The sequence below is a fragment of the Haemaphysalis longicornis genome, unplaced genomic scaffold (genome assembly GCF_048455015.1).
Source record: "Haemaphysalis longicornis isolate Haplotype H1 unplaced genomic scaffold, Haemaphysalis longicornis Haplotype H1 scaffold_17, whole genome shotgun sequence".
NCBI lineage: Eukaryota > Metazoa > Arthropoda > Arachnida > Ixodida > Ixodidae > Haemaphysalis > Haemaphysalis longicornis.
In genome coordinates this window covers 2,636,952-2,709,040 of record NW_027526276.1, presented here as the reverse complement: position 1 = coordinate 2,709,040, position 72,089 = coordinate 2,636,952, and the positions used below count along the sequence as shown (strand labels likewise).

At 47.2% G+C, this 72,089-nt stretch overlaps 1 protein-coding gene across 1 annotated transcript; it reads left to right on the top strand.

The window, feature by feature from the left end:
* Positions 1-13,576: 13,576 nt before the first annotated feature.
* On the top strand, positions 13,577-43,543 carry LOC144166385 (uncharacterized). Its single transcript, XM_077695900.1, has 4 exons — positions 13,577-13,762; positions 35,373-35,470; positions 38,971-39,299; positions 42,412-43,543. Exons 2-4 carry the CDS (start codon positions 35,386-35,388, stop codon positions 42,649-42,651), a joined length of 654 nt encoding a protein of 217 aa, XP_077552026.1. The 5' UTR covers positions 13,577-13,762; positions 35,373-35,385; the 3' UTR covers positions 42,652-43,543.
* The last annotated feature ends 28,546 nt before the right edge of the window (positions 43,544-72,089 follow it).

The window sequence follows — 72,089 nt, the reverse complement described above, 5'->3', positions numbered from 1 at the left end:
TTTTGTTGTAACTGCTGGGCGATCGCCGCGAGGTTCGGTGTCATGTGCTCGCTCGCACGTGCGCGCGCTCCGCAATTTCGTCGTACTTTAACTGTGGGCACAAACAATTAGTATTTGCTAAACAGCTTCGCGGTTAATACGCAAGAAATATAAAATCGCAATTGCGCGGGATCTATGAAAAACTCCCACCTCCCCTCGCGGGAACCCCTGTGTAGATGCGACGCATAGGCGGAGCGGCGAAGGGACCGCGTTTTATAGCGCGCATAACGTTGAGGGAACTGCGTAAGCTTGTCCCAGTCGATGACGTCGTTGGCGTACTTGTAAAGCGACGTGGACTCTAGGTGTTTGAGCCAAGCGTGGATGTTGCTTCGCCGGAGAACGGCACACCGGTTATATGCGCAGCGCGCCAGAAGGAGAGGAAACCGCGCAAGAGAGCATACTGCACATGCGCCGGCCCCAGCGCGTCTGCCGCGGCTATGACGCAACGTGCCGCGGCTATGACGCAACAAAATCCAACACAATCCAAATCCAATCCAAGCCAAGCCAAGCCAAGCCAAGCCAAGCCAAGCCAATTCAATCCAAGCCAATCCAATCGAATCCAATCCAATGCCCCTCGCGAGAGAGTGTTCGCTATCAGAGAGGAGAGGGGGTGAGCGGCGGAGAGCGCAGCTGGCGCGGCGAGGAGAATGGGGGAGGGGTGGACAACGCCGACTACAACGACGACGACTCCGGAGGGACAAGGCGAGTGAATCAGATGCTCTGCATCTAAAAGCCTATTTCTTGGTGTCAAATGGTGTATGATAACGTGCTTCACGAGGCTCTGCTAGATGCCCCTCAACACTTTGGACTCGGTGGCCGAACTTGCAAATGGATGCGCCGCTTTTTGTCAGGAAGGTCATTTGTTGTAAAGACAGAAGATGACGCAACATCGCAGGACATCATTCAACGTGGTGTTCCTCAAGGTGTGGTGCTATGTCCAACCCTTTCCAACCTAGCTATAATCGGGCTTGTACACTCTCTTTCTGCGAATATATGTGCACCGATAATGTCTGTTTGTGGGCTTCGACTGTCAATTAAACTCAGCTGCGAGCACGGCTTCAAAAAGTGTCCAATGTGACCAGGGCATACCTCCGAAAGCAAGGAATGAGTGTTTTTAGCGACAAGATAGCGGTTCTGGCATATGCCCGCAAACCCATGTCTCGGTATTCCACTACGATCAATGGAAAATCGATATGTTGCTTCAGAAATCATAAATTTCTTGACGTGGTCATCGACATGGGTATGTCCTGGAGTGCATGTGTCTTTCTTAAAGAAGAAACTCACCGTCATCACACACATTTCAGATTTCTCGCTCGAAAGACATGGGGCACATCGGTCGGAGGAATGCTGCAGCTGTACTAGGCACTTTTCCTGGAAGTTCTGGTTTACAGCTTGCCAGCGATATCCAGTATATGCTCCAGTAACCTTCAGGCGATCCAAAGCATCCAAGTGCAAGCTCTCCGCCCGTGTCTTTTTTTGCCGTGGTGTGCGTGTGGGAACAATATACATTGCACAGGACTATCCTATAGCAGCTTATGTGACACTGAGACGCTAGGCCAACACATGAGGCTCCTCACGAGGCTACCATGTCAACAACTTGCGCAGCTTCCTCGAAGTTTTGCACGCTCTTCATTTGCAGCCATTGTCGCAAAGCGCAGGGCTGAAGTACCGTCGAGTTACGCGCGTGCGGTCACGCCGTTCTCACCGTTGTAGTGCCTGGCAACCCCCGCGATTCGTCTCCATGTTCCAGGCATTATAAAGAAGATCGATTGGCCACCACTGGCTCTAAGCCAGTTTTTCATGCAGTTACTGTGCAAACAGCACAATTAGCGGAAGCCACTAGGGTGCTTCGTCAGTTCATGTGCAGGACTTCATTAGTCAATGGAATACACCGAACTTTGTGCATCCGCGCCTCCACAACCGAGACCCTGTACTACCGCGGCGTCCTTCATGTGGGCAGTCTCGTTCACAGTCTACTTCAATTTGTAGACTGTACTTGGGCGTGGCCTTTACGAAAGCCCACTCCTACCTCATCGGGATGGCGAATAGTGGGCTCTGGGATGTCTGCGAGGCTGAAGAGACAATCGAACATGAACTTAGTTGTTGCCCCCAGTATTCATTGAAAATACGCGTTTTGGACTCCAAGCTCAGTCGATTGGACAATCAACCGTTCATAGTCGAGGCTATTCTACGACATCGACCCCTACAATCGACTTCCCAGAAGACAACAAAAGTTTTTCTGGGTTTCATAAAGGGCACAGGCCTAGATGTAGACTATAGTGCCCGAAAAGAGACTAAAGTGTGCGCGCTGCCCTGCTATTTTCTCCTCTTTTTCGCCTGCCCTCTCTACTTCATCGGCTGAACACCCCTTCCCCAGTGCGTAGCAATCCGGGCTCCAAGCCTGGATAACCTCTCGACCTTTCCGTTCGCTTTTCTCCTCCTCCTCCTTTGACGCCTTCATTTTGTTAGCACATAAAGAATGAAATATTTTCATACCGGTATCACAAATTCTCCACTAGAGCTTGAGCTTTAAAAATGTTCGCACGTCTAGGAATCGATTTCACATAAAACATCAAGAATGATGTTAAGATTACCCGTGAACAAATAATGTCCGCTTATTGCATCTATGCTTAGCGGTGCAGCGAACAAAGCCTTCCCGACGTTGAGACTCTCGTGCGGGTATGATTGTGTCTAGGCTCGATCTCCTTCGACCTTCGAGCCTTTTGCATGACACACTTCCGAAGACGAAGCAGAAGTAAGGAGGAAAAGAGGAATCTGCCGTCCGCGACAGCCGAGGGGACTCGGTAATTGGATGCAGCAAAATGTTTGCAAACACGTTGATGAATTCAGGGGCTTCGAAGACTCCCAAGCTCCTCCTTTTCAGCAAATGCCATTGTATACTCGGCATTCTGTAGCGTCAGGCATGTTCCCCGACCTCCAGCGAGAGGCGAATCCCCACAGGATTCCGTGGGGAAGCTGTTTCATATTAATTTTGTCCTAGTTGAACGCAAAACGAAGAAAGAGCATATTTTGGGAGTTTTTAGTGTTTTTAAAACCCCCAACTCTCAACCACCACAAGGCGGGATACGACGACCCAACGTACGCGACCGTCGAAAAGTACTACTTGCGGAATGCAGGTATAAATAAACGGCCTTGCAGAATTCACAGTAGTACACACTGGAGCCGGTTATTTCGGAATGGTGTCATTGATTGATTGATTGATTGATTGATTGATTGATTGATTGATTGATTGATTGATTGATTGATTGATTGATTGATTGATTGATTGATTGATTGATTGATTGATTGATTGATTGATTGATTGATTGATTGATTGATATAGGGTTTAACGCGCCGATGCCACGCAGGCGATGGATAATGTTCCGGATAATTTTGACCACCAGGTGATCGTTAACGTGATCCGAAACTTCGTGCACACCGGCGTTTTTTCTTTTTGCCTCCACCAGAAAAGCGGCCGCGGCTGCCGGAAATCGAACCTGCGGCCGCGTGCTGAGCACCTCAACGCCTTAGCCACCGAGCCACAGGAGCGGGTTATTTCGGAATGGGCCGATGGTTCGAGGAGAAAGTGAAAGAATGGGCACTTTTTTCTAACTTCGCTGCAATTTTCGTCGAAATACGATGACTTCTTCCGCCCCTGCCTTGTAAATGACTCTCTTCGCTGCCTCGGGTAATGTCTCACGAACTTTTCGTTCTGCATCGCTTCTCCCGATAAACACCGTGGAAGATCGTCAAAGTGAACTCAATTTTCACCTGATCGGCTCCTAGCGTACCTTCATTTCAACATTTCTTGCAGATACGGTACCTGGCCGGACACCGCACTTGCGGAGGGGAACCATTCGCATTTATGAAAGGTGCTTGCCCAAGTTGAGACCACTGGTCTTCTTGTCTTGGTCCGCGAGAAGGGTTGTAGTGATAAGACCGTTTTGAAGATCAATGCGCACAACATTCGTTTCCGAGTCATTGCATACCCTGTTGTTGGTTCCTAAGTGTAGACTGAAGCTGCATGAACCACACTGACATATCTCTCGAAGAAAATAGGCTAACTTTGAGCTCGACAACAAAAAGCAATGCCACTAGCATGGTCACTAAGCAACACTAATCAAACATCCTCTGCATACGCTGTGTATTTATGACACCAGAAACCACTTTGTGAATCTGCGTACCAATTCCACCAGTGTCAATTGACGTTTGTGGTGTACTTTAGTCTACGACCACGATAGCTTGGTGCCTACTGTAAAGTGCAGGGTTGTTGTCTTTACAGCTTCTCCTTTTGCGATATTTTATGAGAAAGCTTTACCGTCTCATTGCACCGCTGTCCTCGGATAAGGCCGGCGCGTACACAAATGAGGAGGAAAACCAAGTGAACCAAGGAACGTCAGAAAGGAAACAAAACATGCTGTCCGTATATAAGAAACAATAAACGCTTAGAGATTCGCAGTTATGAATATAACGGTGAGGTTCTGGTTTGGTGGAGATAGAATCCTTGAGAAAACCGGTGAGCAAGCCCTCACGACTACCGGCTTACACTTGGTAGGTCAAGAATGGCCACCTAAAACGCCCGCTATAATCCCGGCCACAAACACCTTGTTATTTTTCTCCCCGCTACGAATACTAGCCTATCTCACGTTCGGAACCGCTGACGAATTTCATTGGCGACAAGGCAATGACATGCACGAGGGGAAAAACGAAATCCCACACGTGCAGCTAGCTCCATGTTTCCCTGGGCAGCAAACCACTTCGGATCGTAGAAAAGCCCAAAGTGTGGCCAAGTGACCGTGTGTTCCACCACTTTTAAGGAGTTTGGTAACCCTTACACCAGTTAAAAAAAGCTCCCGCCACCCTGAAAGCTTCAGAGTACATTACAGAAAGTTAAGCTGTATTATCAGAACGCGAGGGGCCTTTTCACCAAAGTGAACTGTCTTCGAGAGTGCGATACAGGACTGTGAACACGATGTCATTTATTCAACTGAAACTTCGTTACATTGATCGAATATTAATGCAGTCTTATTTCTCACGTAAATATTCCTTCCATACCTTGGTAAATCTCCACGCAACGGACTCACACTGACAAAAAAATGTATTTTTACTCACGCTCTTCCTCGCACTCGCGCTCAGCAATTGCCCTCTCCACTCGCACTCACCCGCGCTCAGGCTGACCACTCGCCTCACCAGCCACTCACGCTCGTATTCACGCTTATCACTTGCCGTCGCCACTCACTCTCACTCGTGCTCACTCTCACCACTGCACTCACGTTACGCCCAGATCTAGCAATCACCCCTAGCACTCACGTTCACGGCTCGTACTCACCACTCGGATTCAGGGGCGCTCTGAACTCTCCCTGACCAATCGCAGTCATTCGCGCTGTCTCACCACTCGTATTCAGCTCTTACATTCACTCACACTCACCACTCACACTGGCCTTGCACACTCACTCTTACTGGCGTTCGCCACTCGCATCCTCAGCTCACACGCACTCGCGCTGGCGTTCACCACTTACATGCACCGCGCACACTCCCAGCTCACCACACCACTACTAATACTTATTCACCTTCCAACTCATTTGGCTTTATTTCCTTAAAGCATGAATCACAGTTTGTAGACATCTTCAATATGGCCGCATTGAGACTGATACCAAAATAATACCAATACATCCAGCGAGAAAGATGATTTCGGTGTTTACGAGTATAGCTCCAATTCCCTATCAGGTATGCGTACTGGATGGATAAGTTGTAACTCAAGCACCTTGGGATGAAGGCGCTTTGTATCTCCGATAGAAGGCTAAAAAGATGGAGGTGGTGGCTACACAGAAATTCACGGTGGAAGCTTTGTCTAGCATTTACAGTATCAGCGAGCTCCTAGCTGAACTTTTTGGCTTCTCAAGGCGCAAACAGTCGTCAGCGCGGCAGCGTTACCACCCGGACCCCGACACCACCAGAGTCGGCACGCGTCTGCACGGTTACTGTTTCAACTAGCGACGGTAAAAGTGCCTGCAAGGCGTCGTCCCGTCGTCTTCTTTCCCTCGTGTTTCTGTATTAAGGGCGAAATCCCTTAGAGGGTAGGGCGGTCGGTGTCTCTTGTCGCCATCGTAGTAGCATCGCCTAGTTACGGTACTAAAACACGGGTACACTCGTTTTCCAAGGCCTAACGCCAGAACGTCAGGCGTACTAAATGAACACACCGGGACATTCGTTTAACAATTCCTCCCGTAAGAGCGTTTCATCTTCGCGGCAAAAGGGCGTCCCAAAAGAACACACTCGAACAGTCGTTTGTCAACGCCTCGCGCTAGAACTCTTCATGCTTCAAAGACACGAGACTTAAAGCAAAACTGTATACCTCTACCCCCCAATGGTTTCCCCCCAAGGCTCCAACAATGCGCTTATACACTGCATTCTTCGCCCCTCCTTAGATTTAAGGCCAGTGATTTTAACATCTAAAACAACCTTGCTCAATGAACTGCCAAGGCACCTGTGAGGTATTTAGAAATTCTGAACCAAACGATCTTTATCAACTTTCTCGGTTGTTGATGTTATATATTTGCTTTTCCCATTGAAGCCACGAGGATTCTATCAGCTTTTGCGATAGCTTGAAATTATCAGATATAACTGTGCAGTCGGCCGTTTGTGACTTTTTTTCCGAACGTCGATGCTTTCTTCCTTGGTTGGCGGCAGCTTTTTTTTTTTTTTTCTTGGGGGACTGTCTTTGTTCCGTACACGCACTGGGACGTTGTAGGACCTTGCCAATGGCAATCTCGTTGGTAAGTGAAGGGGCTTCGACTTCTTTTGCAACAATGCTCTCTAAAGGATGTGCATGTGTTACTACACAAGAAAATGAATGTGGGGATGTGGTGCCATGACATATTGTGCAAGGGACTGGTCCGTGTCTATGTGTCACAACGACTTGATGCACACTTGCAACGCCCTGAGGTGCTAGTCCTGACGAGGTGTGCAACACACGCGTCCGATCACCGGCAAGTTGCGTCGACGCTTCAGCTCTCATGCTCTTCGTTCGCACCTCAAAGAGATTGTAAATTAGACGTGCGCATCCTTGATCACACCAAGTCGCGCGAATGCCAGAGACGCGCGGTGCGGGCCTCAGTAATCGGTACGAACTGTAACTGGCTGGGGTTCGCTTCAAAAACAGTGGCAAATACAGTGCACTGTAAACTGTATTATTGTGTGCCGCCAGTTCTCAGTGAAACCTAATGGGTACATGCAAACGAAATACAAGTTTATTTTGTTAGAAATATTCGAGGTTTAACAGTTTCCACAGTGCTGGTACGGAAGCAAATAATGCTTTATTCTTATAAAAATAATAAATAAAGTGAGAATGTTGATTTTTCGTTAAATCATGCACTTTTGTGACATCGTAATGACGCCACAACAAGTCCTCAAGCAAAACCTAGGGCACCATTAGGCTCTGCAGCCGACATCGGAGCCTTGTTTACCGTCAGTCCTCCTAGATAGCGCTACCATACTGCGTCGGGCCGTTTTCTGCCTCTGCTTTTGTTGGCCGTATTTGCACTTCGCTAGCTTTTGTTTAGCTAGAATATAATCATTTGGTGTAGCATGCTGTTCGCTCGACAAATATCATTACGTAAGAGAATAATGCTTACGATGTTCTTGCAAAATATGTATAATGCATTTACATTTTGTTGTTACGATGTTCCTGTCATCAATTTATGCTTTGTATTGTTATTACGTTTTCACACGCCCCCCTTACTCCATGCCCTCCAGTAGGGCCTGTAAGGTTTCTATGAATAAATGAATAAATAAATAAATCGGCCAGCGTCGTATGAGGCAACCCCAAAGCACCGCACTGCTGTGCATCCAAAACAATCACAGTGAATGCAGTTCCAAGGGTAGTACGCATCGGCACTTTGCTTACGTATTCGTTCGCAACTTTAATATTTTACCGCACAATTTATTGCTGTCCTAGAAAGAATGTTCCCTAAATTTAAATGCAAATAGCTCATTCACCAAGCTTGTAAGCTCTGCCTGATTGGCGTTTGCTTTTGCCGGCGTCGGCTAATCGCAGTGCTGGGAATATTAGATCACAAGTTCTGTTGCAGGAAATGAGCTAGTGGGACGCATTGCCATCCTTTTTTTCCTAATAATATAGTTCATTTGAGCAAAGCTTACGTTACATGTGGTGTCAGTATGATTTTAACGAGAAAATCTTTAGAATGAACCACATTTATGTTTTGTCTGCATGACCCCTTAAGGAGACTTGTGTAATATTTCGCATTGCTCTTCGAGCCGAGCCCCAAGCAAACAACTGCAATAAGCGTTTGGCTACAAGAACTGCTTGCATTGCCCATCATCATGTTCGGCTGCAGTCTGGTGATGCCGTCGGATTTCATGTGGGAACACACAAGTTTGCCGCTCTGCGCATGAACCCACTTTTCATCCTGCTCGATTATCTGAATTCGCACATGACCGCTGTCCGTCCAGGCCTGTGAGGGAACACAGTATCCTAGCTTTTTTAAATTACTTCAGCAGGAGGGAACAGTCTACTTCCAGTGTATGCGAAGATTTCGTCTCGTCTCAGCTCTTGCTTTCCCAGTTGTCCCAAGGGCCACCACAGTGCTGTCCTAACCTTACCGTTGCACCTACCATCATTAAAGTGAAAGAGCTGCTGCAGAGCGTGAAGCTCGGCTGTGCACATAGCTTTATGGTCTGCCTGCAGCGCTGTGTCCCTCGTTTTGGGATCGAATCGGGCCGCAAATAACAAATTTTAAATACGGGCTACTTTCTACGCAAGAAATTTCCAGAGACATTCGAAGTAGGGCGCATCCTTCAGTTAGAAGGAACGGTGTTACGTCCCATCCCTCAAGGGAATGGAGGTCGATCAGTCCTCTTAAAAGAAGTTACGTGTTTTTTTGCTTAAGTTGTAGTCCGACGCATGCGACTATTGATAGCATCTCTAGTTGATTGTCACCATGCATATCTGATCCCCGGACGTAGCATACACAGCTTTTCGCTGGTGACACGTGATGTCATTGAGTATACCTCACTACTCAATGCTTCAGGGAAAGTACTTTGTTGAAAGAAAAAAAAAGTGTTTAATGGTCTCAAACATGAGCACCTGTTTTGCACGCTGAAAGCGTTCGGATTTACCGTATTGTCTGTGTCCTCGCCTCGTAGCAATAAGTCTCTTTTTTTGGTGCGTCTCAAGATATTTCACCAGGACTACCTTGCCCAAACGTCGATACTTCTCGGGGAAGTTTCACGTAAGGATTCTAAAACTATTTATTACGTTTTTTTTTTTGTTGCAGCAGCGACTGTTCGCGTGATGTACAGGTTCTTCTAGCTGGGGCAAGATCTGTTAGGGCGTAGAGCCGGTCTCTGTAACGCTGCCGCTGCAGTAGTTACCTTTGCGTGGGCTCTCCTGCGTCAGTAGCTTCCCCACCTAACGCAGCCCACTTATCCTAAAGTCTAGTCTCTCTGCGTGTAGGGTAGCAGCGGGCGTTCAGTTCATCGTGTACAACTTAGTCCATTGTCGACCTTTCGGTGGTAGAGTTTTGGTCAAAGGCGTCGGCATGTCCAGACGGCCGGAGCTGTGTTGAATAAATGCTGGTGAGAAGGGGAAAGTGCGACGGCACACAAGCGCTTGCTCACTGCAAGATGAAAGCTTGCAGTGAACGAGCTGTTTTTTAATATGTGGCTGAGTCACCAACGGCTACACATGGAAGACACATGAGAAGTGAAGGTGGGGAAGCAGAAAAAGAAACACATTTATTTAGGAGCAGTCAGTTGACGATGGTAGCCGCGTTTTGGCGGCGACCGCCGCCGCCCGGGAGACCAGTGAAGCTTTAGCCTCCTGGTCTGGGCAGCGCAGCGCGTCCTCCCACTGCTTACCTGTGGCTATATTCGGATAGGGATCTCTCGGGCATCCGCACGTGAGGTGTTGAAGGGTGCCGAGGGACTGGCTGGCAGTACAGTCATGTGAAAGGAGTAGGGCTGGCTGAATTACGTGTAATTTAGCGGGATTGGGAAATGTGTTTGTCTGTAAAAGACGCCATGTGTGTTCTTGCTGGATGGTGAGTTGTGTGCGCACCGAGGGGTGTACACGGCGAGAGAAGCGATAATGTGTGGTGATTTCATTGTACGTGATGATCTGGTGTCTAGCATATCTGACGTAGGCAGCAGGTGCTGGGGCATACGCGTCGGCGCGGAGAATAAATCACAAACCGTAAGAGATGGTGTGGCTTCGCGTGACGGATTTGAACGGCATACAGCCAAAGTTACGTGAAGAATCGGGGAAATAGACAGAAAGAGTTAGAGTTAGAGAGAGAGAAGGAGGGGTAATTAACTCATTTACGAGGGACAGAATTGGTTTAGACGTGTTGCCCATAAATGTATAGGGCAAATAATCAGTTAAAACATAAAAATACTAATTCATTGTTAAATTTGAAAATTTTATATAACTAACATTTGAAGTCTGGGCTCGCTGTTTATTTCCCATATATTTGCATATTTTGACAAAGGGCAGCGCGCAGACGTAAATGCGCTCAATTTGGGGAAGAATACATATGTGGCCATTCTTGTTCTGTTCCGGAAAAAAGGGATATATACACGACGGAGCCATAAAGCCAGAGGAGGGGACGCTTACGTGCTACGCTCTAAGGACCCCCCTTTTTGTTTTGTCTTTTCGGAGCAGCCATGGCGGCGAGCGAGGTCTGGAGTAGCGGGAAATCAGCCAGTCAACGGTCTTTGACATCCACCTGCACGCAAACGGGGAGCGGCCGTACCTAGAAGCAGAAGTTCAGTAAATCCTTTCTCGTTCACATGCGCACATCGTAGTTCTGCAGTGAGGTCAATATTTGCGAAAGACCAAATTCTCGTGTCATTTTGCGAAAAATGTTGAGTTAAAAAAAGTAGGCGGTGAACTTGGGAAGGCGAAATTTCGGAACATACTTCATCGCGAAGCCGCAAGCGCGGCAAAAGCGACAGAATCATGACAACTTGGTATTGCGACATAAGCACCTCAAGCATGTTTAAAGACGTAGGAATGATATTGAATTCATTTCACCTCATTTTGCTGCTTGCCGATTCTCCGCGCAACAATACACAAATGCGGATGACGTCACAATCATTGAAAGCGTCGTAACAGCGTTCCGAAGCAAAAGCTGGTTTTCCTTATTACAAAACTTCTTTGCAATGTATACACTAAAATTACCAATATACACCCGAAACAACAACGCCGCAGGAAAAAAAAATATTTCTGAATTCCGCAAGGATCTATTCGCCCTGTCTGGCGCATTATAAGTTGAAATTTGGAAGCTTGTTTTCGGTGCGCTGTTGCAGAAAAACACCGGGGTGTAATGCAATGGTAACAACTTCGATGACATTGCGAGATGCAGCGGTTTTGTTCTTATGAATAATATGCTGCTGTCAAAGAAGGAGCCCAATATTAAAATTAACAAGCTGGGACGAGTAAACTCGTCGCGTGCGGTGCTCTAACAGACGATGCTACTAAGGTCGTCCCGCACCGTGCAACTTCAAATTGTTTTCTCGCATAAGCGGCAGTTTTGAGCCTTTTCCTAGTACCAAGCAGTGACCAACTTCGATTAGAGAGCTCTGACTATAATCCGACAAGGGAGCGAACTGACACAAGCACGCGCGATCGCTCGCTCGCTCGCTCGCTCACTCACTCACTCACTCACTCACTCACTCACTCACTCACTCACTCACTCACTCACTCACTCACTCACTCACTCACTCACTCACTCACTCACTCACTCACTCACTCACTCACTCACTCACTCACTCACTCACTCACTCACTCACTCACTCTCACTTTCACTCTCGCATACATTCACAAGTTACGCTAATCGATTGCCACTAGCGCGAACAATTCGCCACTGTGGGCGGGAATGACTAGCTGTCAGTACTTATCGGCTAGTCGCTACGCCTTTGGCACGCGCATGCCGATCTACATGTAGGGCACAAAACGGGAGGAACACTATACAGGAAAGCCTCATTCAGCGAGATAGCGTAGCAAGCATGGTGGGGAGTAAAGGTTTCGCTCTAACCACAACGAGAAATAAAACAGCGCAAAAAATCTCGCCTTCATAACTAGCTGGCTTACTACTGTTCACGGACGTAGTAAAAAAGGACAAGGCGAAATCCCCTGGGTCAATTTCAAATTGGGTATGGAATATCACAACCGTTGTGGTAAATGACCGTCGATTAACATATTAGCTTGAGCCGATCGTGTTTTACCTTTCGCGATCTGATGATATAAATATGTATTCCCGAAACTGTAGGCAACACTGGTGCTCCGTACTCCAGGTTTGGTAAAGCGAATAAAGTCAGACGTTACACACGATTCTCGTCAACCTGCACGAACGCATACGCCAAGTTCAGAGGGAGCCAGGGAACATAACGCGGGGAGCGGGGTTGGATCCGAACCCGCGACCTCATATCTGATCTGGAGGTCGTGCGTTCGGCTTCCATCCGCTAGGCATGTTTTATGTTTTCGAATGATAATAGGAGTACCTACCACCTTCTCCCCTTTGCTTTCCTTGGCTCTCTTGACTGCCTACCCTTATTTCTGTCCTTATATGTATGTTGGTATGTATGTATGTATGTATGTATGCATGTATGTATGTATGTATGTATGTATGTATGTATGTATGTATGTAAGTATGTATGTATGTATGTATGTATGTATGTATGTATGTATGTATGTAGAGCACGAGGTCGCGGGTTCGATTCCCGGCCGTGGCGGCCGCTTTTCTAATGGAGGCGAAAAGCAAAAACACCCGTGTGTACGAGATTTCGGCGCACGTTATAGATCCCCAGGTGGTCAAAATTAATCGGGAGCCCTCCACTACGGCGCGCCTCATCGCCTGCGTTGCGTCGGCATGTTAAACCCTACAATCAATCAATCATGTATGTATGTATGTATGCTTGTATGCATGCATGCATGTATGTATGTATGTATGTATGTATGTATGTATGTATGTATGTATGTATGTATGTATGTATGTATGTATGTATGTATGTATGTATGTATGTATAGTTCTATGCATGATTACATATGCCGTTAGAGATGATACTCGAACAGAAAATTCTTCTTCTAATATTGTGAATCGCAACCTCACAGCGTCTAGAAAACGTTTTAACTCGCGTAGCGTCACTGTCGAACCAGTTCAATGATTCCACAATTTTAGTACACCCAAAAACAGCAGCCTTTGAAGGTAAGCATTGTAGCGGTGTCTTACAGTACACACTCCATTTTTGCGCTATAATAACTTTAGAAACAACATTAAGCTATGCCAGCGGACCCGTCACAACCTGAAGCGAATCGAGCGGGGCGTTTGTAGAGGTAGCGCAGCTCCGTTTGCCAACAGATGCTCTGACGGAAGCTACTCCAACAAACGGCCTTCGCAACGCGAGGTAACCACTTAAATTACTCCGCCGGACGTTGCGCCGCATGGAGAAACCACAAAGAACCCTGCATCTCTTTTAAGTGTGCACAAAAACATCCCGCTCCGGCTTTCCTTTGTTATTTTCACCAGGGGCAACCTCCTCATTTCGCCACTTAAACCCGCTTCGGCCACGTGCGCTCTTTACTCTTGCCATTCAGTTTCAGTAAAGAAGCGTTGAAGCAAGGTGTATAAAACCAGACATTGATGTTAGTGTAAAGCGGCGAGGTGACGGTACGAAGAAAAGTGGTCGTCCAGTCTGCACAAAGGTAAGACATTACCGAACACTTTTTCGTTTCTAAAAGGACTGTCTGCAAACAATTACGCTTCGAGCGGGGAACGTTTTTTATGCAGTTCCCGCCCGGTGCAGGATAACAGCAGAATACTAGCCTTGTGTCGCAGTGAATATTAGCCAAAATTATTTAGGGCCGTTGAATACGCAATGTGAGTAGCTACGAATTGTGCATAGGGATCATCACAATATATTTACTGATTCGAATGAGGGAAAAGCTTAGACCTTAGGCAACAGGCAGTGTCCATTAGAATTATGTTTACCAATAACATCCGAAAGACATGTATAGTTTCTGGTTTCCCCATCTCAGTGCCCCATTGGATGGGGAAACGTGTTGGTGATCTCAAGACGCAGGTTCAATCTCGGCTTCGTTTGAAGCTATTCTGTTGGGAGCTAAAGAGAAACAAAAAGCCAGTCTGCTGACTGTTCAGTGCACGTAAAAGGTCTTTATGGTTGTCTATGTTAAACTGTAGCCATCCACTACGGGACGCCTCTTATCCCAGGTGCAGGTAGAACCCGTAGAACACCAAAAATTATCAGATTCTTGTTTTTTTTTACCCATCTCCTTAGCATTCCCGCAAATAAAGAACTTAGCTCTGTTTGGCTGCAATAATACCGGCGTTTTCTGGGACGCTTCAAAGCATTATCATTACATGAAAAAGGGAGAAGAGTTGGATCATCAGGCTGGCGTGTGGTTTTTTGTAAATAATGCTTCGGTCAATATTCCTGTACGCTGTCACAAGATGAAGTAAAAGAACCCAAACATGGTAAAAAGCGTTTCAACATTGCTATCTTATGGTTTTTCCAAATATAAGGAATATTCGTTTATCAATTTCCGACTGAATTGCCATCCTGGAGTTACTCTTCTTTTTGTTTGTTCTCTGGCTTTTGGGACATAGTAGGCGAACTCAATTCGTTTTTTTCTAAGCATATAACGCAACGAGGTCATTCATTTTTCGTAACTTCATTGCTGCGGTATCCGCAGACATTCTTAGATAAAGGACATGCTTTTGCAAAAGATTGCAACTGCGTTATGCTCCCCAGACAAAGTTCCAGAAAAAAACACGAAGAATTCGTAAACATTGAAACGTCCACCTGTGGAACAGTGAGATACGCGTCTGAAAATTAAGGTGCTTGCTGATTTGTCGATAACGTTTCGGTAATGAGGCTTAAGGCTTTATACGATTGTATTTTGGTGAATAAGAATGTATCCCGAATAGGCACCGATCTCTCAGTTTCTAGAATCAGGTCTCGTTGTGAGCGACGGTGCTCGCTTGCGGTATGCTGTTCCCTTGCCTGAGCTAGCCTAACTTCAAAATAATCTAATCGCATACGTTCTATATTTTTTTCACCTTTGAACAAAAACATGAATAATGCATTCAACGCGTATTGAACGATTGGAAACGCATTACATGACGTGCTCAAAAGAAGAACGTAAACGATGCTGACTTAGGACTGTACTAGCTGGATCATTGCCTACATATACCACACGTCGCAGCAAACTTAGACAGCCTTATTTAGGGAGGTTTCAGGACGAAAAAGCATTGTGCGCTCGTTGTTCCAAATTTGTGTCCACTATACCTGTAAAAATTCCTATGGGTGTTCGTATCTCCGAGTGTTTATTCCTACAAGTTATCTGGCACAAAACTACGTTTTACGAGAGATTCTTTATACCTTTTACCGGTATGGCACACGTCGATTCAGGTTATATAGAAATGTCCGGTGTTATATCTCTAGGCCAATGGATGTGTCACCGGCGGCCTCCGTTCTGTATTTGTTGTCCTTCTACTTTGCATTTCGTGTGTGGAGACGTTCCCTGCACCATTCGTTTATTCGTGAAATTCGTACATGAAGTGTCTGTTTTTCTCCAGCTTCCCACCCGGTCTCTTTTTTTAATTGAAGGAAGTTGTGAATTCTTTTGCTTTTTAGAAAAGGGTTTTTTGCCCGCGGTACCGAATCTACTTTCTTTCTTTTCGTTGCTGTGGAGAGTTTGTGAGGGGCACAACGCTACAAAAGTTTGTACGCACATGCATAGCGCCCTCCCTTTGCCTGTTTCCTCATCCCAACCCGCCAATGATTTTAACAAGGGTGCATTGTAGCACACCTTCTGCACCTATATAAGCGTGAGTGCTTCTAGGTTGTATGTACGTTACTCAGGTAAACACTGGACGCTCAGTCTAAACGTCACAAAACGACTGTGTTTTTAATAGGGAGTCAACCATTTCCTCAACTATTTCTGCTGGCTTTTCGAGAAGTTTCTTCTACTGCGTGTATATATATATATATATATATATATATATATATATATATATATATATATATATATATATATATATATATATATATATATATATATATATATATATATATATATATATATATATATATATATATATATATATATATATATATATATACAGAAATAAGGGTTGCCAGTCAAGAAAAGCTCGGAAAGCAAAGGGGAGGTTGTGGTAGGTCGTTGAAACAGATAAAGAATTTGGAAAGAAAGAAAGCGGAGATAAAATGCCTGCCAGGAGGGATCCGAACCCACGACCTCCAGAATACCGGTCTGGGGCGATAACCACTACGCTACCGGCGGGGCTGTTTCCCCACCACTTTCTCGGGTATTTATATATTTATTATATATATGTATATATAATAACGGTTGGCAGTCAAGAAGACCTCGGAAAGCAAAGGGGAGGCTGTGGTGGGTCGTAGAAAGAGATGCAGAATTTTTTGAGTCAGAAAGAAAGTGTGTGAGAAAATGCCCGCCAGTGGCATCCGAACCCACGACCCCCAGAATACCGCTCTGGGGCGATAACCACTACGCTACCGGCAGGGCTGTTTCCCCACCACTTTCACGGGTATTTACGTCAACGTATTTTTTGTTTCCTGCACTTGGGGGGTGGTAGCCAGCGCCACTCGGACTACTCGTGGTGAAGGGGACCTTTTTTTTAATTCCCGGGCCGTGACTCGAGTGTCCACGACATGTCGAGAGTGGTCGACCACCGTTGAACCCCCTTAAGCTACCCTTGGCACCAAGACTGCCACAACAGAGGGCCTCGCTATGCATGTAGCGAATCAGAAAAATGGGGAATGAGGGGCTCGGTGAATTAGGACAGAATAAGGGTTTGCAGTCAAGAAAACCTCGGAAAGCAAAGGGGAGGTTGTGGTGGGTCATAGAAAGTGATGAAGAATTTTTTGAGTCAGAAAGAAAGTGTGTGAGAAAATGCCCGCTTGTTTGTATCCGAACCCACAAGCTCCCCTTTCTTTGCGGCCTCCTTGCCCGTTTGAAGACAGTTTTTAAAGATAAGAAAAATCACTGAAAAGCGCATAAGTTCCGAATTGCAAGCTTCCGCTCATGCACAATACTTGACTGCCGCGGTCGCTCCCAGGGGTCGTAGGATTAGAATAAAACCTGCTACTACCGAACTCTCCCGTCCAACATGAATAAGTGGAAACAAGTACTGATAAAGCATCTTTACAATAAACTGAAATATTCCTCAATCACTAGGAAACTACGGCCCATTCTCTCCGAAAGAAAGAGGAACTACTTAGTCAGGAACTAAGAAAAAGAGAGTTGAACCTTCTAACAACTACGAATCCAAGATGGCCTTCGCCTTATCCCGAACAAAAGACCGAAAATTCAACCGAGATATGATTTCTAACACTGGCCACATGCGTAAGAACCTAACAAGCTCCGGCACTAGTAACTGCCCCCACTCTGACAATACGACCGATAATGTAACTACGACTGTAATAAATGCTTTGAATACTGCACCCCTACCAGTTCAGTTAAACAGTTAAACCCCTGCAATAATAATTTTACCTCGTCTGCCGTCACAAAAGAAAATCTTACCGGGAATATAATGAACCTTTGAAGTATAAACCTCTCCCCGGCTCATCTGAACGTCTTGTCAAAGGGCCTAAACTTTTGCCCGGCTACTGTTGGTTTTGATGAATTTCAACTTTTTAAGGACTTAGATAACTTCGCCAGAAACATGAGGCTACGAGAATACTTTGACGATCACCCCGCGAAGGAAGAAGCCCGCAGAACCCTACCTAGCTATAAGCACTGGACCCCTCCCACACAGCGTGATAGTTGCCTCGACATGTACATCAAAGCTGTCCAACGCGATGTGCGAAAAGCATACCAAACACAAATTTCTTTCCAGCACAACATGATTACCAACAAAAAAAAAGCCCTAGAGGAACTCTCAAGGTGTCCCGACATAATTATTAAACCTGCCGACAAGGGAGGCGCAATCGTAATCCTTGACAAAACCGACTATGTTTACGAGGCCAATAAGCAACTATCGGTATCGACGTTCTATAAAACACTACCTAATGATCCCACTCAAGACTATAAGCAAACTGGCAAAGATAAACTTGCTGAGCTGGTTAAAAATAAAACAATAAATGGAACCACGGCTCGTTTCCTGATTCCCTTAAGCCCAGTAGCCGGTAAATTCTATCTTCTCCCAAAGATTCACAAGGTGAACAACCCAGGGCGCCCCGTTGTTTCTGGCATTGGAACTGTTACCGAAAACCTCTCGCGCTATGTGGATAATCTCATTTGCGACATTCCGCCCAGCTTTCCCTCCTTCATTAAGGATACCAATGACTTTCTCTCAGACATCTCAAAAATTCTAATTCCTGATAACTGCCTTCTAGTCACCCTCGATGTTGCGTCACTGTATACTAACATCCCCCATAAATGTGGCATCGCCGCTGTACCCCTTGCGTATGAGCAGTCATCGTGCGACAAACCTATCGATTCTTCTGCTCTCCAAACATTCCTTAGGCTTATTCTTGAACTTAACAATTTTTAGTTCGACGGAGTTCATTACGTGCAAGTCAGCGGAACGTCAATGGGAACTCGAATCGGACCTAACTACGCTAATATCTTTATGGCTCACCTCGAATAAAACTTTCTTGACACCCAAAATTTATAGCCAATGTACTATAAAAGGTATATTGATGACATATTCATGATCTGGCAACACGGTGAGGCGGAGCTCCTCACCTTCATTGAGGCATTTAACATAGCCCATCCTAGTATTTCCCTTGCTCATTCCTATTCGGAACACAGTGTAAACTTTCTGGACGTCACCGTTACTACCTTCCAAGGTCGGCTTCAAACTAAACTGTATAGAAAACCGACAGACACGCGGCAGTATTTGCACTTCCGAAGCAGCCATGTCAGACACTGCAAGACAGCAATACCTTACAGCCAAGCCCACCGATTTAGGAGAATTTGCACAAACCAAGCCGACTTTGACTCAAACTGTCGAGAACTCAAGACCGCCCTCCTGAATAAAAAATACCCGGAAAAAGTTATCGACGACGCTATTGTGCGAGCCAACCAAATAGACCGTAACGAAATCTGTAAGAAAAAAGCCCAGAACGGGAACCCGCAAACTAACTTAGTTTTAACCCACTCATCCTCCGCTCCAAGAGTGTCAACCGTGCTAAAAAAACATCACAATATCCTAATGCAAAGTGACCGCTTAAAAAGCATATTCCCCGAACCACCACGCGTTGTCTACCGGCGTAATAAGAATTTAGGTGACTTTCTTGCTAACTCTCGTATCAACCGACCGGCAACTACTGGCTGCATGCCCTGCAATAAACCCCGATGTAAAGTATGCCCACACATGACCACTACACAGCGCGCCACCAGCACGGCTTCAGACTACTACGTAAATATAAAAGGTAACTTTAACTGTGACTCCGCTAATGTCGTATATCTTCTAGAGTGCACTGTTTGTAGGCAAGAATATATCAGCCAAACTGAAACGCCCTTCCGAATACGGTTCAATAATCACCGCTCTCATGCAAAAAGCTGCCCTTATTTGCCCCTGTCAAGACATGTGAACAGTCCCGGGCATGCATTTGAACATCTTAAAGCAACGAATTTAGAATCCGCCTTCAAAACGCACCACGACCGCGAGGTTCGGGAATCTTATCTCATTTCTAAGTTTGGGTCAGCCACGCTTGGAATTAATGAAAGTTACGGAAAACTAACGTGCTTATCCCTCGATTAAAATTAGCGGCTTCATAATTTTCATAACTATGTTCATTATTCCTACCCTCGAGTTTGCCATCAGAATTCGCAGAAACTCTCCTAATAGAGCAGCTTTATTAGCCTAATGCGGCTCAACAATGCCATTTGTCCTGGGGAGGGAGGCGTCGTTCCCACCACCACTTAAGAAAGTTTAACTCTTTGTGATCTATTCATGTTTAACCTTTTGTGACCCTACCTATTTCCTGTTCAATTGCTAGCTTCGGTGAAATGCTCTTTTGTGCCCCCTATCTATTCTCTTGACCCGCGGGGGGCACACCCGTCTTCGCTTTCCCCGAACCAGTCTCCGCAGTCACTGAATACCTTCCTGTATACTCTTCCCTTTCTTTTCAAACCGCGGTTGTTCAGTTTCCCCCATTGTCTGAACTTGCAGCCCGCGCGGCATACGTTGACCCGTCATGGTGCAACCTTGAACGCTGCATTGTGAACACGACCCCTTTTTCTCTCTCTCGCTTCCCCCCCTCCTCTTTTTATTTTTCTTGTTTGTTTGTTGATGTTGTAACATAGCCGTAGCCTGACTGTATGCACACTCCCCATTTCCGAAACATTTTCCGCTCTTTCTCACAGTTTTATGCAAACCTATATAAGAAATGTGTTGAAAATGTTTGCGACAGTAAAATCATGTAACTTTACTCTGATGAAGGCAAGTCCCGTTGCCGCTACGTAAGTAAACATTGTTTGTTATTGTTCTTGCTGTGTATCCGACTCTTTACCTATACTATATATATATATATATATATATATATATATATATATATATATATATATATTTTTTTTTTTTTTTTTCACAACTTTCTTTTCGACTCAAAAAATTCTTCATCTCTTTCTATGACCCACCACAACCTCCCCTTTGCTTTCCGAGGTTTTCTTGACTGCCAACCCTTATTTTCTGTATTATTTCACGGAGCCCCTCATTTCCCATTTTCTGATTCGCTACATGCTTAGCGAGGGCCTCTGTTCTGGCAGTCTTGGTGCCAAAGGGAGCTTAAGAGGGTTCAACGCTGGTCGACCACTCTCGACATGTCGTAGACACTCGAGTCACGGCCCGGGGGTTAAAAAGAAGGTCCCCTTCACCCCGAGTAGTCCGAGTGGCGCTGGCTACCACCCCCAAGTGCAGGAAACAAAAATACCTTAACATAAATACCCGAGAAAGTGCTGGGGAAACAGCCCCGCCGGTAGCGTAGTGGTTATCGCACCAGACCGGTATTCTGGAGGTCGTGGGTTCGGATCCCACCCGGCGGGCATTTTTTCACCACTTTCTTTTCGACTCAAAAAATTCTTCATCTCTTTCTATGACCCACCACAACCTCCCCTTTGCTTTCCGAGGTTTTCTTGACTGCCAACCCTTATTTTCTGTATATATATATATATATATATATATAGGGTTTGGAAATGAGGGGCTCGTTAGGAAATACAGAAAGAAATGCCGGCAGTCTACAACGCCAAAGATGGCATAGGGGAAAGTTAGACTATTTTTTTTTACCGTTAGTGACGTTACATTACTATTAATTTTTAATTATTACGTGAGAAAGAAAGAAAGAAAAACACGCGCCCAGAGTGGGGACCGAACCCACGCCTTTCGATTAGATCTCGAATGCCTTACCAATTCGGCTATCTGGGCGACTGTGTTCTGCTTCACTTTCTGGGGTATTTATATTTACTACAACTGTATCTGACGCTTGAGGGTGGTAGCCAGCGCCACTCAGACCACACGGGGAGAAGGGGACCTTCTTTTTCAACCCCCGGGGCGTGACGTGAACGTCTACAGCCTGTTACGAGCGGTCAACTGGCGGGAAACCCTCTTATGCTACCTTGGCATCAAGGCTGCCAGAACCGAGGCCCTCGCTAAGCTTTCGCGCGATAATAGGGTTTGGAAATGAGGGGCTCGTTAGGAAATACAGAAAGAAATGCCGGCAGTCTACAACGCCAAAGATGGCATAGGGGAAAGTTAGACTACTGTTTTTTTTACCGTTAGTGACGTTACATTATTATTAATTTTTATTAATTACGTGAGAAAGAAAGAAAGAAAAACACGCGCCCAGAGTGGGGACCGAACCCACGCCTTTCGATTAGATCTCGAATGCCTTACCAATTCGGCTATCTGGGCGACTGTGTTCTGCTTCACTTTCTGGGGTATTTATATTTACTACAACTGTATCTGACGCTTGAGGGTGGTAGCCAGCGCCACTCAGACCACACGGGGAGAAGGGGACCTTCTTTTTCAACCCCCGGGGCGTGACGTGAACGTCTACAGCCTGTCACGAGCGGTCAACTGGCGGGAAACCCTCTTATGCTACCTTGGCATCAAGGCTGCCAGAACCGAGGCCCTCGCTAAGCTTTCGCGCGATAATAGGGTTTGGAAATGAGGGGCTCGTTAGGAAATACAGAAAGAAATGCCGGCAGTCTACAACGCCAAAAATGGCATAGGGGAAAGTTAGACTTTTTTTTTACCGTTAGTGACGTTACATTATTATTAATTTTTATTAATTACGTGAGAAAGAAAGAAAGAAAAACACGCGCCCAGAGTGGGGACCGAACCCACGCCTTTCGATTAGATCTCGAATGCCTTACCAATTCGGCTATCTAGGCGACTGTGTTCTGCTTCACTTTCTGGGGTATTTATATTTACTACAACTGTATCTCACGCTTGAGGGTGGTAGCCAGCGCCACTCAGACCACACGGGGAGAAGGGGACCTTCTTTTTCAACCCCCGGGGCGTGACGTGAACGTCTACAGCCTGTCACGAGCGGTCAACTGGCGGGAAACCCTCTTATGCTACCTTGGCATCAAGGCTGCCAGAACCGAGGCCCTCGCTAAGCTTTCGCGCGATAATAGGGTTTGGAAATGAGGGGCTCGTTAGGAAATACAGAAAGAAATGCCGGCAGTCTACAACGCCAAAGATGGCATAGGGGAAAGTTCGACTTTTTTTTTTTACCGTTAGTTACGTTACATTATTATTAATTTTTATTAATTACGTGAGAAAGAAAGAAAGAAAAACACGCGCCCAGAGTGGGGACCGAACCCACGCCTTTCGATTAGATCTCGAATGCCTTACCAATTCAGCTATCTGGGCGACTGTGTTCTGCTTCACTTTCTGGGGTATTTATATTTACTACAACTGTATCTGACGCTTGAGGGTGGTAGCCAGCGCCACTCAGACCACACGGGGAGAAGGGGACCTTCTTTTTCAACCCCCGGGGCGTGACGTGAACGTCTACAGCCTGTCACGAGCGGTCAACTGGCGGGAAACCCTCTTATGCCTCCTTGGCATCAAGGCTGCCAGAACCTGCCAGCTTGATGCCAAGGTAGCATAAGAGGGTTTCCCGCCAGTTGACCGCTCGTGACAGGCTGTAGACGTTCACGTCACGCCCCGGGGGTTGAAAAAGAAGGTCCCCTTCTCTCCGTGTGGTCTGAGTGGCGCTGGCTACCACCCTCAAGCGTCAGATACAGTTGTAGTAAATATAAATACCCCAGAAAGTGAAGCAGAACACAGTCGCCCAGATAGCCGAGCCCCCGGCTACGCCCACCTAGTCACCACGATGCTTCGAAAGGTAGTCGGCAACTGTTTGATCTGTGTCTGGTGTTGCACTGCTCTACCGAAGCGCGAGCGAACTAAACTGAACTTCGTAGGGGGGTCCTTGGAGTACTATTGTAGCGTCTCCGGTGACTTTGTTGCCTGTAAAGTGCCTTTCGGTGTGTTTTTTAGGGTGGGGAAGGGGGGAGGGGCAAATATAGTACTGTGTTTAGTGGTGCCCGTAAAGCGCTTAGAGTGTTTGCAGTTTAATGTATGTACGTATGAGTGTATGTATGAGCGTATGTATGAGTGTTTTTTTTTTTGTAGTTGCGTTTTGGAATGCGGGTGAGTTCTTTAGTGTCTGCGAGTGCTTTTATTGGAATGTACGGACTTAAGTGTTACACGGTAATCCCCGTCGCTTTCTTGGAATGGTTTATTTAAGCAAGCCTATACGCATAGCCACGCTAAATGTCAGGGGGCTTGCGGATCGGAGACGTCAAAGTCAGTTATACCGCCTTATTGTAGACGAGGATCTGGATATTGTCGCCTTGCAAGAAACCAAGGTCGAGAGAGAGGATCAGACGGACCGTATGGTGCGGCCATTCATGTCGCGCTATGATGTCTGTGTTTCTCACGCAGTGGGGTTCTCGGGGGGTTGCGCACTGTTAATACGGCGTAGTTTAGGGGCCACCCTGAATACCGTCACTGCGTCTTTTTCGGGGCGGTTGGTTGTGTGTGATTTGACCTTGTTATCAAATGAATGGCGGGTTATTTGCATGTACGGCCCCACCAAAGCCGCCGAAAGGAAGTTGTTTTTTGAGGAAATTAGAAAGTGGTGTGAGACAGACCGGATGATAATTTTACTGGGTGACTTTAACTGCGTGTGTTCTGCACGCGACAAAAGTAGCCCGTCACCTTTTAGAGATGCTAGTACTGCAGTACTAAGTGATATTGTAGCAGATTTCGCCCTAGAAGACGTTGGTGATAGCGTCGGTAGTAATGGCCCCGTGCGCTACACGCATTTCCAAGGCAATAGCCATGCACGTCTTGATAGGGTGTACTTATCTCTTGATCTACTGCCGCAGTGTGAAGAATACCGTGTGATACCTGTCTCGTTCAGCGATCACTGTTTGGTATCTTTAACGCTCGGTAGGAGCGCGAAGCGGCGAAATGCCTTTTGTTGGGGCTTATGGAAGATGAACAATAAGTTAGTCGAATATGGAAATTTCGTGGAGGCAGTAAACACATGCGCACGAAAGATTTTCGGCAGTGATGAAGAAGCGAACTTCGTTTGTAAATGGGAACTCTTCAAACAAGAAGTAAAAATGAAAGCCCTGGAAAGATCGGGGGCAATGAAAAATGAACATAAATGCAAAGAAGCCCTGCTACGAAGTAGCCTTGATATTTTTGTTACAGAAGAATGTAAGTCGCCCGGTATGTTCAAGGACAACATTCGAACACTGAAGGTGCAGCTTGAAGAATTAGATAAGGAAAAGTATCACGGCGCACTTGTACGCGCAAGGGCTGAACGGTTCCTACTCGGTGAAACGCCTACCAAAAGAGCACTCAGTTCAGAGAAAAGATACGCACGTAGAAATACGATAGCGGAAATAGAGTACGATGGCGTAAAGTGTAATGACCAGGCAAGCATCGAGCGTAGTTTCTGTGACTACTATGAGAAGTTGTTTGCGCGTCAGACTATCGATTCTGTCCAGTTCCAAAAGGAATTTATGTGTTTGTTGCCGCGCCTGAGCGAAGAAACAGCAGCAGGTCTTGAAAGTGAAATAACAGTAGAGGAAATAAGGAGAGCCATTGACGAGCTGAGCCCAGGGAAGACCCCGGGTCCGGATGGACTGAGCTCAGCCTTTTATAAAAAGTTCAAGGAGGATCTAAGCCCTGTTTTGCGTAAAGTTTACGCCGAGTCTTACAAAACAGGAGAACTACCTCCGTCCTTTCTTGTGTCCCACACAGTCTTTATACCGAAATCGGAGGACGATAATAAACTGAGGGAAATATCTGCTTATCGCCCAATCAGTTTAACCAACGTTGATTATAAGATATTAATGAAAGTATTAGCTAGCCGCTTGCAGAGTGTAATAAGAGACATTGTTGGACCACACCAAACTTGTGGAATAAAGGGACGGTCAATAGTCACGAACATTCACACCGCCAAAAGTGTTCTTGAATGTTGTGACAGTATGCGAAGTGCTGTGGCCATGCTCCAGATAGACCTGGCAAAAGCATTTGACCAGGTATCCCATGAACTCCTTTTAGACATGTTACAGCATGTAAACGTAGGATCTGTTGTACGCGAGGGAGTACGTATGGCGTACAATGGGTGTTGCGCTCACCTTGTTGTAAACAAAACGACAAGCAAACCCATTCATGTTCAACGAGCCGTGCATCAGGGCTGCCCACTGTCACCGTTGCTTTTTTGTTTATATATTGAAGCGTTTTGTTTAAGCATCATAAGAAGTGAGAGCATCAACGGGTTTCGATTAGAGTCAGCTGAAGTGCGTGTCTTGGCCTACGCTGATGACATTGCCCTTTTTTGTGTTGATAGAAGCAGCTTCAGCGTTGCTGTAAACGCTCTGAAACGGTTTTGTAAATATAGTGCCAGTGGAGTAAACTGGCAAAAGTGTTTAGGATTTTGGCATGGGGACTGGGAAAGCGCGCCTAGTGTGTTTGAATGTATCATCTGGCAGACGACGCCCGCTAAGTACTTGGGAGTGCCCCTGGAAAACTATGAAGACAGTGACCCTTACTGGCGCAGACAGACCGCTGAATTGCGCGAAAAAGCTGACAAATGGAAAGGCAGTGGACTTTCCATGTTTGCTAGAGCATCAGTATGCAACATATTCTTGATGAGCAAACTGTGGTACATACTTCAGGTGCTGCACTGTTCGCGTTCTCATGTACAAGCCCTGCACCGGGTGTTTGCAGTGATGATCTGGGAATCGACATGGGAAAGGACGAGCCGCACGAATCTCTTTCGGCGCGTGCGTCAGGGGGGGCTTTCTTTGTCCCATTTGTTTTTGCGGCAGGTCGCCAATCGTTATTTGTTCTTTCGTGACGTGAACGATCCTTTCCTGCGTACAGTGTGTCAGCTGAAGTTATCAAGGGCATTACCTGAATTTGTTGTTACGTCTGCCCACTTTTCTGTCGGAGTAATCAAGGGCTACTTCCGTGAAGTGGTTCAAGCGACCCAGTTTTTGTGTGCACGTTTCAGTACAGAGTACTTATCTAGAGTTACGCGGAAAAGGTTGTACCGTGATTTGCTTGACACTGCATTACCTGTGCCGTTGTATAGGTCAATGTACCGTGCAGTGCCAGGACAGGACGTGCTCAAACGTGTAAAACGAATGGCGGTACCGCCATGGGTTAAGTCATTCTTTTTTAAACTGCATGCGGGTGTCCTCCCTGTAAAAACGTGGCAGAAAGAGAAGGGTTTGTACATGCCATGGGGGGTTGAATGCTACCTGTGTAAGAAACCCGAAACGGTAGAACATGTGTTCCTCGAGTGCTGGGATGGGATATTTTTTTGGGACGTGCTTCAGCGGACTTTAAAAAAGGACTTCCCTCTGGACGCACATGGGATCAGGTTCCTGCCCATTGAGAGCGAAAATGAGGTACCATACGACCTTGTCATGGTCCTGGCTTTGCACGGCATTTGGAAGTCGCGTATGGCGATCCGTCATCGTGACGTTGATGCCAAACGCTCAAAAGAGTATTTTGCTGATACTATGCGATTGATGATTGAAGTGTGGAGGGCTTAACCTGACCCTCAAGAGTGGCTGTCCGTGATGGAGTCGCTAACGGACCTGAAGCAATTTTAACCGCTTTCTGCTAGCAAGGTTTATGGCTAGCAGTTTTTATCGTTATCTTGTTTTTGGTTTGTTTGGTTCAAGTGCTGTGACAAAATATGGCAATAAAGAAAAAAAAAAAGCCCAGATAGCCGAATTGGTAAAGCATTCGAGATCTAATCGAAAGGCGTGGGTTCGGTCCCCACTCTGGGCGCGTGTTTTTCTTTGTTTCTTTCTCACGTAATTAATAAAAATTAATAATAATGTAACGTCACTAACGGTAAAAAAAAAAGTCTAACTTTCCCCTATGCCATCTTTGGCGTTGTAGACTGCCGGCATTTCTTTCTGTATTTCCTAACGAGCCCCTCATTTCCAAACCCTATTATCGCGCGAAAGCTTAGCGAGGGCCTCGGTTCTGGCAGCCTTGATGCCAAGGTAGCATAAGAGGGTTTCCCGCCAGTTGACCGCTCGTGACAGGCTGTAGACGTTCACGTCACGCCCCGGGGGTTGAAAAAGAAGGTCCCCTTCTCCCCGTGTGGTCTGAGTGGCGCTGGCTACCACCCTCAAGCGTCAGATACAGTTGTAGTAAATATAAATACGCCAGAAAGTGAAGCAGAACACAGTCGCCCAGATAGCCGAATTGGTAAGGCATTCGAGATCTAATCGAAAGGCGTGGGTTCGGTCCCCACTCTGGGCGCGTGTTTTTCTTTCTTTCTTTCTCACGTAATTAATAAAAATTAATAATAATGTAACGTCACTAACGGTAAAAAAAATAGTCTAACTTTCCCCTATGCCATCTTTGGCGTTGTAGACTGCCGGCATTTCTTTCTGTATTTCCTAACGAGCCCCTCATTTCCAAACCCTATTATCGCGCGAAAGCTTAGCGAGGGCCTCGGTTCTGGCAGCCTTGATGCCAAGGTAGCATAAGAGGGTTTCCCGCCAGTTGACCGCTCGTGACAGGCTGTAGACGTTCACGTCACGCCCCGGGGGTTGAAAAAGAAGGTCCCCTTCTCTCCGTGTGTCTGAGTGGCGCTGGCTACCACCCTCAAGCGTCAGATACAGTTGTAGTATATATAAATACCCCAGAAAGTGAAGCAGAACACAGTCGCCCAGATAGCCGAATTGGTAAGGCATTCGAGATCTAATCGAAAGGCGTGGGTTCGGTCCCCACTCTGGGCGCGTGTTTTTCTTTCTTTCTTTCTCACGTAATTAATAAAAATTAATAATAATGTAACGTCACTAACGGTTAAAAAAAAATAGTCTAACTTTCCCCTATGCCATCTTTGGCGTTGTAGACTGCCGGCATTTCTTTCTGTATTTCCTAACGAGCCCCTCATTTCCAAACCCTATTATCGCGCGAAAGCTTAGCGAGGGCCTCGGTTCTGGCAGCCTTGATGCCAAGGTAGCATAAGAGGGTTTCCCGCAGGTTGACCGCTCGTGACAGGCTGTAGACGTTCACGTCACGCCCCGGGGGTTGAAAAAGAAGGTCCCCTTCTCCCCGTGTGGGCTGAGTGGCGCTGGCTACCACCCTCAAGCGTCAGATACAGTTGTAGTATATATAAATACCCCAGAAAGTGAAGCAGAACACAGTCGCCCAGATAGCCGAATTGGTAAGGCATTCGAGATCTAATCGAAAGGCGTGGGTTCGGTCCCACTCTGGGCGCGTGTTTTTCTTTCTTTCTTTCTCACGTAATTAATAAAAATTAATAATAATGTAACGTCACTAACGGTAAAAAAAAGTCAAACTTTCCCCTATGCCATCTTTGGCGTTGTAGACTGCCGGCATTTCTTTCTGTATTTATATATATATATATATATATATATATATATATATATATATATTTATATATATTGTAACAGAGATAGTGGCCGTTAGCAGGCGCGCCAGTGTGGCCAAAGGGGTGTGTGCTCAACTGAGACCGAGCCTGACTGTCAGGTGGCGTCAATCCCCCAACTGGGTCTATGTGCAAGGCTCAGTCATCGGAGCAGCCCCATCGAGAACGATCTGGCTGAGACCTGCGCGTGGACTCCCGAGCTAGCTTGGCCTCTGGTACAACCAGACTCCGTTACCACGCTCTAGCCGTTTGCTAATAAACCCCATTATAATATTAATAAATAAATATATATGTATATATATATATATATATATATAGATATCTCTGACGAAGGCCGGTCCCTCGGCCGAAACGTTATTAAATCTTTTCTCTTTTTTTACCGTGGTCGAAACAATGTTTGTATATATATATATATATATATATATATATATATATATATTGTAGAACAGAGACGTACGGGACGAGGGATTCCGTAAGGACACATATCAAAGTTGCAGTCCTTATTGCCAGTGCTGTTTGGCGTTTTAACAGTGTTTTATAGTGCCGAATGAGGTATGATTGCCTTTTTTTTTATTACAGGAAGAAATATTTTGAAAATTCAAGTCGAGAAAAAATGCGCCGTTTTTTCCGGAAGCGGGAATCGAACCCACAACCTCCGCATAACGCGTGCGGTGCTCTACCATTGAGCTAGTTCCGCGGCGACTCCCCTCTCGACTATACCGCGGGGTTTTGTATTTACGACTGCTCAGAGCCCGGTCAACTAGCGCCGCCCCTCGACCACCGCGGGAAGACGTAGAACGTCTTTTCCCAGCGGCCGCACGTAAGACGTGGTCGGAAGTCGGGGATAGCCAAAGGCATTTCAGACTGCTGAAGCCAGAACCCTCGTAATGCATTTTGTAGAACAGAGACGTACGGGACGAGGGATTCCGTAAGGACACATATCAAAGTTGCAGTCCTTATTGCCAGTGCTGTTTGGCGTTTTAACAGTGTTTTATAGTGCCGAATGAGGTATGATTGCCTTTTTTTTTATTACAGGAAGAAATATTTTGAAAATTCAAGTCGAGAAAAAATGCGCCGTTTTTTCCGGAAGCGGGAATCGAACCCACAACCTCCGCATAACGCGTGCGGTGCTCTACCATTGAGCTAGTTCCGCGGCGACTCCCCTCTCGACTATACCGCGGGGTTTTGTATTTACGACTGCTCAGAGCCCGGTCAACTAGCGCCGCCCCTCGACCACCGCGGGAAGACGTAGAACGTCTTTTCCCAGCGGCCGCACGTAAGACGTGGTCGGAAGTCGGGGATAGCCAAAGGCATTTCAGACTGCTGAAGCCAGAACCCTCGTAATGCATTTTGTAGAACAGAGACGTACGGGACGAGGGATTCCGTAAGGACACATATCAAAGTTGCAGTCCTTATTGCCAGTGCTGTTTGGCGTTTTAACAGTGTTTTATAGTGCCGAATGAGGTATGATTGCCTTTTTTTTTATTACAGGAAGAAATATTTTGAAAATTCAAGTCGAGAAAAAATGCGCCGTTTTTTCCGGAAGCGGGAATCGAACCCACAACCTCCGCATAACGCGTGCGGTGCTCTACCATTGAGCTAGTTCCGCGGCGACTCCCCTCTCGACTATACCGCGGGGTTTTGTATTTACGACTGCTCAGAGCCCGGTCAACTAGCGCCGCCCCTCGACCACCGCGGGAAGACGTAGAACGTCTTTTCCCAGCGGCCGCACGTAAGACGTGGTCGGAAGTCGGGGATAGCCAAAGGCATTTCAGACTGCTGAAGCCAGAACCCTCGTAATGCATTTTGTAGAACAGAGACGTACGGGACGAGGGATTCCGTAAGGACACATATCAAAGTTGCAGTCCTTATTGCCAGTGCTGTTTGGCGTTTTAACAGTGTTTTATAGTGCCGAATGAGGTATGATTGCCTTTTTTTTTATTACAGGAAGAAATATTTTGAAAATTCAAGTCGAGAAAAAATGCGCCGTTTTTTCCGGAAGCGGGAATCGAACCCACAACCTCCGCATAACGCGTGCGGTGCTCTACCATTGAGCTAGTTCCGCGGCGACTCCCCTCTCGACTATACCGCGGGGTTTTGTATTTACGACTGCTCAGAGCCCGGTCAACTAGCGCCGCCCCTCGACCACCGCGGGAAGACGTAGAACGTCTTTTCCCAGCGGCCGCACGCAAGACGTGGTCGGAAGTCGGGGATAGCCAAAGGCATTTCAGACTGCTGAAGCCAGAACCCTCGTAATGCATTTTGTAGAACAGAGACGTACGGGACGAGGGATTCCGTAAGGACACATATCAAAGTTGCAGTCCTTATTGCCAGTGCTGTTTGGCGTTTTAACAGTGTTTTATAGTGCCGAATGAGGTATGATTGCCTTTTTTTTTTATTACAGGAAGAAATATTTTGAAAATTCAAGTCGAGAAAAAATGCGCCGTTTTTTCCGGAAGCGGGAATCGAACCCACAACCTCCGCATAACGCGTGCGGTGCTCTACCATTGAGCTAGTTCCGCGGCGACTCCCCTCTCGACTATACCGCGGGGTTTTGTATTTACGACAGCTCAGAGCCCGGTCAACTAGCGCCGCCCCTCGACCACCGCGGGAAGACGTAGAACGTCTTTTCCCAGCGGCCGCACGTGAGACGTGGTCGGAAGTCGGGGATAGCCAAAGGCATTTCAGACTGCTGAAGCCAGAACCCTCGTAATGCATTTTGTAGAACAGAGACGTACGGGACGAGGGATTCCGTAAGGACACATATCAAAGTTGCAGTCCTTATTGCCAGTGCTGTTTGGCGTTTTAACAGTGTTTTATAGTGCCGAATGAGGTATGATTGCCTTTTTTTTTTATTACAGGAAGAAATATTTTGAAAATTCAAGTCGAGAAAAAATGCGCCGTTTTTTCCGGAAGCGGGAATCGAACCCACAACCTGAATTTTCAAAATATTTCTTCCTGTAATAAAAAAAAAGGCAATCATACCTCATTCGGCACTATAAAACACTGTTAAAACGCCAAACAGCACTGGCAATAAGGACTGCAACTTTGATAAGTGTCCTTACGGAATCCCTCGTCCCGTACGTCTCTGTTCTACAAAATGCATTACGAGGGTTCTGGCTTCAGCAGTCTGAAATGCCTTTGGCTATCCCCGACTTCCGACCACGTCTTACGTGCGGCCGCTGGGAAAAGACGTTCTACGTCTTCCCGCGGTGGTCGAGGGGCGGCGCTAGTTGACCGGGCTCTGAGCAGTCGTAAATACAAAACCCCGCGGTATAGTCGAGAGGGGAGTCGCCGCGGAACTAGCTCAATGGTAGAGCACCGCACGCGTTATGCGGAGGTTGTGGGTTCGATTCCCGCTTCCGGAAAAAACGGCGCATTTTTTCTCGACTTCAATTTTCAAAATATTTCTTCCTGTAATAAAAAAAAAGGCAATCATACCTCATTCGGCACTATAAAACACTGTTAAAACGCCAAACAGCACTGGCAATAAGGACTGCAACTTTGATATGTGTCCTTACGGAATCCCTCGTCCCGTACGTCTCTGTTCTACAAAATGCATTACGAGGGTTCTGGCTTCAGCAGTCTGAAATGCCTTTGGCTATCCCCGACTTCCGACCACGTCTTACGTGCGGCCGCTGGGAAAAGACGTTCTACGTCTTCCCGCGGTGGTCGAGGGGCGGCGCTAGTTGACCGGGCTCTGAGCAGTCGTAAATACAAAACCCCGCGGTATAGTCGAGAGGGGAGTCGCCGCGGAACTAGCTCAATGGTAGAGCACCGCACGCGTTATGCGGAGGTTGTGGGTTCGATTCCCGCTTCCGGAAAAAACGGCGCATTTTTTCTCGACTTGAATTTTCAAAATATTTCTTCCTGTAATAAAAAAAAAGGCAATCATACCTCATTCGGCACTATAAAACACTGTTAAAACGCCAAACAGCACTGGCAATAAGGACTGCAACTTTGATATGTGTCCTTACGGAATCCCTCGTCCCGTACGTCTCTGTTCTACAAAATGCATTACGAGGGTTCTGGCTTCAGCAGTCTGAAATGCCTTTGGCTATCCCCGACTTCCGACCACGTCTTACGTGCGGCCGCTGGGAAAAGACGTTCTACGTCTTCCCGCGGTGGTCGAGGGGCGGCGCTAGTTGACCGGGCTCTGAGCAGTCGTAAATACAAAACCCCGCGGTATAGTCGAGAGGGGAGTCGCCGCGGAACTAGCTCAATGGTAGAGCACCGCACGCGTTATGCGGAGGTTGTGGGTTCGATTCCCGCTTCCGGAAAAAACGGCGCATTTTTTCTCGACTTGAATTTTCAAAATATTTCTTCCTGTAATAAAAAAAAAAGGCAATCATACCTCATTCGGCACTATAAAACACTGTTAAAACGCCAAACAGCACTGGCAATAAGGACTGCAACTTTGATAAGTGTCCTTACGGAATCCCTCGTCCCGTACGTCTCTGTTCTACAAAATGCATTACGAGGGTTCTGGCTTCAGCAGTCTGAAATGCCTTTGGCTATCCCCGACTTCCGACCACGTCTTACGTGCGGCCGCTGGGAAAAGACGTTCTACGTCTTCCCGCGGTGGTCGAGGGGCGGCGCTAGTTGACCGGGCTCTGAGCAGTCGTAAATACAAAACCCCGCGGTATAGTCGAGAGGGGAGTCGCCGCGGAACTAGCTCAATGGTAGAGCACCGCACGCGTTATGCGGAGGTTGTGGGTTCGATTCCCGCTTCCGGAAAAAACGGCGCATTTTTTCTCGACTTGAATTTTCAAAATATTTCTTCCTGTAATAAAAAAAAAAGGCAATCATACCTCATTCGGCACTATAAAACACTGTTAAAACGCCAAACAGCACTGGCAATAAGGACTGCAACTTTGATATGTGTCCTTACGGAATCCCTCGTCCCGTACGTCTCTGTTCTACAAAATGCATTACGAGGGTTCTGGCTTCAGCAGTCTGAAATGCCTTTGGCTATCCCCGACTTCCGACCACGTCTTACGTGCGGCCGCTGGGAAAAGACGTTCTACGTCTTCCCGCGGTGGTCGAGGGGCGGCGCTAGTTGACCGGGCTCTGAGCAGTCGTAAATACAAAACCCCGCGGTATAGTCGAGAGGGGAGTCGCCGCGGAACTAGCTCAATGGTAGAGCACCGCACGCGTTATGCGGAGGTTGTGGGTTCGATTCCCGCTTCCGGAAAAAACGGCGCATTTTTTCTCGACTTGAATTTTCAAAATATTTCTTCCTGTAATAAAAAAAAAGGCAATCATACCTCATTCGGCACTATAAAACACTGTTAAAACGCCAAACAGCACTGGCAATAAGGACTGCAACTTTGATATGTGTCCTTACGGAATCCCTCGTCCCGTACGTCTCTGTTCTACAAAATGCATTACGAGGGTTCTGGCTTCAGCAGTCTGAAATGCCTTTGGCTATCCCCGACTTCCGACCACGTCTTACGTGCGGCCGCTGGGAAAAGACGTTCTACGTCTTCCCGCGGTGGTCGAGGGGCGGCGCTAGTTGACCGGGCTCTGAGCAGTCGTAAATACAAAACCCCGCGGTATAGTCGAGAGGGGAGTCGCCGCGGAACTAGCTCAATGGTAGAGCACCGCACGCGTTATGCGGAGGTTGTGGGTTCGATTCCCGCTTCCGGAAAAAACGGCGCATTTTTTCTCGACTTGAATTTTCAAAATATTTCTTCCTGTAATAAAAAAAAGGCAATCATACCTCATTCGGCACTATAAAACACTGTTAAAACGCCAAACAGCACTGGCAATAAGGACTGCAACTTTGATATATATATATATATATATATATATATATATATATATATATATATATATATATACACACACACGGATTTAAAACGCGGGACATAAACCAAACACTTTTAAACAATAATAACATATGACGACTGCGCACCCCGACTAGTGTCATCACTGATCCGGCCTGCAGCTGTCTTAGCCTTTCTGTTATAGGACCTCCTTGTCCAATGTTGACGTCCTCGTCTCGAATGCCGTAAATGTACATGTGCGGTGTGGCTGCCAGTTGGGAGGACATTAAAAGAGTGCAGGAACCCTCACCAGCACAAACGAGGAAGAGGGACTTTCTCAGTAGTGGCCCCTGTACCGCTGTCGCACATACGCGATAAAGCATCCTCCTGGGACATTCGAGATTCAGTGGATAACAAGGTGCGGCAGCAGTATCAACACGTGTTCAGGACGCGGCCGAACACGCCTCGGTAGATGTCGGTGTGTCCTAGGCTGAGCACAGGGCTGGGGCATGGGTGTGTCCAAGGCTCAGCAGAGCTACCAGTGTCATCAGAGTGGGTGGTAAGTGTGGGTCTATTTTTCAGCACCTTTTGGAAAATGAAGCAATGTGGGGACCTTGCACGGCTTCTTTTGTGGGCTGGTTGTCTTGCTGCTGTGATGGAGTCCATGGCGACGGCGTCAGGTAAGTGGACGGATTTTCGAAACAAGCGACATTTTTAGTAGCCGAGTAAACGGAAGAGTTTGAGTGGCCGGCATTAAGGAGCTGCTGAAAATGAATACATTTTTATGCAAACCAACCAATATGAAATGAATATGGAACAGCCCCAGTGAGTGAACTATTACCATTACCGACTACATTCTCGGGTACATTTATGTATGGTAGGGGATGTTGAGTTAGGTAAGTGTAAGAGTTGTTACGTACCACATCATAGTAATATATCGCTAAGCATGGAACGGGAAAAGCCTAAACAAGCTGAAGGAAGAAAGCCCAACCTGTAGTCATAAGCGGAAGCGCGAGGAGTTTAAAATAAGACTTCAGAACGAATGCTCGTTTTAATGCATCAGGTTAAAGTTAGGGTAGATATGTTGAAGTGCGAGTGTTGCAGGACGAGAACCCAGCAAAAAAACGTTCTCACACACCAAGACCTATAAAACCGGACGAAAAACAAGATTGTGGGTAGTGACATTTCCAGGTACAACACGGGTGGGATAAAAAATACTGTAAAAATGAAAAAAATGTCTATTAGCAAGAAGAAACTAAGCAAAACACTTGCTATTCGTAATAGTGCAATCTTTGCAATAATAGACGAAAGGGCTAACCTTACGCACGTGCGAACTAAAAGGGCAGCGGAAAAAGTTTCTGCTTAGACTTACGCTACCACCGTTAGGCTGTGGAGGAAGTTGTGTTCTAAAGAACTTGGCTATTTCCCAATAGTTACTAAAACACAAGGTAGAAAAGGCGCTACGGGAATGAAGGCAGAAAAAGGTGCAGAGAGAGACTAAATAAATCTGCATCGGCTGGAAATTAAGACACATTATACTATAAATGGCCTGAAAATTATTCTTTCTTGGTACCAGATCCTTTAGGGTACCGTTAGCCCGCACAAACACCATTCTAATTATGGTGCACGAAAAGGTAGATTTCCAACATCTTAAAAATAGAGTGATCAGCCTATTTGTACTGCATACTTATCAGGGTAGTTTATTTCCCTCATAGCTACACCGTAGAGTATTATATACTGAAGAACAGGCTGGCATGTAAAAAGGCTCTGCGACATTTCCTTACCCTGACGTCCTGAGTCAGGTGATAGAGAACCGTGCGGTGTAAAATAAGCGCTTGCATATTATTTTTAAAGGTTACCAACAAGTGTTTGATCTTGTCGGTGCGGTTTAATACTGGAAGCATCTAAAAGACGACCAGGTGCGGCTACAAGATGGACGCTTTTTAGACGGTTCCCTGTACATAATGTAAATATATGTGCTTTTCATTGACGACGGACTCCTACCTTGCCTCCCTGGACGTTCTTCCACATGGTGCCGAAACCCGGGACGTCATACGACGAGGTGAGCCATGCAGCGGAATTCAATTCTTCGACCGCCATGCTCACCCCGAAGCGAGGAGGAGGCGTCGAGACAGCGGAACCGGCTCCGGATTGCCTAGAATAGCCTTCTAGAATTCAATCGGAAGCTTATAGCCGAGGTAACGCCTACTCTAGAGCACAACAAAGACGTGGAGCCCGCAGTTTCTATAGCGAGGCTCCAGCACAGTGCCGACAGGCTTGCTGCAATCAGCGAGAAGCTGGATGCCCTTGCATGCGTAACTAGAGTCGACGGCCAACATGACGACGCTCTAGAGTCGGTCAAAGAAGCCCACAGAATCGTTGGCGCACTTCAACGAAGGCTTTATGGAGGAAAAGTACTTGCCCCTAAGCAGCCAAATCTCACAAAGGAAGACAGAAGGCCACACCGACCGATAGATGAGTCCACTAGTACAAATGAAAGCAAGGGACAAGGTGAGAATAACGGAACCCTTTACCCACAAATCACTTCAACGGCATCGGTGGACATTCCGATAACCGGTCTTCGACCCCAAGGTTCTTCACACGTGATTGCCTCACCTGTACCAAAGTCGGAATGCGCCTTTCTGAGAGACGTGACTGAGGATTCGCTAGAGATACGCCATACAACATTTCACCCTTCACTAAGACTTCAAGACGCCGTGATACTGCGTTCGCCCACTCCACAACAAAGAGAAAGTCATAAAGTCTCGCAGCTACCTGAGTCGGTCGCATTAGCGCCAGAAGAGGATATTGTGGATGACGATCACGCTTCGGCTTCGGAAGGCATCACTGCCGAATCCTACGTGCAAGAAGGGTTTGAGATCTTCCCTGCCGCCAGAATGTATTGTGCAGACTCTATGAGGAAGGACCTTTATGAGGGGGCATTTATGCGACTGCATAGGCTAAGCGAAACAGTCGAGGCAACTTCAGCGACGAGAGTGCAGAGCCTTTCACGGGAATGAACACGAGCGCTGACAAACGCAGAAACAAATTTTAGTATTTTTATTCATTTGTAAGCGACACTGATATTCTTGTCGAATATATTACTTTAGAACGGTGAATGTACTTGAAAAATATTTGTATGCTGAAGACATAAAGTGTATGTGCCAAGATCAGGTAGCTATCTTACTTTTTGCCTAAAGTAAACGACAAGAGCCCCGCATAAATTAATAATGTGGATTTCGGTACTTTCAATGAGCATAAAGTTGCTTAAAAGAAGTCCTTCTTTTACCCATAAAAATGCTTAGCGGATGAAAGTACACGATTTACGCGGTTGTATTTTCTGATTTTTGAACCCTGCTGGGCAAGTGAACGGGAACCTTTTACGCAAGGCAACTCAAATTAATGTTAGGTCAGAGGTTTAAAGAGATTTTTCAGAATTAGGTTGCTTTTGGTAAAAGCAAATACGAAACAAAGAGATGGAACATTGGCATAAGAACAGCATCTAAAGTTTCGCATAATATCAGCAAGCTGAATATACACGAAGGTAACAGAGCACGCGGAGTAGCGATACTGCTGGATCACGACTTTATGCAGAGTAATTGGAGACGATTTACTTAAACTTGAAGCGTAAAATACGACTTTTTTGCTTTTGCGTGATACCAGTACTAGGCAAATGCCCTCTTATTTGTTAATCAAAGGCCTATCTGTGTTACAAATTTCATTATTTGCTAACTAAAAGTGCGAAATAGATCTTTTTCCCAGTTGTGTAAAGCCAGTAGTTGGCATATTCCTGCTATTTGTTAATGAACTGGCCCACTGCGTTGAAAATTTCATCATTTGATCAAGAAATACGTGCAGCATTTCCTGTCAAATGCTTAGGAATGCGCAGTAATTAGTGACCCTATACTGCACGAGCTCTCGTAGAACTTAAGTGCTATTACTTAGCATGGAAGCCATTGTAAGCCCCAAGTGGGCGCACATAAAAGTCAAATTGTACTATGAAGACGCAGAAATTGCGCGCAGGTAGAGGTCATTAAACAAGCGTATATCAAAATACCAAAGTTGGTCCGAAAGGGATTAGTTGTTGGCCTTTTCAATGCCGTGAGTTGTGCTTTTTCGTCAATTATATCAACATTCGAGGTAACAGAAGCCTGCTCCGTGTTTGTTTACTTTTCTGCAGGAGACCCTTGTGACCTCTCAGACGTGGACAAGGAAGATATGGTTAAAACAATTCTCCGCGGACTGCCATCACATCACACCCAATCCAACAGCCACGCACAAGAGGTTGTGTCTGGCTTTTTTGTTGGACCCAACGAGTACAAGGATATGGACAAGCTGGAGACGTTCACTCCTGTAGTAGGGTTTTGTCGCGACGGTCTGAAGTTGATGCAGGTTGACCTTGTAAACACCAAGGGGCCACTGCTTCTGGTAATCCCATGGAGAACATGCGGTGGAAAAAACGGAACTATCGAAGTTTATTTCAAGGCCAGGGTGACAGTCACCTTCAAGGTAATTTCCTTTCAGTCTTCATTCACTCGCCCTGTCTAAATCGCAGTCGTGAGGGAAAACTCCTTGGAATATTTTTGTTGTCGTGCAGTGTTTACCCGCCTAAAATAATTTCGAAACAAGCTGGAACAAACAATAAAACCGGTGGACAACGGGATAAATATTTTAGGTTGCGAAAGAGTTCAGCGAACGAGAAAGCGCCAGTTAAAAGTTTTGTTCTGAAAATATTAAGAACGCTCCAGTAATGAAGAGCGTACCAAGAAGCCTGTGCTGTCTTTATCCTTTGAAAGGATGCCGCTAAGTTGTTGCGCCAGGCCACAGGTAACAGCCAAAATACAGGAACTTATAATGTGCCGAGTAATAAAATTATTCGAGGTAAAATAACAATAGTAAAATAAAGAAATTTGATGTACGGAAATCTTTTCACTTAGGCGAAGTTACTTGATTGCCTTATTTGTGATTCGCCGACATTTATGAACAACATAAAAACTGACGAACAAAAACCAGAGGATTTTATTACAAATAGCGACACAGTTTATTACGTTTTTTTCCCATTCCGTTTTTCAAAGCCCATGTGCAATTGATAATGCTAGCGGTAACTGTGCACAAGTTATTCTTTATTTCACACTATTCGAAGGCGCATTTACAGGATTCCGAACACTAACAGAAAATCCTCTTTTGATCGGGCGCACAAATCTGAGGACAGCTCAGCACTTATGCACTTTGAATGGGAAACACGAATTGCAGGTTTTAGGCGGTTGCGCCTTGAGTCCACCTGGTGTTCTCGGAGTGGTTTAGTATCTTGCGGCTTTAACACTGTGCTTCGCAGTCCACCTGAACACTTAAGTATGATTACGATATGTGTTGTAATGTTGCGCCGCTGCTGGTTTGATTTATTTGCGGGCGTTAACGCGCCGAAAATACACCGGGGATATGAGGAGCACAAAAAATGTTTACCTATTGAAGTCCTTAACGTGCACCAAAACTTTGCCATATGACGATTTCGGTTTTCGAGAACATCTGAAAAGCAGCCAACGTGGCTGGGGTCGCACGCGCATCTGTGGGCTGAACAGCTGATCGCCTTCGCGTCTTCGCAATCGCGGCGAGTCCTCTGCTTGTTTCTGCCGTTGTGCAATGGGAGCGTTGATGAGAAGGTGGAATTTTCCTGCTTGTGTGTTCGCTCGTTTGGCAGCAGCCTTTCGCTCTAGTAATCTACGGTGTACTGGCGTTTACTCGCGGTGCTGAGTTTCTACAAAACGTTTCCGATTGAGCCGTTTTTCTGTCACAGACAACGATGACTGCCGCCGCCTTTGTCACTTAAGAGGTCATTTATTGTTTCAACAACATTGAGAAATGAATTTTGACGTCGTGACGCTCAATTGATTCCCGTCACTTAAGCTTATCTTCATCACAAGACATTGGAAACGTGCGCGATGCTTGAACTATCCCGCTACACCATAACGAGATCTGTACTCCTTATCTAGAACACATTAACATTGTTCACAAGCACGCAGCTTCGTGTTGGTAACGTTATTTCCCGATACATGATTATCATCCCCACACGTGCAATTTGTATTGCACTGTAGCTTTCGGAAAATACTCTCTAATGTTGCCAACGGATTTTTTTGTGCATTTGTTTATTTTTCACTAAACCACTAAGGTCATTTGTGTGTTTTGTTCCGTTTAATTTCGCAAGCATTTTTATGAGATACCGCACTATACATAATGCATAAGGTAAATGGCACCCTCTATCCTTTGTAAATGTGTCACGGCATGCGCAACTTTGGCAACGCGGATTGGTGATATAAACGGTGATATACACCAACCCTTTTACACTGGACCACAGAGTTGTAGAGGGGAGCGTGCTTAGGCAGCCTCTCCTTAATAGAGGTAAATATTACCTGGGCAAAACAGTGTCGAAATGCCCTTCTTTGTGGTTGACTGTCTTTTATTTTGCTCAATTACCTGCACCAGTAAACAAACAATACTGGAATAACCATTCAAACACTGAATAACCGGTGTGAGTACAGGGACAGTAATAAGAGCATTGATAAAACAGTGTATATGCGTAACAATAATCAGGGACCCAATTAAATCCCCGTGTTTTGTAATACCACGAACTGTCACCTGTTTTGAAATTGGCGCCCACCTGTGTGAGCCAGCGCACGGAAAAAATAGCGGGAACTTCGCCACGACGGGGGGCGGAGCTTAGAGACGAAGACGAGAAAGAAAAAGGAAGGTTCTCGAACGACATGTTAAGGCTTCTAAAGCCACGTAGTTGCTGTGAATACTGTTTGCTTTTGTATTTCAGTTCATTTAAAATGGCAACAATTTGGTTAACGTACTACTAAAGTCACCTCTCACATGAAAAGGGGATAGGAAGACGCGCCGTTGACAGCTGAGGTTATGCAAATCATTCCTCCTAAATTTCACCAAAAGGTGGACTAACAGCTGCAGTCTGTGAATTGGAACTCTGTAGTTTTTATTTAATGACAACTTTCTGGTATCCCTGCTTCGGCGTGTAAAAAAGCCCGAAGGTTCACGGAAAACAAATTGCCGGTTGTCTCTTTTGACATTACTGTATTGGTACTTTCTGAGGATTTTGGTTATTTTGCGGAAAGGAGTGAAACGCGTTCCAATAACATAGCGAGCTCTTGCTCATTGAGATGATCTTTCCTGTATTTTGTTGCGGAACGACTTCTTTTTTTTAGTTTTCTGAAATGTTTCGCTAAGAGACAAGTGTAGCTAACGTTGCAATGTAAGAGCAGTGCATAGTTGTGACATTTCGATACAAATTTAGCCGGCTTTTTATCACACGCCTTAAACTCGGATATGGTATGGGTTTTTAGATAGCTTGTAGGGGCTACTTTTTAAAAGCATATATTGGTGCTGAGTATTATACACTCAGGCCACCAACTTAGTGCCCGAACTATTTATTGAAAAGTCGAGGAAAGCAATGAGCAAGCTCAGAGAAATTTATATACATTTTCCTATTCATGCATTATTTTGCTACGTTTTTGAAAACTACATTTAAAATACTACGGTACTATTGTCAGCAGTTCTTTGAAGTGCATTCGGGATTCGTGTATTTAATAAAGTATTATCTGTTTTTCAGGTTGCGGATCCCACGGTCATAACCAAGCAGACCTTAAATGAATCACCTATGATTCATCCCGATGTCCCCCTGCCGGTTTTCGTGGATGTGGTAGCCGTTGGGCTGAAAGGTGCTGGAGACGTTCTTGGTACTGTGGCATCGGTTCTCGGGAGGCTATTTCAGGGTTTAGTCAAGGAATTAGGCGAAGAAATGGTCACGTATAGACTCCGCGACGTGCTCAACGAGATAGGTCGTACTTGAAGGCGTCGTGACAACAAATGTAATAGCAATGACTCTTCACTGAAGCTTACCCCCATGCGATAAATTCAATAAATATGTTATTGGTCGTTTGTTCCTGAGATGTTGGGCGCCTCACACAAATACCTGATTACAATATTACCGTGTTTACTGAAAGTTGTTAGCTATTGCATGACATTTTGTCGAAAAAAAAATTATTACAAAGACGGGTAACATATCTGCATTCTTTTTATGTTACCTTAATTGTTATTCACATCGTTTTTGAACCAACCTACTGGAAGAATGTGCATTCCATACATTCCACACAATCAACCCTAATATTATGTTGAGGGAAGCGCAGTATCTCTGAATATTTGAATTTTTTACCTATGCCTGTTAGAATGCCTATTTGGGACCGCAAATACAGTCAAGGGTTTTTAACTATATCGGGAGCAGCACTTGATTTTCAAAGGGAATACCATGTTTGATTAAGAAAAGGGAGGAGTTCGGAAGGCTTCAAAGGCGTACCACATTGCACATTGCCAAATACGCAATTACCGTTACACATAAGAACAATCATAAAGCACTTCATCAGAAGGTGCCTGTTTGTCTAGTAAACAATATTTTCTCAATGATAACCAAAATCTCAAGCAGCGAATGTTTTCGTTGTTACAGTTTTGTTAAATTTGTGTATAGCGTGGCGTACAAAGCATTTAAGTTATGCACACGAATGTCGAGTTCGTTGTTCAAGTTACAGTTTTGTTGAATTTGTATATAGCGTGGTGTACATAGCGTTTAAGTTATGCACACGGATGTCGAGTTCGTTGTTCAAGTGACCCATTCACTCCTATAACTTTTAAATTGCTTACGGTGACCCATTCAGTCCTAAAACTATTAAAGTTCACCTGTTTATTAATTGGTTGTCTGGCCACCATTGATTTGTCTCATCTTTTTTTCAAGGCCTGGTCTTGTAGCACGGATACACTCTTCGCAGTGGTGTCATCGTGCCTTATGGGAACCGCCATAATCGGTTTACGTCTGACATTTATCTGGGCCACTTGCTCTTGACAGTTCTATGTTAGCGTTTGTAAAAAAATAGTGTTACACGTGGAAGCTACACCTGAGGTATGAGGCACCCCGCATTGAAGCTCTCCCGAATAGTGTCGATTACGTGAATATAACTTGCGCCGAGATCTCGGCAAACGGCTGGTTTTGCTCCTCGCTTCCCCAAGTAAAAAGCCCCCCGCGGCCTGGATGAAACCCGCCTCTTGAGCTCAGCAGCCGGACTCCGTAGCTAAACCGCCACTGCAGCGAGTACGTGGTTGATGAAGTCGTGGCCTAGTGGTTTGGCGCACCCGCCTCAGCTTTGGCGAACCTACCGCCGGACATCCAACGGTAAAAGTGGGTACAAGCGTTACCGCGGCCCTGGTGCCCGGCCTTTCCCAGGGTGGAATACGCTTTGGAAAGGCTCTGCGTACCCCGCCTGCAGGCCTGTTTTGGCTCACTGTTTTGAACGACCCAGCCTCATTAGGTGTTTCGAGGTCTGGGGAACTAAACGCTTTAGAGGTGTGTGTGGTGCACAGACGTTTCGGAAGTCGTAAGTGAAGAGTATTGTTCGCTCGTGGTCCCTCGTATTCCTCCGACAGCATCAACTGAATGGTTTGTATTTTTGGCAAAAACATCTTGAAAGCGAATGCGCCCAGTTTATAGATCAGTAGTGACGAAACCAACTTATCTTTTTCCTACCTTCAGGCTACATTTCAGTGTGTTAATGCGGAATGCTTCCTTATTGAGGTTAGAGAGACTGCTTTGTCAAAACTGGGCAAATATTTTTGCTCATGGGCAGCACCAAAGAAATTAAATCAGATAGTAAAGGCTGGTCCCCAGTGCCCTAAATCTCTCATCTTGTTTTATAACCGTTACTAGGTTTGGTTAGTCACTGACACATTGTAAAATTACAGCAAAGTAATGAACCAGCCACGAACAGCTGCCTTGCAGCCTTCTCCGGCCCAAGTCCTGTAACTGTTGCGCCAGTGCACAGATGTGTAGGGACTCTATGGTAGTATTTTAAGGCTTTCTTGGGTAGCTTTTACATACCTAGAAGGGCGCTTTTGTCCCCCAAGGCAGCGTTGATTCGTGCAAACAAATTTTCTTTTTGCACTCACAAAACCTTTCAGAGACCTTACTGAACGAAAGAGCAGTATGTTAATCCCCGTAAAGAGCTTTATTGACAGGTTGATATTTGGGGTGCTATTTTGAAGTACAACGTTGGCTTTCTCAAAGCTTAAAATGGAGTACTTGGCTTCTGTTCTTTTTTGAAATTGGCCTTTAGCATAGATGCGGTTTTAAAAATTAAATACATGCTCAATTCCCATCCTTGTACTTCACACCTTATGAAATGTAGAAAGTACCATGCAAGAATTAAAAATGGTTGTGACATTCATAACACAGATTTATTTTTCGGTAATGACCAAATAAAAACTGGAAAAAATTGTAGTTTCGCACAAAAGCAGATAGGGTAGTCAATAAAACAACGCGTAACCATCATAATTGACATTTTTTTTTTAATTATGTACAATCATTTATAGCTCTAAAAAGCAACTGCCCCAATGATGTAACAAAAACTGATTAGATCTACGGTTTTCCCACATCGGCACTTGCAAGTCCTGCCAAAAAAATCTGAAAACTGCGGGTCGTCCTCCGGTATTTCACATATATCCGAACAATGCGCAAAAACCCACAGCCCTGTAAACACTAAGGTTGTAAGGAAACAAAGCTTGTAAGGAAACAAAGGTTGTAAGGAAACATATGCATCCTCGCCAACAGGATCAGTGGACAACTTCAGGCAGGGTGCCAGGTGACATCGCTTCTGAAAAAGCAAAGAAAACAGAAAAGTCAGTCAGACCCCAAAACAGTTTACGTAAACACTTGCTGAAAATTTTAAGACTTACACAAATGAAACACAAGGGAGACACCATTGTTAAACCAACCTAAAATAACTGTGTCTGTTTTGGGGTACAATTATTATTACAAAAAGAAATTTTAAACGCGACTAGTTGTTTATCATGCTTGAAACTAAAAAAATACACACTAAATAAGGCAAAGACCAATGGGGACCTCACAATCAATCTGGAAGACACGTGCTGATGGCGATGGCCCATTTCGACTTTGGCCAGCTTTGACTTTGGGCTACGCATTCAAACCGTTTAATGTATGCGTCGAGATCATCTCGAGCTTCCTCAAAAGGCGGCAGCAATTTGCGTGCGCTGAAGCTTTGCGGAGGGGGGGGGGGGAGGGCAGCAGCCTGAGCCTTACCAGAGGTTTCTCCCTCACCATCTGTTTGGGCCCGCTCTCCTCGCGCTGAATTTTGTTCCGCCAAGTGAATCCGCAGCTCCCAATTGCGTTCTTCGACTTCTGCATGGGCCCGCTCTTGTTCGGCTTTTGTCCGCTCCTGTTCAGATTTCACCCGCTCGTGCTGCGTTCTAACGCTCTTTCGTGGCGCGAGTGCTTCTGCTCCGCCTGGAACCACTGCCTCGATTCCTGGCCACTCAAGCCCAAGCATTCGCCCATGGCAATGAGCTATCGTGTGTGCATTGTGGGCTTTATGGGTATTATAAAACGAACTAGTCTTGTGCGGCAGTAGACTCCAATTATTGTCAGTTTCGGGGTACAATAATAATTACAAAAAGAAATTGAAAACGAGACTAGTTGTTTATCATGCTTGAAACAGAATTAATGCAGACCAAATAAGGAAAAGACGAATGGAGACCTCACAAATAATGGGTAACGATGACAAAACTGTATCGGAAGCGGTAAGGAGTTTGAGTTAACTGGAAAAAGTCACCGTCGGTAAATGAAGCAATACGTCACAGTACGCGGTTATTACCGCCCCATATCCGGGGCGGCGTTCAAAGGGCCAGGTGTAGTGTCGTGGCCGTGGTGGTTAAGCGCGCTCCCAGCTCCCGTTGCCAAGTAGCGATTACAGCTGTCTTGGGCGTCACTCTCTTTCACCACTGCTCGGCGAGACGACTTCCTTGCGGAGGAGAAGTTCTGGAGCTTGAGCCTGTGGAGGACTACTTGGGGCACGGCACGTGTCTGGTGGCCCGACCGCCGCGCATCCCCGTCTCTCGCGTCCATTCGGAGTTCTTCTCTGGCTCCCCTTTGCCGCCAGCCGCTGTTGCTGGCCACTTTCGATTGGCCCGCGTCCGGCGCAAACTCGTGCTCTAATCTCAAGCGCTCATTGCCGTAGCCCGGGCAATCACCTTGGCGCCGCGTGCTTTGCGTCGTCTTCTTTGTCATCTTCTTGCTGAGTTTCAAGTGTTTTCTTCTTGGAGTAATGTTTCCCGTGATCATGTGATTTCTTCACATAACAAATTGCAATAATTAAGTGTAGTAACCAAGGATTATAGACCACGTTTGCTATAAAGTTTAACCTGAATCACGACTGCAACAGCGCTGCAATAAATTAGGTGTGAATACGGGGCTGTAGGTACTAGAAAAAGGCCTTTATTCTGGAGCCGACAAGCCCGGGCTGCTGCTGACGAAATAAAGTAGAAGTCCGTTATGTGAACCTGAAGGGGTCCACAAACTAGTTCAAGTTCAGTGTAGTTCGAATTAGGAAGCGGGCGCAAGGTATGACAGTTCAGCTTTTTTTTCGGCTTATTATGCCACTGTAGCTCACAGCAGGCCCCATGATTAGGCACTACAAAAACCTGCAACCGCTTGAGGCGAACAATGGCAGCACCCGCTGTGGAAGCCAAAAGATGCTACGGCATGCTCCAGAGCACTGGCGAGCCAGTCAAGTGAACTCCGAACTAAGTGCACCTGCTTGTACTTCTCACTAATACTATTTGGTATCTAGTAAATTAGGTTTGCTTTTGCAATGCACTGTATTCACTATGTGCCAATGTTCATATCTACACGGAGCTGTGGAAGCCAGGGGCTGCTAGTTCGAACTAGCTGTTCTGAATACCATCGCGATCGAATTAACGGGAGTTTTCGCCCACCAGGACGTGGAAATTCATTTAGGTTAGCTGTAATTGTAAATTAACCAATTGCAAACTAAGAAGCTTTCACTGTACAGTAAAAGGTGTTCATTCGCTATTGTGGGGCAACAGTGGGGCAGTCATTATCAGTCTCTGTAGCAACCTCAGCTTCCAATTTCTTCACTGAATGTGATGTACGCCTTCCTCCAAACAAAAAACCTAACTTGCGAACTTAACTTATTGGCACAAAATTTTCGTGTTACGATTTTTTTGCTGTCTTGGGTGCCTATCAGTCCACTAATTATTGAATGACACATTACATGGTCGGTCGCAGGAAAAATTACTAATTACAGCTTCGAGGAACAGGAGCAGGGACGGGATATCTCTCTAGCAGACTCAGAGCGTTCACTGTCATGACCTATCGGATGCAGCTTCATCTGCTCAAATGTTGCCGACGATTTTTCAGTGACGGGAATTCGATCTCGTAGGAATTCATGAAAGCCTGTTGGAATTTTTGCCAAATCCGTCACCACTACGCTTGGTTGAGAGACCATTGGAAATACGTCGGGAGGGGCAATGTGTTTTGATGGCCAGGTAAGAGACAATAAGTTGGGGAAAACAACTACCAGCGTCAGCAATACACCATTCTCGGTCCAATAAAGCAATGAAGCTGGTTACACTGCTTTATATTAGCTCTATGTTCGATAAAAGAAAGCAATAATCTTTATCGTTGACTTTGTCAACTGGTCCTTTACACTCAATACAATGGAATAAGAAGAATTCCTGAGGCATATATTATCCCGAAGCTGATCATTTCTGCATCTTCATACCAGCCGTACCCTATATTTCCATAGGCTCTTTATACAACTTCATAGCTTCATGCGCGTTAGCAGCTCCAAAAACTAGATCGTCTACTTAGAAGCTTCTCTGCAGCCTTGCCGCCGTATTCGGTACCTGCTGTCAATATGACTGAAGTGATATTGCAATGTTGCCGACAGCAGAAACGGACTAGACGTGCTCCCGAAAGTGACTCGAGTCATCCGCATCTCTTCAATTCTTGGTGAAGGCTTGGTGGCAGATGGTACCTCCTCGAACCACAAGAAACGTAACGCATCTCGGTCTTCTCGGATCCCAATCTGTATAAAGGCCTTTTGGACATGGGCTGTGATCCCTATCACGAACAGTCAAAACTTGTTCAACATTCTCAGAAGGTCCGGGTTGAGGTTCGGTCCTTTTTCGAGGTGGCTGTTCAAGGAAGAGACTCCAGCAGCATGTGAGGACGCGTAAAAACGACACCGTGCGTGGCTGGTGACGCTTCGCGGATGAGCTCACAGGTCGACATATAGTATACATGCTCTAGGAAAGGCGCACCTCTCACAACCTTTTCGGCGTGGTCATCTTCCTGATATTGCCTGATAGCCTTGTCGTAAGCCCTCATTGCTTCTTGGTTTGAAGAAAGATGTCGAACTAATCTATGCAGCCTCGAGAGGGAACCTTGTCATTGTCGGCCATGGCGGCTGGTGTAGTCTCCATGGGAGCGCCACTTCATAACGCCCATTTCGATACTCAATTGATTAGTTGAACTTGCACAAGACGTCTTCAACGTGATGACAGCTCGGACGGTTTGTGATGCTGATGGCGTTACGTTTCCAAAACAGCTGAAGCGAGAAAGTGAGGTCTTCCTTTTCGTGCGTGTCCGTGCGGAGGACACAGACGAGGGTGCTGCTTATGCGGCTTTCACTCTCTTCCAGGGACAACGGTCGATGTAGGGCCCATCCCGTGCTCGTCTTGATGGCGATTAGTGATGGATTCTTCTCTTCCCACTGCACCTCGCTCGATTTCGGCATTAGCTTCCAGATATGGTCTGAGCCAACATGTAGGCTCAACATGTTGAGCCAACATGTGTGCGTCTGAGCCAACATGTGTGCGCTACGCCTGTAAAGGCGATAGCGTCAGCTAGTGGTTTTCCTTCGGCGATCAGGCGTTGAAGAAGCGCGTCGTCCTTCGGTGCTTCAGCCATCTCTTCACAGTTGAAAGGCATGACGATTGGTTCTATGTCTACAGACACGCTGTTATGATGATTCCGAAGGGTCACTGTGACGACTTTGCACTTCTGACTAGGACATCCAGATCTCCCGAAAGTACTGATGACCCGATTCATCTCGCCAATCGCAGCCAACTTTAGCTTAGAGGCAACATCTTGTCTAATGAAAATGCGTTGGCTGCCGTGATCAAAAACTCCACGTACGTATCAGCAATTGGACGAAGTCGTCTGTAGTAGCACGCAGCTGAAGAGTCGCGGGACGCCTGATTGGCGTGTGGGGATGTTCATCGCTGCCTGTCGTGTTTTTCCAGCCGCTTCCGACGAAGGACTCTTACAGCTGCGATAGCTGCACATCGTCGTAGCATGTCGGCGCTTGCATGATTGACATTGAACGTCCCTTCGGCAACTCCGTACGAGATGTCACTTTGCGGTGCATCTGAAGCATCGGCCGTCACTTGACAGGCGAGTTCGCTTGTGAGCCAAGTCAATGTCACCAGAACATTCTTCAGTGCTGTGATTCGTAGCGTCACAGAAGAAGCAAGCAGAGGTCTTTGCCTTGTTGTGAAGAACCGCAGCGGCCGGAATAGACAGCTGCTTCTTAGATCCGCATTCGGTGAAATGCCTTCGTGGTGGCTTGCTGGATTGACAGCTTCTTTCTCTGCATTTGACTTCCACTCGCAAAAAAGACAGCAGATGTTCAATCTCCTGTTCCGACGAAGCTTGATTGCTCGTAGAAGATGTTCTCGCTGCAAGGCTCTGTCGTTTTTAGTAGTCCACGATAATGCCGCCAGGTATCACCTTCAAAAGCACTTCATTCAGCATAGCCACGTATGGTGACCTGCCGATTCCAAGGATTTCTAGTCCTCTCCAGTTGATCTGCACGGCATCGTAAAGCTTCCTGAAAACGGCCACGTTCCTAGATTAACCGGCAGGCCTGAGCATTCGCAGGTTTTCTAAGTACTTCTGCTGATTCAGCTTTACGTTTTCAAAACGATTTTTAGGACATCTAGGGCGTCTGAGTAAGAGGACTCGGTAATTTAAATGCCCGCAACGGCTTCCGCAGCAGCTCCGTCGAGAAGCAAAACTAAGTAGTGGAAGCGGTCGGTGTTCGACAGCGGGGGTTTCTCATGGATGGAATGTAAAAACATATTCCAAAAAGGCTGCCATCGCGTTATTGCTCCATCAAACGCACAAGTTCTAACTTCGGGAGACGTGCTCCAAACTCACGGGTAGCAGGCAAAGCTAGTCCGCCCGAAGTCACAGCTCATCGGTCCCCGCTGGCGTCATCGAATGAAGGAGAAGTGTGGGACGTGAAGAAGATTGCAGACGTCTTTATGATGCTGAAGTAACACCAGGGCGCTGTTCACTGCGTCTTCGTACTCTATGACAGAAGCGTAATCCTCGACTGCTGGTTCGTCGGTGAGGTTGGCTTCGAGTTCGGTGTTGAGCGCAGACAAGGCAGAATTGCTTGCTCGGAGACGCCCGTGAATGATAAGAAGGGCCGACAGGTCAAACTGCCGGGACTGTAGCAGCTGGTACACCGCTCTGATTATATTTGTGGTGATAGCGCACCGCGACGCCCGCTTGCTCTTGACTCGATCCATGCGGGTCGCAACTGAAGAAATGGCTCACCCACCTCGTAAGAAGAAGGCTCGCCGTGATGCTGTCTTGCTTACCGGATTTTCGGCACCAAAGGTCCCTGTTTTGTTCCTGGGTTTCGGCACCAATGATACGAGATGGGAAAGCCGATCTCCAGCGTTTATTCGTGCCTATCGGGAGCGACGCTACGCCGTACAGAGTCAAGCCAGATCGTTCGTTGCTCAATCACGAGCGAACGTGCCAGTCCTCATCGCCAGGCGCGTGAACCTTCCACTTCGTTGTCGGCGTCTGTCTCATCATCATGACTGTTCATGTTGGCGTAAGTTCGAGATCCGCAACAAGAGCAATTTTCACAGTTCGTACCTCGAGCCACGCAGTTTCTCCCACGGAACAACCGGTTCATCCCTCAGCCGCACGGATTGCTCCTCAACGAACCGCTCATGCACTTTCAGTCTTCACCGTGATAAACGTGGCTAATCAGCGGTTCGAACAAGCGCCAGCCAGCGGCATCAACCACTCGCAACCGCTCGTTACTGTGTTTTGATTTAAGCAAGGTAAGTGCTACATGTTTGAAAGGAACGAATTATGTGCGTAAATATTTTGCGACAGTCGGCTGGACGCGCTTCTAACAACGGCGATAATTTAAAATCGCCCCCTATGCTAACCTAATCCGTCCGGCGTATTTGCTTTGGTCGGTGTCGATCAGCCGCCACCGGCACCCGTCGTTGTTAACGTACCTCCGGTTGAATCGCGTCAATCACCCGAGGCAGCCATAACGCGCCGCGCGTGCCAGCACTCGCGCTTTCTTGCACCAATTCCAGTATTCAGTTTTCTTTGGTTACAGCTTGCAACTATAAAGAAAATAAGAAGATATGTTCAACCCTTTACGTCCCAGTGTTTCCCAGTATTGTATTTTGGAAATATTAATGCGCAGTTTTTAAAACATGCAATGAGAGGCACGCACCACTGCATCATCGGTATACCGGGGTTGGCGGCTATATATAAATGAAGTGCACTGCCATTGAATGTGCGGTGACGGTATCGTGTTTGCTTGCGTTTGTGTATTTTTTGCCGTAGTACGTTTCTGAGTTGGGGTAATGTAACATGTGCATCTGCAATGTAACAAATGTTACATCGCAGATAGTGGCGCTTGTGAATGTCTGTATGCCACCTAAAAATGTGAACGTTTATCCCTTCAAGACCCGTTTACCTAACCTGGTGCTGTTTCCTTTATTTCATTTTTGCTTCCACTTCACGATCTTTAAAGAATATAGACCTCAATTAAGCTGTATTGGCACCACGGTCGACGAATGGTCGCCTTTTCCCGCTGCATCACATTTTGAATGTCCTTAAAAATGGTTCGTTTAGCTACAGTGATTGAGAAAAAAATCTACCTAAAACTTCCTGTAGAAAGTTTACAGAAACGTTTCAATTCAAACAAGGTGGCCAATGGTTGACAAAAAGTTGGTGGGTTGTTGCTAGAAGTCTATAGGCACTAAGTAGACAATCTACTCAATGTTGGTAGCTTTGTCGACTTTTGCCAACAAACATTAAATTGTATGTTGGTAACTATTTTAATGAGGGGTGCGTCAGGGTGGACCTTACGGTGACCATCCAGCAGTTAACAAAACAAAGGAAGTGCCTAGCGCTCGTGTGTGGGTACTTCGCACCGACCGCTCGGCGTCTCCTGCGCACGTTTATTCAGCCTAGCATACACACTTAGGGAAATTGGCTAAGATTGCGGCGACCGCCTCGCAGTTAACAAAACAAGGAAATGCCGAGCGCTCGCGTGTGCGTACCTCGCGGCCACCGCCCAGCGCCCGTGTCTAACCTTTGTCAAGGCAAGCATAACCACATTAGGAGATTCGGCATGAATGGCTTAAAAAAGAACTCAAGCGTTCGCCGTTATCGTGGCAAAACTGGCTCGGAACGAGAAAGGCATATCATGGCGTACGCCCGTTCAAGTGGATGTAAACAGATTATCACTTCAAAAAAATTGAAAGAAGCTCACACTTATAGCAGCAATGATGGAATAAAGGCAGTTTTGGCAACAAAGAAGAAGCAAATCGGCTGTAATCGCGGGCTTAAACCTTCGTGATTGTCGGGAACGTTGCGTTCAGCTTCGCTATCCGCAAGTGTTATGTGTTTGTGTGAGCTTCTTTCAATATTTTCGCCACGAAACACGAAAACCTTCTTCATTTACTTCCTGAAAAATGTCATGACAATTAACGTCTATATTGGTAACCCTGGCCGCGACCATTTTCCCATTATAGAGAAGCTGTTTTGCTTCTAAAATGTATGCTATCAAGCCTTGTCCAACGCGATATATTTGAACAAGTTCAGATGAGCTCTTAAACAAACGATATCGCGTTGAACTTTTTGGCAAGAAGCGCATCTCTGGTGCCATGATTCGCGCGAAGTATACTGCGGTGCAAACTTTTGGACTGAAAGTGAGATCTTGTTCCTGCTCGGTCTTACAAAACTTTTGGATCAGCAGCCTTCAGGCACTGCCGTGATAGCACAAGAATGGCAAATATTAACCCAGCGAAATAATTTTAAAAGGCATATCCGCCGCCTGGAGGTACTCCAAGAAGAGGCACAGTGCTCGATGACACGCCAACTGGTCCTCTTTCAAGAGAAGAACGGTCAACCCAAAATGACGAAATCATTCCCAGTCATGCTAGCAAAGGTGTGAATGGGCACAGGAGGCCAGAGCGTTGCTCTCAGTATAACCTTTGTAATGCCACCCGCTTTTTCTAGCATGGGAACAAGGGAAGGAAAATAAAGATTTCTATCATACATTCAATTACTGACAGAAATAACTGAAAATAAATAAATAAATAAATAAATGTAGTGCTCCCTAATGCGAAAGTTGTGCGCAATACGGAAGGGAGTCTTCTTTGTCACGGCGCGTAGCTGCTGTGTCTCAAGAAGTTATCGCAATTTCAGCGTATGCACAGCCGGGCCGCGTATTCCCAAACCATATCCGGTAAGGGCCCAGGCCGACCACACCCCCTTGAAACGGCGACGTCAAAGCGTGACATCACTTTCTCTTCATGCGCGACTTCATGCGACGTGGTTTTTTTTTTCTCTCTCGTTTTGGGCGGCGGCCGATGGTTTCGCTCCGTGCGCGAGGCTGGAGCTGCGGCGCTGGGGAGCTCACGCACATTAATGCTGCGTTCTAATTCGCGGACAGCTTGGTAGAGACTCTACGAAGCAGTACAACTATACGTCTAAAGGAATGAAATTGGAATGACGCCGCGGTCGCAAACGGAACACCAGCGCAGACGACAGCGTCGTAGCAGACATGTTGAGTTGAGCAAGCCGCAAGTTTCGTAACTAATATTACCGTTGTTATTACAAACGTTACGTGATTTAAAAATTAGGCAAAGTCATCTTCATCACTAGTAAATTTTACTTAATATTTAAATAAAAGAACCAGCGCTTTCGTTTAAAGATAAAAAAGGAAATAGGTGGCTTTGGCGTCGTTTTTCAGTTTAGACAGGAAGGTAGCCGGCATCGTTGCTGACTTCGATGCGATCTCCTCGAAGCAGTCTTCGTTGACTGCTTCGCTGGAATAGGAACGGGGCTTAACATGGCATACTGACCGCGAAGACAGCAACGAAGCTGTCTAAATGGTCAATTGGAACGCACCCTTAGCAGAAGTTAAAGGCCCAACCACATGCAGCGTACTTTCGGCGTTTTCGCGCCTGGCGACGCCAGCTGACGCGCGATCAACGCCGATGTATACGCTCGCCAGATATCGGTGTCCACAAAGCCACCCCCTCATAGTAGTAGGTGACTTTAACGCCCAACATACAGCTTGGGGTTATCCTACAATCTCGAAAAAAGGCCGCCTACTTTGGGAACACCTTCACTCGCACAGGCTCACACTAGAAACCCCTCCTGACGTACCAACCAGACTTGGAAATAGTATGCAACGAGACACAACACCAGATCTCACTCTTACCCATCGCATATCCAATGCACACTGGCACAACATGGACCACACTCTTGGAAGTGACCATTGCATCATACAGCTCACCATCCCCCTTCAACGCACTTATGTCCCCCAACACAAACAACAAGACTGGCACGCCTTCAGGACCACTCGCAACGAACAACTGACTGAATCCTCTACAGTACAGTCCCTAGACACATGGGTAGCCGACCTCCTTCGAGACAAAAAAGCCCACGACCAACCGCTTGACCCTGAAATCCCGGCTGAAATGGTAGACTCCCGTCTCAAAAATATGTGGACTGCACTAAGCAGCCTTCGGCGAAAATGGCGGACAAATAAACATAATAAACGCCTCAGGAAGAAAATTGCAGAGCTAAGCCACAAAACGGAAAAGTACGCAGCAGAACTAGCCGCAGCCCGATGGGGAGAAATCTGTGACAAGCTCAGAGGTACCCTTACCATGAAGCGCACCTGGTCCCTCCTCCGTCACCTCATCGATCCCCATAAATCCAAAACTGCTCAGACCAACCGCATGGCCCAGCTTGTCCACTCCTACCCAGGTACCCCACAACAACTCCTCTCTTCGCTTCAAGAAAAATACATCCCTACTGGCGACCGTAACCCCCTACCAGACTACCAAGGAACACCCAACACACTCCTCGACGCGGATATAACTGAAGCAGAGGTGCGAGCCACTCCTCTCACTCTCAAAACCAGTTCGGCTCCTGGGAGAGACGGAGTAACTAACAAAATATTACGTAACCTTGATGACAACTCCATTACAACACTCACACACTTCTACAACAAACACTGGAAAGAAGGCACACTACCAGCGTCATGGACACATGCGAACATTTCACTCATCCCCAAGCACGGAAAATCGTTAAGCTTAGATCACCTCCGGCCGATTTCTCTCACCTCCTGCATCGGAAAAGTGCTTGAACATATCATACATGCCAGACTCACCAAACACATAAACCAAACCAACGCCCTGCCTCCCACCATGTTCGGTTTCCGGGCCGGACTCTCGACAAATGATGTACATCTCCAACTCTACCGCGACATTATTTCTTCTCCCCAACAGTCTGACACAGCAGCGATTTTAGCACTAGACCTCACAAAAGCCTTTGACCGGGTCTCACATCAATCAATCCTCAATGGCCTTTCCTCTATCTCCCCTGGCTTACGAACGTACAATTACGTTAAAGCTTTCCTTTCCTCGCGGACTGCAACCCTCCGATTAGGCACCTTAGAATCAGGCGAGCTTCACCTCCCCCCAGTAGGCACTCCGCAAGGAGCTGTGCTATCCCCTCTCCTTTTCAATATAGCCCTCCTTCATATTCCAAAGGCTCTAGATTGCATTCCCAACCTACACTTTAGCCTCTATGCAGACGACATCACACTTTGGACAAGCGGAGGTAGTCATGCACAAGTAGAGGAGACTCTCCAAGCAGCAGCGTCAGCCGTGGTTGAGGGAGCCACTATAGCCGGCCTACAATGCTCCCCATCTAAATCAGAACTACTTCTCCTCAATCCGAAGCGCGCAAACCGCACAACTCCCAACATCCAAATCTACATAGATTCAAAGCCTGTGCCAGTTGTCCCACAAATCAAAATCCTGGGCCTAGTCATAAACCGTAATCGTTCAAACACAGAGTACATCAAGCGCCTTTCTTCACATGTTTCCCAAACCATCGGTCTCCTTCGCCGCATCGCTTCCAAAAAACATGGGCTTAAGGAAGCAGATAGGCTACGCCTAGTTCAAGCATTCGTTGTTAGCCGGATCACCTATGCTCTCCCGTACCTCCTCCCCTCTAATTCAGAACTGGCCAAAATCAATTGCCTTATCCGCACAATATACAAAGCTGCTCTGCAACTCCCACCCGGCACCTCCACTGCCAGACTAGAAGGAACAGGGGTGTACAACACGGCCCAAGAGCTGATAGAGGCGCACCGGATGAGCCAACTAAGCCGCCTAGCCAAAACTAACCCCGGCAAACACCTCCTTCAACGCCTACAGCTAAATGCGCCTATTATTAGAGATCCTAAACTCCCCATACCCATTGAAACCCACTCCTTCCTCAAAGTACGTCCCCTACCCCGCAATATGCTTCCTCATATTCACCAGCGCCGCAGAGAGCAACGAGCTAGAGCGTTAGCAGAACGCTACCCCATACGGCCCGCCACGGTGTACGTAGATGCCGCCGAGTACCGGCACAAGACTTCTTTCGCACTTGCGATCATTAATGCCCCCAACGCCCCCCCAATCAACTCCCTTACAATTCGTACCTCGGAACCTGCGACGGCGGAAGAGGCGGCAATCGCACTAGCCCTGTCGCACCGGCCAACCCCTGAATTCATATTATCCGATTCGAAAACGGCCATTCGAAATTTTGCTGCGGGTGCCATCTCACCCCAGGCCCTAAAACTTCTTATGCAAAATCCACCCACCACCCAAGTAGAACTGATCTGGACTCCTGCCCACACTGGGCTTGGAGGCAATGAGGCGGCTCATGCAACTGCCCGAGCGCTCACCTCCCGGGCATGCCCCAGCCCCATTGCTTCCCACGGAGCCAGGTCAGCTCGTGACAGCCTCTTGGGCTACCACGACATCACCATGTATTACCGCCTCTCTCGCCTCCGATACCCCCCCGCCCACCCTTCCCTCAGCTACACGGAAGAACGACTCTGGAGACTCCTACAAACAGAATCTTTACCCAACAGAGCTCTCCTTCACCGTATTCACCCCTCCCTATTATCCTCTCCCAACTGCACATCATGCGGCGCGAAGGCCACTGTGCAGCACCACATGTGGGCCTGTCCCGACGACCCCCTACCCCCAATCACCACCCCGGAGCTATGGGAGGCGGCGCTGGGCTGCTCTGACCTGACGACGCAACAAGCCCTGACGGACAGAGCAGCCAAGGTCGCTGAGCAGCTGCAGCTGCTGGCCACCCGCCCCGCCTAACAGGGCCCGATTTTAATAAAGTGTTTCTCTCTCTCTCTCTCTCCACGCAGCGCGAGAGAGAAGCGGAAATCTGGCAGCCGCAGTCGGGTTTGATTGATTATGGGGTTTAACGCGCCGACGCAACGCAGGCGATGAGGCGCGCCGTAGTGGAGGGCTCCGGATTAATTTTGACCACCTGGGGATCTTTATCGTGCGCCGAAATCTCGTACACACGGGCGTTTTTGCTTTTCGCCTCCATCAGAAAAGCGGCCGCCGCGGCCGGGAATCGAACCCGCGACCTCGTGCTCAGCAGCGCAACGCCTTAGCCACTGAGCCACCGCGGCGGGTCGCAGTCGGGTTTCAGGTTCTTCTCATGCTTGGGGGTCATTCCTTTAAAGCAGAAGGGAATCAATTTCTTTTAAATGCGATAGTCTTTCTTGGGCTACTTAAACCCAGAAATTTTGGTCTGTCTGCCTGTCTGTCTGTCTGTAACTCGATTCAGCCACCCGGGCAAAGTAAAACTGATATTGCACAATAGTCTTATATACTCACAGCCAAATTTAAACGACTAAGCCCAGAATATATGTTCATACTTGTCAACTTTGTGGAACAAGAACAAGATATTACGCAAATATAAGACAAGAAATTAGTACACAAGGGATATTTACAGTGTTCCTTTATTAAAAAATTAATGCATGCTTGGTTTTTCGATAACAAATGATATTCTACATCTGCTGCAGAAATCCGCCGCCTCCTGGCGGCATATGACAAATCACGCGGCAACAGCAACGCAAGGTTCCACTAACTAGGTTACACGTTCAGCTTGGAACGCACTTGTAGCACGGCCATCCGGTTCTATAAACCTTGTAGTCGGCCGCGTTCATTCACGCGCGACTCCGCCGTACTTCAGCGCTGGCATCGAGGAACCCGGCTTGTTGCAGTGGAACGCGGTGAATTCAAATCACCTTGCGCAAACTTTTAGTGTGTTTACCTTGGGATGAGCGCGACGGTAGAAGAACAGCATGAGAGGTGAGCGGGAAAGCAAAGCGGGGCATTTTCTTGGCAAATGTCTAGAAAGACTAGCGTCTTTTGACGACATTTGCAACGAAAGGAGCAGATTCGCGGCCAATTTTTAGCTTGCGGTTATCGGCTGCCTTGAGACAAATTGCATGATATTTCTGTGCGAAAGCGCTGATTCATTTGTGACGTGTTTGGTGTTTGGTTTTCATCGGGGAGATCGGGTATTTGCGATAGCTTTCTTTAGTTAAATAAGGAAGTTCTGGCTACGTCGCTTGAAGTATTAGAATGATGGGGCTTGGCTACAAGATTGGTGCGTGACGACCAAGACTTATCAACGCAAGAATGCTAGCGCAGCATGCCATTCCATTCGTTGCTACCGTGGCTTGCGTAGGGAAGACCAAGGTTTTGCGACAGCTTTTCTTGACTCAAATAAGGCGGCTGTGGTTATCATCGCTTGGAGTATTGCATAACTGCCCTCAGGTCCAAGATGGGTGCGTAAGAAACAAGCGGTACCACGGCTCAAATCTCGCAAACATGACCACAGCAAATCACTCGACAATATTCGTTGGCAGCCTCTGTTAGGGTACCAAATTCTTGGCACCCGCTTCTTCTCCTAGTGTGGTCGAACGGTTATGCGCCTGTGTGCTGGCGTTTTGTTTTGAAAGTCCACGGTTTGAATCTTGGCAAAACCTCGTTTTTTTTGCAATGAGGATTTCACCGGGTGTTCTTTTATTTTCAAGGCAAACAAAGGGGGCCATAGTGCCTAGCCGTTTAACCTACAAGTGACGTTCGACGGTACCCTCAGTATCAAGGTAGCCCCGAAATTTGCTTTGCCCACACTTTAAATTCATAAAGCTGCAGTCGGTACATAACATCAAGGTTCAATCACGTAGCAAATATACTTGTAGGAAGTGCGTCTTCGTTCATTATCCTATCTTATTTTGTTCAGATTTGACGGTAATGACACAATTATAAAAACGCAATAACATGCTCGCTGATGTTAACAGCAGATGAGCGACCGACGTACGCGTGCGCGTTCGACCGATTGAGAGCGAAAGTTCTGCGCTTCGGTACGGAATGCAAAAGACCACCCGAGATCAAAAAAAAAACATTTTCGTCTTCACTGTAATGATCGAGAGTGTTCGCTTTCAGGAACGTAAACAATGACCACATAATTGTGAAAAAGCGTCCGCCTGAGCGCTGTTGGGAAATGACGATCCCACCGCTGCCACCACTGTTGGGAAATGACTATCCCACCGCGGTCGCCAAGGTTGTGACTCGCATCCAGCTCGTCACCGATGGTGGGAATCAGCCAACCCGCCGCTGTCACCGCTGTTGGGACTGGCCATCCGAGCGCAGTCAGAGGTGTAGCGACGTTGCCTTGCTCCGTCCGCTATCGACGCGGCGCAGAGCAGAGCGAAGAAGTTCTCGAGCCGTCGAAAACTCAAAGTAACATTTATATACAGTATGTACAGGGTAAGCAAACGTTACATAACTCGCACAAAGGCGACAGCACCCCTTTCACTCGGTGCTTCCGAAGAGACTGGTGCCGGAGAGAAGCCGCCGAGGAAAGCCGACGATGAGAGCCTCCGGGCTTCTTTTATAGCCCGGGAGTTCGTTGTGGCCCCAAGAAGTTCGAAATGCTCCAATCAGGGCTCTCGCTGCCTGAAGTTTGAATTCCGACGAATGGTAGCGAAGCGGTGAGTCAGCTGCGCCGCCAATGGGGAAAGGGAGAGCGATGCCGCCGCCGTCTCCGTGACCTCGCCTCCGGGCGTAGCGACATGCCCTTGTTTGGGTCGTTCTCCGCCGAGAGATTCGGCCGCGCCGCAGCGTTTCGAGATGCAGGAGTCGGCCGCGCCGCAGCGTTTCGAGATGCAGGAGTCGGCCGCGCCGCAGCGTTTCGAGATGCAGGATTCGGCCGCGCCGCAGCGACAAAGGGAGAGGCGTGATTCAGCCTCGCTGTCGGCGCGTCGCCTCGTGCAACGCCTTTGGGCCAGGCGCTCTGGCACAACAGCACCCCCGCCGCCAGACAATGCGCCGTGAAGACGAGCTGCCTCCACGTGGCTCGGATGCTGGGCGCGCTCGTTCGCCAGGCTCATCCCGGTACACCTCCAGTGCCCCAGGAAAAGGGCGGCTCCACCAAGTTCCTCTCCATGAACGGGTACCGCCCGCCAGGTCTGGATCACCGGTACCTCGCCGTGCTGCCAGGTGTCTCGACCAGTTTCGTCCGGCTCCTTCGGTCTGTTCTCAGCACCGGTTGCTTATCGTTCTGGAGCTTGCAAAGAACCGACCGACAACAGGCAACACCCAGCGCAAGCAAGCACCCTCTGTCCTCCGTCAGAACACCAGACTCCAAAACGTGACAAACTGTCCTAGCTAAGTGTCTATCCCAATTTGGACCCTCTACACCAAGAGACCCATGCGGGACGTAGAACTCTTAAAAGAAGAACTCACACTAAGTGTCAAACGTAACACACGACATTAAATGATAACTAAGGTTGATTACTTGAAATCACGCGGTGCGGAAATAATCAACTGAGGCAGCAAATGAGGGCAATAATCTTGCTCCCACCTACCTGCTACGCTAAAATCTACTCACGAAGAAACGAAACGAAAGACACGGGGAGGATGAACGCGGTCCTACTTAGAACGCCCGGCTTAGTGCGTCTGCGTTACCGGCTACAAAGCACGCAAACTTCTGCACTGCCCACACGACGCAGCCACATTCCTTTCCGGGAGTACTGTAAGCCTCTTCCTTGCAAGTTAGCTTGCGGCTGAAGTACAAAACTGGTCGTTCGCGGCCATTCGTATCCTCTTGGCATAGTAAAGCTTCCATGCCACGATCGCTCGATCGCACTGAAAACGAACCTTTCGAAAAGTCGGGGACCGTTAGAACTGGCTCCTCGCTCAGGCTCGTTACAGCGCTTAAAACGCGTCCTCCTTTTCTGTGTCCTTTCCGAAACCTTAACTGGCTCACTCGTTATAAGAGCATCACTAACGGACTAGCCAGTTTGGAGTAATTTCTTCCCTAAATCTAGCCATATCCAGTCAAACCCGAAAAGTCCTTACCTCTGACTTCGTCGCTGGTCGGCGATAGTTCACGACTACGCCTACTTCGATTTCGGACGGTCTGCGTCGGCCGCGCTACCACCGCCACCGCTAGATACGTCACTTCGGCGTATCCTATGTGACACTTCGACTGTTTGACTGTAGGCCTGCTTTGAGCCTGCTCAGCACGACTCGTAAGTGATCTACATGATCCTAACCAGCGCGTACTCTGACAGGCCACGAAACACCGATCCTTTAGTTTCGACTCAAAAGGCCACACGGCGCGCGTTTGAGACCGAAACTCACCATGACGGGACGAACTGTCCGAACGGGGAAACAAAGAACGCAGCGTTACAACTAGCTCTTCCCCACAGGCTAGTTTCGTCATTCGAAACTTTCTCTTTCCTCGGTCGTATACAAGCCTCGCAAAGCAAACGCCCGTAATCTCGCGCGGAGCTGACTTCAAGGCCAACATAGCGGCCGGCACGCGTGCTTCCGAATCGCGTTTCCGCTCAAAGCAGAAAGCTCTGAACGTTCGCTGTCGCACTGTGCGTCTTCGCTCCACTAGCTTGAAATGCGGGTGAAAGTGCCCCACCTTGCTTTCAAGCGAGTCATCGCGAACTGGGGACAACATCGAGTTCGCCTCGCAACGCTCGGCCACCTGGGTTTCCCTGCCGATGGGGATGACGCAACCCGCTTCGGCCGTCGGCGGCTCCACTAAGCTACTGCCAGAACTTTCGGTCCGCTCGCCGCTCGGCCTTCGTTGCTCGCTCGTCTCTCGTGTCCCGCTCGCAGGCTTAGCCACCACATCGCCCGCGTTAGAGTTCGCACCCGAAGGAACACCTTCTGTTTTCGGGGGCTCTAGCGGCTTCGTCCGGCTAGCCTCGCTGTCCAAAGTTTCCCGCGAAACCTCGCTATCTCGCGCACTGTGCGCGATCCTGTTGGAAGCCGTCTCTGAGGCCTCTGATTCTGAGCGTTCTGCCGAGATCGTTGAACCCGAGACCGACCCATGAACCCGATCAGCGGACCCGCACGGCCCTCTATCGGACGTCTCAGAAAGTGCGTTATCTACTTTGGGTACGCCATTGCTCTCCGAGACGGCGGTACGGTCTTTGTCAACGTCACTCGCTACGGGCTCACCGGATTTCTCTGTCGGCAGCGCTTCGACCTTGAGCTCGTTTTCGCGTAACGGCTGATGGGAAAACGGTGACAACGTACTCTTCGTGTCGCCCGGCTCCGTTTCTCCACCGAAGGGTTTCACGCAACCCGCCTCAGCCGCTGGCGGTTCGACTAACCTACCGCGACAGTTTTCGGTCGGCTCGTAGTTCGGGCTAAGCTTCTCGGCGTCCTTTCGCCTCTCGCTCGCTGGGGAAGAGTCAACATTCTCCCAGAGCTTCCCCGCTTGCGAACTCGTAAGTGCCATGCACTGGCCACTGCTCGCGGACTCTGCGCGCGTTTCGAAATCTTTATTTCGAAGCGGCGTCTCTGCCTCCGCGCCGTTCCCGCTCTCTTGGCTCGCTTCTCTGGCCAAGAATACGAGTGCGGTCGCTTCGCGTTTGGCCTTGGACGCTTCGTCTTCCGGCCCTGACCTGTCCACAACGAACGGCGGCCGTTGGTCCCGACTTCTCTGACCGCTCGCCTGAAACGTTGGACAAGTCACGCTAGGCGCCGGCGATCCCTGCCGGAGCTCCGACTCTAGCCTCATCAACTCGATCCACTCGAGCTGCCTTTCGGCTTCCCGTTTCTGCCTCTCGGTTTCCCATTTCTGCCATTCAGCTTCTTCGCGCTCACGGCGCTCTTTCTTTTCGGCTTCCTCGCGCTCCCGGCGCTCTTTCTTTTCGGCCTCCTCGCGCTCACGGCGCTCTTTGATATCATCCCTGGCCTCATTGACTTCCTCAGCCGTTACATTCTCCTTCCGCATGATCTCAAGGATCGCATGCTTCCGTTTCGCACGGCCTAAGTCAAGGCCCAGCTCCTCGCAAATTTCGATGAGTTCCTTCACTCTAAGGTCCTCCATCGTTTGCACTGGCCTCTTGCTGCTTACCCGCTTTAGAATTCCCTTGCCGTTCCTATACTACCAAGCTACTAGTAGGGCACGCGCAAGTAATTCTCTACGCTCCTTTGTTTACCTCTCGGCACTAGCTTTGGTTTCAAAACACTCTCTAGGCTTGAAACACTCAAAGCTATACACAGTGCTTCACCCAGCCCTTCTCTAAACTACCATAACCTGTGCTAGAGAAGTCTGGTGAACTGAGAGAAAACGTCGAGCGCTTACCACACCAGGTAGTAGCCGTTGCCGGTCGATCCCGCAGCTGCCATCCACTGTTGGGAAAGGGGATCCCAGGGCGGTCGCCAAGGTTGTGACTCGCCTTCCTGCTCGTCACCGAGGTTGGGAATCAGCCATCCCACCGCTGGCACCACTGTTGGGATTGACGATCCCACTGTTGCCTCCGAGGTTGGGAAATGAGCATCCCACCGCTGGCACCAATGTTGGGAAATGACGATCCCACCGCTGCCACCACTGTTGGGAAATGACTATCCCACCGCGGTCGCCAAGGTTGTGACTCGCATCCAGCTCGTCACCGATGGTGGGAATCAGCCAACCCGCCGCTGTCACCGCTGTAGCGATTGGCCATCCGAGCGCAGTCAGAGGTGTAGCGACGTTGCCTTGCTGCGTCCGCTATCGACGCGGCGCAGAGCAGAGCGAAGAAGTTCTCGAGCCGTCGAAAACTCAAAGTAACACTTATATACAGTATGTACAGGGTAAGCAAACGTTACATAACTCGCACAAAGGCGACAGCACCCCTTTCACTCGGTGCTTCCGAAGAGACTGGTGCCGGAGAGAAGCCGCCGAGGAAAGCCGACGATGAGAGCCTCCGGGCTTCTTTTATAGCCCGGGAGTTCGTTGTGGCCCCAAGAAGTTCGAAATGCTCCAATCAGGGCTCTCGCTGCCTGAAGTTTGAATTCCGACGAATGGTAGCGAAGCGGTGAGTCAGCTGCGCCGCCAATGGGGAAAGGGAGAGCGATGCCGCCGCCGTCTCCGTGACCTCGCCTCCGGGCGTAGCGACATGCCCTTGTTTGGGTCGTTCTCCGCCGAGAGATTCGGCCGCGCCGCAGCGTTTCGAGATGCAGGAGTCGGCCGCGCCGCAGCGTTTCGAGATGCAGGAGTCGGCCGCGCCGCAGCGTTTCGAGATGCAGGATTCGGCCGCGCCGCAGCGACAAAGGGAGAGGCGTGATTCAGCCTCGCTGTCGGCGCGTCGCCTCGTGCAACGCCTTTGGGCCAGGCGCTCTGGCACAACAGCGCACACTTAGAGCATCGCGCCCAGCGATAGGAACAACATGGAAGAAGAGCGTCTGCAGGCTCGCAAGAGAGTGCGGAGAGTGAGAAGCGAGAACAGGTATGCCAAGGTATACTTCGTGCTTCAGCGTCCCAGCGCGTACGTGATGCTCGCGCACGGAGCGAAACCATCGACCGCAGTGAAGCAGCGTGACCACAAAAGACCAAAACCAATTTTTGTCTTTAGTTTAATGAGAGTGCTATCCGGAACTTATAGGTACAAAAATGTTAAAGTCCTAACTACATGAACGTTAAATCACGCGTCGCGCGAGTGTCGCCGTCGTTCGGCGGCAACGCGCAGACACGGGCAATTTCAATCGCGATTGAAGTAAATCGCGATCGAGTTTTCGAACGCGCTCGACGCACTGCAGCCCTGCCGCTGCTACACGGCACGTTTCAATCGTGATCGAAAAGTTGCACCGGTTGAATTTGTGTACGCCAGGTGGCGCTAACAATGTACTTGCGGCCGGCGTTTGGTAACTACGCGCGGCCGTCCCCATACGTAACTATCTAAATGTTACCGCACGCTCATTTGGGTCATGTTATTTGACACAATTTGTGGCGTTAGTGGAAGTTGTCAACTGCTGTGCCATTACTGCGCGCGGACGAGAGTATCGTCGCTTTAGTTCAATCGCGCTTGGAAGCCTCGATCGCGCTTGAGAAACCAGGATTGAGTTCGAGAGGGATTGAGCTCGATCGCGATTGAAACTGCCGTGTCACAGGGGCATGAGGCAGGCGAAGTCACGCTATAGTGTACTAGTATAGTCACGCGCTAGCCGCAGCGTCGGTGCGTTGCTGGACACGTTTGTATTACACATGCCATTCGTTGAAGTCATTTATGAGCCGTTAGGGTCTTGTTAAGTGCAGTTCAACAACTGCACTTAACAAGACCCTAGCCTTATAAAAAATATTTGAGGGCAAATGTTGACATCCTGCGAAATGTATATCAAGTCATTACCGTCAAATCTGAACACAAACATATAGGATGATAAACGAAGACGCAATTAGCCCAACTTCATTTCATTTCATTTCATTTATTGCATATTGCAGACCTTCGCAGGTCCAAGCAGGTCGGCCCGGTACAAGTAGCAAGTGCATATCAGGCACTCAAGTCAGGTAGAAATGTAAAAGGAAACAGGAGAGAATTCAACATACAAGTACAGGTTTACAGACCCAACAATACACAGTTAGCAAAACAACCAACGTGAATATTTAAACAGAGTCTTTTAGTAAGTTCCATTCTTCCACTGTTCGTGGAAAAAAAGAAAATTTAAATGTATCTGTCCGTGCAAAATAAGGTGTTAGGGTTCTGGGGTGAAGGTGTCTCGTGTGTCTTGTCGATATGGGTGTCAGGTACTGTGTGGGGTCTAGTGCTGTTTGTCTTTCCCAAGAAGTTGGGAAAGAAAATCAAGCCTAAATGTCTTCCGTCGTGACTCAAGGAGTTAAATGTCATTAGCTCTAATTAAATCAGAAGGTGAATCAGTGTGACGAAACTTAGAGTATATCTACCTTACAGCTTTTGTTTGGATTCTTTCTAGTTTATTGACGTTTTTCTGTGTGAATGGGTCCCATACTACGCATGCATATTCTTACTTTGGCCGGATTATTGATTGGTAGGCCAGGAGTTTGACATCTGAAGGAGCGTTTTTTAGTTTGTGTCGTAGGAAAGACAGTTTACGGAAGGCGGAAGCGGAAATATTGTCAATATGTTGATTTCAAGATAAATTACTTGTGAGTGTTACTCCTAAATATTTGAATTCAGAAACTTGCTGTACAGGTGACTCATTTAGTGTATAAGTATACTGCAATGGATTTCTCTTCCGGGTTATACGCATACATACAGTTTTATCTAAGTTCAAAGCCATTCCCCAGCGATTGCACCATTGGAAAACATTAAACAAACTGTCGTTAAGGTCATGTTGATTTTCAGGGCAAGTAATTCTATTATACGAAACACAATCGTCTGCGAACAGGAGAATTTGCACAGATGAACATACTACACTTACAATGTCATTTATATACAGCAGGAACAGCAGGGGTCCCAAGACACTCCCTTGCGGTCCTCCAGAGGCGACAGGAAGACAGCCCGATCGTTGATCCCCGATTTCAACGTACTGAATTCGGTTTTTTAAATAATCAATAACCCAGAAACCCAAGATGCGAGCAATACCAATATTGTTTAATTTTAGTATTAGTCTGTCATGAGGAACCCTGTCAAATGCTTTGCTAAAATCCAAGAATACCACATCAATCTGACCATTTTTATCTAGAGTAGATGCAAAGGAATGAGTTATAGTGAGCAGTTGAGTCACAGTAGAAAACCCCTTTCTGAAACCATGTTGAGTATCACTTAAGACAGCATTATTTTCAAGATATTCGGTGATATGATTTGCGATTATATGCTCAATTAATTTACAGCATGATGATGTTAAGGATATTGGACGATAATTTTCAAAGAGCAAGCGGTTACCTTTTTTAAATACCGGTGCAACTCGGGCAGCCTTCCAGTCACTAGGGAGCTTTGAAGACATCAAAGATACACGGAATATAATCACAAGATATTTCGCGATCATTTCAGCATATCGGCAAAGAAAGGTGTTTGGAATATTATCAGGACCGCTTGATTTCTTAGTTTTCAGTTTTAAGAGCATGGAAAATACACCCGGGAACGAAACAAAGTTGGCCTCTGTCGTGTGAAACGATGGAACATCCGTTGGATATACACTTGGGCTAGAAAACACGCTATGGAAGCATATATTGAAATGCTCAGCTATAATCTCCTTGTCCGTAACAATAGAGTCATTTACTAACATTTCGCATACAGGCTTGTTTTTTATCCGTCAAGTGGTACCAAAATTTATCTGGGTCATTTTTTATAAAGTTTGGGAGAGTTGTTTGGAAATAATAATCCTTAGAAGAACGCACAGCTTGTGCGAGGCTAGCCTGCAATTGTCCGATTTTAGTAGAATCCGCACGCTTCTTTTTTAGACGTTTAATTTTACGTTTCAGGTGAATAATACTACGCGTTATCAAGGGGGTCAGTTTGTGAGTTTTCTTTTTTTTTTGGCTTGGGACAAATTTAGCTAAACAGTATTCACACATTTTTTTAAAATGTGCCCAGAGAGCGCATACATCATCATTGTCAAAATCAACAAGACCGGTCTCCAGATAATCAATTATGGACGCGTCGTCTGCACGGAAGTACTCTTTGAAAGACCGCACTTGACAGCGTTTGTTATCACCACGTTTCAACAGTGGGACGGAAAGGCCCACAAGATAGTGATCAGATAATCCGGCTTTGAGAGACACGGTATATTCGCTGAACGCACGATTGAAAAATATCAGATCTAAAACAGAACTGCAAGAACTTTGGACACGCGTTGGGTCGCGAACCAGCTGGGCCAAATCATGAGTGAACATAATACTGAACATAATGTTAGCATGCTCAACATTCTGGTGACCAGCGTGCATTAATTCCCAGTTAATAGTTGGTAGATTGAAGCCACCTACAAGAATAATTTTATGTTTGTGATATTGAGACATATGTAGCTCAAGTTTGCTTAAGTATTCAGGGGGCGTGTCTGGAGGGCGGTAGAGCGCGTATAAAATAAAATGCTGACCCCAACAACATAACTTAATGCACAAGCACTCCAAGTCAGCGACTCCAAGTCCAACTTTACTTGCTACTTGATTTAACCTTGACGTTATGTACCGACAGCCGCTCAATGAATTCAAAGTGTGAGCAAAGCAAATTTCTGGGCTGTCTTGATTCTGATGTTACCGTCGAACGTCACTTGTAGGTTAAACGGCAAGGCACTCTGGCCCCCTTTGTTTGCCTTGAAACAAAACAAAAGCCGGTGAAACCCTCATTGCAAAAAAACGAGGTTTTGCCAAGATTCGAAACATGGAGTTTCAAAACAAAGCCAGCACACAAGCGTGCAGCTATTTGGCCACGCCAGGAGGCGACGCTGGTCCCAATAATTTGGTACCCTAACAGAGGATGCCAACTAATATAGTTGAGTGATTTGCTTTGGTCGTGCTTGAAAAATTTGAGCCGTGGTAACGCTTGTTTATTACGCACCCATCTTGAATCCGAGGGCATTTATGCTATTACTACAAACGATGTAAACACATCCCCCTTATTTGAGTCAAGAAAAGCTATCGCAAAACCTCTGTCTCCCCTACGGAAGCCACGGTAGCAACGAATTGAAGTTCATGCGACGCTAGCATTCTGGCGTTGATAAGGCTTGGTCGTCACCCACCAATCTTGTACCCAAGCCCCGTCATGCTAATACTACAAGCGAGGTAGCCAGAGCTCCCTTATGTACCTCAAAAAAAGTTATCGCAAATACCCGATCTCCCCGATGAAAACCAAACAAGCCACAAATGAATGAGCGCTTTCGAACAGAAATAGCTTGCAATCTGTCTCAAGGCAGCCGATACCCGCAAGACAAAAAAATTTGATCTTCCTCTGCTGAAAGAAATGACCCTAAGCACGAGAAGGACGTGAAACCAGACCGCTGCTGTCCGCTTTCCACTGCTTCCTCGCGCTGCGTCGACGCCGATATCTGGTGAGCGTAGACATCAGCGTTGCTCACGCGTCAGCTCGCGTCGCCACGCGAGAAAACGCCGAAAGTACGCTGCATGTGGTTGTGCATTTAACTTCTACTGAATATGCGTCAGCTCCCCAGCGCCGCACCCCCATCCTCGCGCATGGAGCGAAAACCATCGGCATCCGCCCAAAACGAGAGAAAAAAAAATCTACATCGCATAAATTCGCACACTAGAGAAAGTGACGTCACGCTGTGACGACGCCATTTGAACGGGGTGTGTTCGACCTGGGCCCCTAGGGGATATGGTTTGGGAACACGCGTCCCGGCGTCGTATCCAATAGACATGGGTTTCTACAGAACTTCATCTAGGATTCACGCCTGCAATTTCATGGTTGCATTGTTTAGGAAAGTGTCGTAACAGAGAAGTTCAAAATAGAAAAAATGGATCAATGCAAAATAAAGCGAAGGCAGTAAGTAAAAAGGTGTGGCAGCAGCGCAACACAGAGCCGCACAACACACTACTGCAATGGAAATATTGCTCGCACATGCATGCGCGGGAAGCAATGATCACTACGAGGGTTTTAATGCAACATAGAAGGTACTGAGATTGAGAATTAAAGCGAATCGTTTGAATCCGAGTGGCGCACAATACTTGTGCTACTTGAATACGCTGAGAAGTCCTAGATTATTTTATACCACTTTCTCCCAGCCAAACTTGAGGGGAGATCAAGCGACAACTCTGAGCTCACATAAAGATCTAAAACAATCTGTTTTCAAAGCACAACGACGTACCCTTACACAACCCCCCGTGCACGTATTAACAGTACTATAGTTTGCCTTACCTTTTGGGAATGAGAGGAAACCGGTGCAGAGAAACGCCGGGCGTACGAGAATTACTGTTTCAACCTTGTACAACCCATCGTTCCGGTGGGTACCGAGGACAGCTCTCCGCGCCAACTGTTGGCAGCCTCGCACCGTACGACACGCGATACAACGCACCTCGCAACTCCTCGCACAGCAAAAATTACGTTCGCGAGAAATATTAACGAAAACTGAATGCAAATGCGCAACACCAAAACACATGAGGAGCGTTCCATAGCAGACGAACTTTACGTGGGCCTTTTCAAACACTACAAGGACTGTATCACAGAGCAATGTCATGTGCCATTTTTCAGGGGGCGCTACAGAAAACTTTTTTGAGAATGAATAGCATTTTCATACATTCTTTGCACAATGTGACTAAATAAATGCGATTCAAAAATAAATATTGTTCGTAAAGTATAAATATTGTTTTATTGTTGAAGGCACTTAGTTTTAGGTTATTAGTGTTTGTTCGCTCAACATCTAGTCGTGCTTCAATCACCACTCCCATTACTCCCCGTTTGGATGCGCTGCAGACAGGTTCTGAACAACTTTTTGCCGGAAGCTTCGCTACCAGTTACATTTATCATTCCCACAGGTTGACGGTTAAGGCGTACACGGGTTGCTATGTGTGTGTGTGGGGGGGGGGGGGGGGGGGGGCGGTGAAGAGAAGGGTGGCGTGCACTCAAATCTGGACTCCACGCCGCTACCGATAATGCCCTATGTACTGGTTCGACATATAAACGTGGAAGTATAATGACACGAATGCGTCCTGTCGGTGACTCATTCCGTAACGTATTCCTTAATCGACCGGTTTCGGTCCGCGTTGGTGGGTTACACAGACAGTAAGACGGTTGCGACGCGAGAAGGAAACCAACAGTGACATGTTTGCCCGCATAAATAAAGCTTTAGACGTTCCAGTTTTGACTTGTGGCTATGGGACGAACGCATGTCGTTTGCTTTGAGCAAGAGCGGGAATTGAAGAAGTGTGGTCCCGAACCGACGCACGAATGGGCTCGAAAACAATATAATGCCGGCGCCGCCGCTGGCGTAGCTGTCGCGTCCTCTAGTTTCAGCTCGTCGAGTAGCCGCGAATCCCTCGCGGAT

Coding starts and splice junctions, on each gene's coding strand:
- LOC144166385 (XM_077695900.1), top strand. CDS start 35,386: ATGAAGCAATGTGGGGACCTTGCACGGCTTCTTTTGTGGGCTGGTTGT. Junction 35,471..38,970: donor GTCCATGGCGACGGCGTCAG/GTAAGTGGACGG, acceptor ACTTTTCTGCAG/GAGACCCTTGTGACCTCTCA. Junction 39,300..42,411: donor GGGTGACAGTCACCTTCAAG/GTAATTTCCTTT, acceptor TCTGTTTTTCAG/GTTGCGGATCCCACGGTCAT.